The sequence below is a fragment of the Lates calcarifer genome, linkage group LG12 (genome assembly GCF_001640805.2).
Source record: "Lates calcarifer isolate ASB-BC8 linkage group LG12, TLL_Latcal_v3, whole genome shotgun sequence".
Classification (NCBI taxonomy): domain Eukaryota; kingdom Metazoa; phylum Chordata; class Actinopteri; family Centropomidae; genus Lates; species Lates calcarifer.
The window spans coordinates 10703245-10775333 of NC_066844.1; the positions used below are offsets into that span (position 1 = coordinate 10703245).

The 72089-nt window shown below is 40.0% G+C and overlaps 1 protein-coding gene across 2 annotated transcripts; it reads right to left on the reverse strand.

Annotated features, from left to right (window-relative positions):
• Positions 1-8450: 8450 nt before the first annotated feature.
• On the reverse strand, positions 8451-42506 carry klhdc8a (kelch domain containing 8A). Of its 2 annotated transcripts, XR_001960107.2 has the most exons (10): positions 42122-42506; positions 40401-40462; positions 25133-25578; positions 24093-24303; positions 22013-22177; positions 21650-21868; positions 13441-13542; positions 11962-12110; positions 9922-9995; positions 8451-9642 (listed from the first exon to the last, which is right to left on the reverse strand). XR_001960107.2 is itself a non-coding variant. In XM_018667619.2 (9 exons), the coding sequence occupies exons 3-9, from the start codon at positions 25295-25297 to the stop codon at positions 9589-9591; spliced, it is 1065 nt and encodes a 354-aa protein (XP_018523135.1). In that variant the 5' UTR covers positions 25298-25578; positions 40401-40462; positions 42122-42503; the 3' UTR covers positions 8451-9588. The 2 variants fall into 2 exon arrangements, 1 of the variants encoding a protein (XP_018523135.1); XM_018667619.2 differs by lacking the exon at positions 9922-9995 and having other exon boundaries at positions 42122-42503.
• Positions 42507-72089: the final 29583 nt, after the last annotated feature.

A 72089-nucleotide genomic window follows, 5' to 3' on the forward strand; every position in this document is an offset into this window, starting at 1 on the left:
AACATCCCCAGAGGACCTGCACCTTTGTTGTGCTGTTTGCCTGTTGCTATACAGCCGCTCAGCTCAGCATCAGCAGCCGCGGCATCGCCCAGAGAGCAGAGGCTACAATTCACCACCCCACACACCACCCACCCACCCACTCTGTGGCATATTACTCACAATGCAATCAGGTGTTTATCATTTTCCATATTTCTCTCACTCACACGTATGTGCGTATATGCACAAAAGGTGCGAGTGTGAAAGATCTGGAAGAAGATGTGTTGCTGGAACAGAATGGAGTGCCATGTTTAACACCGATGGACGTTTCCTGTTGCTAGTGCAGGGAATGAACATGTGTTCTTCCTATCTGTGAATAGTCTGTGTAACTCACAGAGGATCCAATGGTTTATTTGAAATAAGAATTTAAAAGCATACTTTTATTTTTAGTTTGCAAATGTATTTGCTTTATTGCTCAGAGTTAGATGAGAGGATTGATACCACTCATATATGTATGGTAAATATGAAGGTACTGGAAAACTTAACAGACACAAAGCTGAACTTAAGCTTGTTATTCATTTATTTTTACGCCCCCCTTGTTTACAAGAGGCAGGTTTACTCAGTTTTCTGGGTAATTCTGCTGAGTGTAACTGGAAGAACTCTTTTTACGCAAGACTCTGTTTTACATTTGAGAGGATTCTTGTAGGTTTTAATCTGTAAAGATTTTCAGATAACTCAGTACAACTGTTTCCTGGAACAGATCTGTCCACACAGAAAATTACAACATCTCACTGCAGTCAAATGACATTAATTTTACATTAATTCTTATTTCTAGCCATTTAATGTCAGTTGTGGCATTTTTACATAAAAAAATCAGAATAAAGTAAAGCCAATCTATTAGTATCATTCTCTTTCTATATATATCATAATTTCATAATCATAATTAAAACAGTTTTATTGTTATTCTTGTTTAAACTCATTATACACATGTTGCATGTCTGTCCTGGAGGAGGAATCCCCCTCTGTTGCTCCTCTCAAGTGTTTCCCTTGTTAAAGGTTTTGTTGAGTAGTTTTTTCTTATCTGAAGTAGAGGTTGTTGTACAGATTGTAAACCCATTCGAAGCTAAAATGTGATTGTATTTTTGGGCTAAATGAATAAGATTTCCTTAAACCTTAAACTTAACCACACCGTTAATAAAAGGTTACTTGTTAAACTGTAAAAAGTCACTCCCTCATATTCTTGCATTCCTTTGGGAACACCACATGGTGCACACAAGACGAAAAGGCAAATAATTTTTTGTCCTTTACTGATCATTTGATATCATATAAAACTAAATTTTCAACCAATGGGTAAAGATGTAATGGTTATGGACAAAGGCTATGTAATTACAGACAAATCTCAGAGCTTCTAAGTCTGCACTCACTCAAGCCCACACAGTAAAGCCCCAGGCTCGAACCAGGCCTCAAATCCGGAACCTGCTGTTAGGCGACAGTGCTAACCACTGTACCACCGTGCCGCCCTGAAGATGATCTAAGAATAGCAAAATTGTCCCTCAATGTTCAATCCATCTGACAGTTTTGTTGATGATAAAGCTAAGTTTATCCTCCACTCATTAAATCTGATTTGTACATATAAAGTCACAGCCATGTTTAAACTGAGCATCTCTGTCATTCATTGATTGGACTGGATATCTTTTTGGCAAGGTATACCAGAACTGTTACAACATGCATTCACTGGCAGTGATTCAAACTCTAACTACTCAAACTCAACTGCAGTTTTATATGTTTTTATCCTGTCTCAAACAGCAGTAACAAAGTGCTGAGTAAATATATAATTACCATGGAAGTCATCTGTCGAAGTGGATGAAAACAGAAAGCTGCACAATAGACTATGTTAATGAACCACCCAGAAATTCAGTTTTCATCAGTTGTTCAGAACTTTTTAGCATCTTTTAACTTAATGTCTAGGTTACACCAGAGAATAGCTGGACAAGATAATATAGAATGTGGCTAGAGAGACATATTTTTTGCAGGAGTTAGTGGAAACCAAAACAGATCTAAATATATAAATATATAAAACTAAATATATAAATATGCTAATGTTGGTCTATACTGAGGCAACTGTTGGCTAGCATATAATGTGTTTACGGCAAACAAACTACGCTGATACAGCAGCCTTTACATTTAATTTCCAAAACAGTCAGTCATTTTCCCAAGCGCCTCGGGACACCTCAGTGTGTCAGATACTTTTTCACAGCAGACATTTTTTCTTATCATACTTAGTAGAAAAAGCACAGGTGTTACTAACAACATTTACGATAGCTCTGTTCTTGTGAAATGTCCCATTGAGGACAACTTGTGGTTTTCCTGCTCTGACATTTTCTCTGACACGTCCTAATCGCCATGCCAATGTCACTGCATGATTTCTGGGGCAAAAATTATTTCCTTTAATATTTTTTATTTCAAAAGGTTGGTGCCTACAGAGACCATGTAGGTATTTCCAGAGTCTCCCTATCTTCATTAGCTTCCTTGTTATATATTTTCTTCTTCGTGATCTTCAAGGAGCTGATGCATTTACCACTGTATCTGTATAGGATTTTCTGTGTACATGTTTCCAGATGCCACACTGGTTTGGTGCTGCACATTGACTGTGGCCATGCAGGAATGCAGGCATGGAGAATGGAAACTCACGGGTTGTCCTTAAGAGGATTCAGGAGCTAAGAGGATTCATTCTTAGATTCAGCACACATGATACAGTATTTAATAGACAAGCTGTGAGTCTTATTATATTTATCACTAGCATTTCTAACAGGATGTCCTTTGTATGTCTTTAAATTAAGCAAAAGTGGATACTGATGAGTGCATAAGACATGTCCTAAAATATGCTACAGTTGTAAATATAATAAGAATTTTCCAGCTCATACTGAGACACATTTCTTGTGCTTGCCAGTACACATGGAGTCATGCTTCTCATTTTACTGTGGCTCTGGCTTGGTAGTTACCTTGGAAAGGTAGAGTAGATAAAAAGGGTAGCAAAAGGACACATTATCTAATCTATTTGTTGTATTTTAAAGCACAATTATGCAACAATTTTACAATTTCAAAATCATTTTGATGGTACAATTGGGAGAATGGTGCCTCTTTCATTCCCACTCCACACTCCAAACTCCTGTTTTTGCTCTGTGTAACCAAGGTTGAGCTGGTATGATCTCCCAAGCTGGCTTGGTAAGTCTTTCTTTCATTTATCAACCCCTTTGATTTGCAGCATTATTTGCAATACATGAGCTGTTTTGATTTTGAAATGGTGATGATATTAGAACATTCAAGTTCGTGGACAAAAACTGAATTTCGAGAAATTTAAAATAAAGACTCTTTTTGGATACCAGAAAATCTGCAGTCAAATCAGATCATTCAACCTTAGCAGCGTACCCATTTTTTTCTTTTTTCTTTTTTTCCATTTCTGGTTTTGTCTCTTAACTTCTAATTGCTGTTGCTGGCTATAGCAAATACAAGTCAAAATTTCTGACACTGATTGATTCACACAGCCTACTACACATTTCAAGATAAAAGCACACATCACAGGTGTCAGATTAAAAGAAGAACTTTGGCACAAAGTTGCGCAGAATGCTAACAGTCCGTAACGCTGTATGTAATTTTGCGAAACTACACAATATGACATATCCCCACTTCCTAGTGTAGACAGGAAATTTAACTTTGTTGATGAAGTGAATAGAGTCGATAAGACAGTATTCATCCAGTGACAAGACATGAAGACATTATGTAACATTTAGTAACCAAAAAGTTACACTCTGTGCTGTAGAGTCAAACACAGGACATGGAAAAGTATGACCTTTCTCATTTGGCAACTGGTCCGTGTAGCTATGTGAGATATGAATAATCTTTCACTCAGGTTAAGAACTCTACCCAATGATAATGCTGGATGGATGTTTGCTTTAGAACAAAAAAAAAAGGAAGTCCATGCCACTGACTGCCAGTGAGGGGCAGAAATAGCTAACTGAATAGAGTTTTGGTGACATGTGGACATATAGTACAGTGCGGTATGGGTTCCTTCTGCTGGTTAATGATCCTCCAGCCTCCTTTTCCAAACCAGGAAGTGAGGTGAGAACGGAAGACAAAACAGCACTGGGCCCCAGCAACGCCTCGGCAGAGTGGCTGTCCCTGGCAACACTGAGGCGGTCTGTGCCAGTTTTGGGCCACTTCTGTGCCGGGGCTTCTTTGAGCCCAGAAGAATGTCAGGGGGAAGATTTGGAAACCTTCCCTCAGCTCAGGATGAATGGTTGTCCACCTAACACACTCCCCCGCTCTCTCTCCCATTCCCTCCAGCTTTCCTCCTTTACACACAGAGCAGCAGCAAAAAACTGCAACAGGCCTGAGTTTGAGTGTTCAATTCTTCTTTTCATTCTTATGTGAGTCATTACATACCCCAGTGAAAGTGCTGTCACCAACATCACCCAGTCACTTCACTTCATCAGATTAATTAGCTTTAAGGACATTTAGGGACAATGTCGTTTTGACCAAAATCCCTCTTGGTAACAGTACTGCTGTACTCAACTCAAGTTGATTACTGAAATCAGGAGACAAAGCAAAATGATTCAAAAGAAGTGAGATGGAGAATGTGAGTTATCCATGCACTGTAACAACTGTACAGACTGCAAGCTAGCAAGCAACAGAAGCCACAGAAATGATATCTTCTCTAAGATAACTCTCTTAGATAGGTCAGTTAGATAACATTGTAATAGTGTGGACAGCCAACATAGGTCAACTGCCAGAAAACATGCTAACAGATAAGCCTGCTAACAGTAATGCTAACTCAGCTACCCCCATGACTGTACTGTACTTACTGTAGTATTGTGTGCACACAGTCTTTTCTGGGCAATGAGAGATTAGCAACATTTTGAGTCCACTCTCATGCGGTTTTACCTCCAAATAAAGTGCTTTAGATAATCTGCCTAAACTATTGGCTTTTGGCAACACGTCTGACTGATCCCTTAAAACCACTACATCCAGCTGATATCAGCCATATACAGTTGACCTCAAGCTAATTTATTATCTATATCCTCTCTCATTCTTCAGCTTTGATAATGCTTCTATACAGTTACCTGCGTGATCTCATTCATATTAAAGTGGAGAACTGCACCGCATAATGACATCTTCTACTACTATTTGTTGCTATTACTTCTAAAAACTGGCCAAACTTACAGTGCAGAGAGGAAGTGGTTTTCCTGACCTGTGATCCAGGGCTCTTGACCTTTCAATGGCTATACCAGCAAGTATACATGCTGCCAATGTTCAAGACGTGGAGGTGTGTGTGTCAAACATGGAAGAACCAGTGTGATGATTACAAAAGTTACTTATTCAGACAGAAACCCTGCAACATTAAAATCTTTTTGTAAATGACAGAAAGGTGTTAGAGAGTAACGAACAGCCTTAGCGATTAACTGTGTTGTCCTCATATAGTACATGCACTGGTTATGTGTGTGTGTGTGTGTGTGTGTGTGTGTTTGTGTCTGTGCACATGGGTGGGTGAAGAGTAACCTCCTGCAGGCAGCACATGGTTCACCCATTAAACAAAACAGACATCATCATCACATCATGGAGAGATGGAAACTGGAGAATGGAGACAAAAATACTTTGTTTGAGGTCAGAGGAGTGTGGAGCAGACCTGCCTTATGTTTAAGGGCATAACAGTGTCACGTTTTAGCCTATTGCCCAGCTGCTACATAACGTTTATACTTTGCAATACTGAATAATCGAAATATGCTGCAGTGTTTAAATTATTGTTTTCATACTTGAGGATTACATTGTTTTTCAGTCAGTAGATGATAATAAATTGATATGCAATGTCTTGTTTAAGATAAGTAATTGATTCCAATGAATGTCATGTCTGCATTTGTTTTTGTCAGTTGTCTCTGCATTGTAACACTGTACTGCACACAGACTGACTTCAAAAGTATGTAACTCAAACAAGTCTGAAGTCATGATCACTGGTTTTTATGCATTCAGAAAATGGCTACCTGCAACAAAGAAAAGACAAAACACAACCTAAGTCTTTGGAAAATGGTGGGTGGCAAAGTACGTATGCAAAAACATTAGAATGATCCTGTAAGGAATTGGAGGCTGATTCCTTAGCTGCTGCTGGGCATGTGTGTGTGCATCCATATGACTATTTGTGCATGTGTGTGTGTCTTCTCTCACTAATTAACAAATTAATGTGTATTTTAATCATTAATTTATCACAAATTACAAGTTATGGTTTTACATGTAGGACTATTTCTTGGAAAGTCAATGTGCTCGGTCCAGGAAATGTTTTTTTTACAGATGTAGGTAGTGTTGTAATTCACATTTTAATTTTTGTATGATTGAACAAAAGAGATATAATGTATTCATTCCAGTTTTCCAGTTTCCAGTCATTATGCTAAGCTAAGCTCACCAGCTACTGGTGGTGGCTTTGTATTTAGCTTACAGACATGACAGTGGTATAAACTTTGGCAAGGCAGAGAATAACCTAACCATAAATGTCAAACTGCTGCTGTGTGTGTTATGTGTTAGTATTTATAATAATATAGCTGCCTAACTCTTACTCTTAACCACCAAACAGCCCTCAAAACAGCTCCTTGTAGTTATGAGGAGCAGCCAATTTTGTATTTCCCACTTTTTATGGTTTCAAACCAAAATGTGTCCACACAACCAAAGCAGCAACATGTACACACATACACACACATACACACACACATTTTCCGATAAATTATGCATCATGTTTGGAAACCTTGTGCTCAGATCAAATGTGACCCATTAGCAAACATCCAGAAAAAGATTAGAATTGATTCACAACACTTCACAACGCTATTTCAATTCTTTCTTTTAAAATCCTCTGTGCGAGCCCTGTCACACCACTGGGTAAAAGATAACTGACATTAAGAGAATGCAGTATGTAGGGGCTGAAGTGTCCAAGTAAACACAAAATGGTATTCTGCCAATACACAGTAACTAATAATAATAACCAATACACAATAGTGACTGGTTGGTATTTGTCAGACTAGTAACCTTTAATACAGAATTTTGCACTTCAAAGGATAAAAGTAATTAGAAAATGAGCTTTGGGAGTTAACCCTAATTATTGATATTTTGAGTAAGTAACTTGAATACTTCAGTTACTTCACGGTATAATTTTTATCGGGTGCAATGAAACAAACAGTGTGGCAGCACATTTGCATATATGATTATAGACATCACCACTGAAATGTCATCTTTCCCATTACAGATACCATTTTTGGGCAGAAGGAAAGAGTAAAGACAAATTCATTTTCATCAGTCTTATAGTTCATATTCTTGTTACCTAAATGGTTAAGCAGGAGTTGCTAGTATAGGTTAATGACTGCCCCCTCTGTGTCTCTCTGCTGCTTTGTCAGGGAAATTAGTTTGACAAGTTAATGTGGAAAAAACACAGAGAGGAATACAGTGGCCACAGAGAGCGGTCACAAACACGCAGAAGGCCTCACTTGAATGCAATCAGCCCATTTTAGACTGGATGATGTCTAAAATGGGTATGTGTGTGTGTGTGTGTGTGTGTGTGTGTGTGTGTGGGTGTGAGTCATTTATAGAGCAAAATTCAATCCTGAGTGAGCAGCAGGAAAAGCCTTACAGAAGAAATCCGTGCAGATGTGGAGTAAGCAGTGAATAAGCATTACCTTAACAGTCTTACCAACTTTACCGTAACATTCTGAGTGCAGCCGTTTTTGCTTTATTACATTAATTGAGTATGAATCACATATGATGGTCAAGGACCCTTTAGTGTCTATTAACTTTAACAAGAAGCTTTTAAGCAATGCCAGATATCCATTGCTGAAATAGGTATGGCTCAGCAAATTGCATATCTGGAGTTTCAAAATAAAACTCTTCTCCTATAGACAGGTTTTCAATTTACAGATCAGATTCAGATTTTATTCTTCAGATGAGTTCAAAGATTCTTGGTCTCTGACTATGAAACTAGTTCAGTTTCTATGTTGAATATTTCTTCGTACATGTACTGGTAAATGGGACAACTTTGCTGGAAACCAGTAAAATTACTGTTTAGAGATGAATTTGTTTGTGTAACCATACACAATTTAATATCTGTTATCTAGTACTGGCTGCAGCTCCCGTAAAGACACAAAAATTAGCCACAATTTTTAGAGAAAAAAAAATCTCTATCTTGGTTTGGTTTATGAAAACTGAAAGTTTGGCTTGAGAAAGTGAAAGTCATTTCTATATAAACATCATTCAAAAAAGGAAATCAACTGATGAGCCCAGAAGAATGTCAGGGGGAACTTGATAATATACCTGCATATGTAATAACATGCTGTCAGTTTGTAGTGCTTCACTCTGGAGAACATCAGACTAATGAATCAGTGAAAGTCTCACAGGCTCATGTGTAGGTTCATGTGTGTAATCACTGCCATCTAGTGCAAAAAAAGTGCAATACAAGCCTCAGATCCCATTTATTCCACTGAATATGACTATGACTCATATCCATATTACATAACATGAATGGGTGTTGGACAAAACTTGATCATATTGTAGGATAAAATAAAATTATCTGAAGAAAAACTCTTTACACAATGAAAATATTCCACAGCTTATTCATCTGAGCCAAAGAGACAAGATGTTAGGTGTTGGCTATGATGACAGCAGACATAATACCAGTTAGTAGAATAACTTTGAAGTCACAAAAACAAATCTGTAACATCACAACCTGAGTGAAATGTTATTAAGTGATGATTATTACTACATAACACATGTTGCACAAATGAAACATTGAAAAAAAAAGAGTAATTGTATTGCTTTAGGAATAAAATGTGTACACTCTGTCAGAATCAAACAAAACCTTCTGCTTTGCCTACACCAGCACTCACGCAAGTAATCACACAATCAAACAAACACATATTGTCATCTAATACTTTTCTTTTCATATATGTAATGTATTGAAACAGATCTATGATAATAATCACAAATGTGCACTGTTACAGCACAGAAGAGTGATACTACAGCATTCTCAGTGTAATTACGACAATACATTACACTAGAAATTATTGATGATAAAGTCAAATCACACTTAGTGTTAATTGCTTCAGTGTAAATTTTGTTACAATACACTTTACTAGCAAACATTCCCCATTTTTAATTACTGTTGTTGCTATGTTATATTGCATGTCATGTTATCAAACTACATATAAATCTCCTGTGGGGGTCCACCATTTATATTCTGTCTACATTACTAGACATAATAGCTACAAAATATCCTCTTTTCCAAGTATGCACTACAACGTACAATGCATAAGTCTTACATACTAAAAGTATCAAGAAACATAACTTGGTATAAAGAGAGAGCCAGCTCCTCCATTGTGCATCTTTGTCTTTGCATGTGGGTCTCAGTGTCAGTACAGCCCAGCAGGGGGCAGTGTTATCTGTTACATGACATGGCAAAGTCAGGATCTCTGTCAGTGTTTTCAATGCTTCCTACATATTGCACTACAGTCTGATTCAGGATTGTTGTACAGAGAAGAGGAGGTGGAATCTGATCTGATGTGCTCATCTGGTGTCAGTCACTACAGGCTACAGATACTCTTCTTCTTTTACATAGAGGATCTCATGGGCTGAGCTGGGAACCTATGGGTGGAGAGAAAAAGAAAAGTCAAAAGCTAGAAATATTTCCATTCTGACACTGGATTCAATACTAATACCTTACATAAAAGAAAAATATAATTGTTTACATAATCCCTTTCAACAGTTTGACCAAACATAACCAATTAACTTACTGGAGAAACTAACCTATCCAAAGGACTAACATACTAAAACCAATATCAATAATATCCAATACTGTCCATATTAGATACTAAACACCTTATTCTATAGATTTGACTTAAAATACATATAATCTGTACATACCCAGTGGGCTGAATTCTCCACCAGGGGGAGCTGTTGAGTTATGCACAGATCATGTTCATTCATTTTAATGGCACCTTAAGGCAAGGACAGAGGTAGGTGCTGTATATTAAATGTTGCAGGTTAAATTTTGTTTTTTGTGGCTGCAATTTTTAGGTTTAACATTCTCACCAGGTTCTGACTGTAACAGATAGGATCCTGACCCTGCCTAAGTGAATTATTTGTGTTTTTAGTCTGTTCTGTTTTGACTGGTTGGAGGTGGGCAGAGCTTAGTTAAAAAAAAGCTGATGTCACTTCTGTCCACCAGTCAGGATTTAGCAACAATGAATTAAATGAATCAATCATTAGTTGTGTGATGTTTCCAGTCTTGATGCAGCAGATTAGCTGAATCTTTTATGTGTTAAACTCTTAAACAACAGATGCTATCTAAGATTTTTTTCAAACTTGAACTGAGCATGTCACTAATTTAGTCATAAATATTTGATGCTATTGGGAATAATCAATATCTGCAATCAGGTGTTTGGGGTTTTAAATAAACTTAAAGCAATACAATTCACTCTGAGCTTGTAAATTTGTTAATTGTGTATATTTTATTCTAATTATTTTTTATCAAATTATATTTATTTACTTATTTCAAGCTATTTCAGACACTCGACAATGAAACAAATGACATCAGACAAAGTATTAATTGTCTGTAGTAGCCTGTTTAGAGTGAACTTCTTGAAATTCTCGTGAAATTCTTTTAAACAAACAAAAGATATGTCCATCTTGACTTTGCTCATTCTTGACCTTGGTAACAACAGTTGACAAATCAAACTTCAAATCAAAGTCCACTTACTTGTTTATTTTACAGCTTTGGACAGTATCACACAGTGATTCTGAGCACCCCAAAAAGTTTTAACATCTGCAGTTTCTTGCCAGCTGAGCAAATGCAATCTCCTGAGGAGAGCATAGCCATTAAACTACTAAACTTCTTCTAATTGTATTCTAGATGCATAAACCTGCATTTCTATATCTGCATTTCTTAACTGCTGCTGCTGTGGCTCGTCTTGCCAACATGAGGTGCAGGTTGGACAGGAACTACCGGACTGAAACCTCTGACATTGTGGCTCTGACAGTGTGACAGCTCTGACAGAGCCTAGTTTCAGGTTTTTTACATTAATGTCACTGTGTGTGTCCTATCTTATGTTGGGTCAACATATCGTACCATGTTATACTGAACAATTTTCTTAATACAAGATGACAATAAACTGGCTCAAATTCTGCACAGCAATCACTTTCTTTTTGATACTTTTCTTTTATAATTTATCCTTTGTAATCCATACTGATAAACAAGGTACATTTGCCTTGATTCCAGCAAGAATTGTTTTGTTACATATCAGACAACATAGGGGAGGCTTGACTGTGACTGATCTACAGCTTGGAGAATATATATAGATATAGAATCCCAGAGTGACTTGGACTCCCTAAAAAGACAGAGTTACAGCAGGAGAAGGATTTAATGTGATACTAAATGCATATTTCACTGATTAATTCTCTTTAATTACATTATATGTAAAACCTCCACATTTGAATACTACTCATTGTGTAGTAGAGAGGTTACTTTCAGTCATTCTTGCAGAGAAAATTGGCAAGTATTTCATAACACTGCTCATTCCTGGGAAAAGTGGGAAATTACTTTCCAACACTGTCATGTGCAGTGTATATAGTGGGGACAGATCTGCGTAGGTGTGATCCTGATGGACAGACATGCAATGAGTAGGTAGACAGACAGCTGAGAACCTTTTTTAAACACATCCCTGCTCACTAGATCCTCACTACAGCGTGTCCCTCCACATGAAAGTACACTCAGCAGCTGTAGAGGGCACTCCACATTAAAGGTGGGGTATAAATAAACAAGCACACTGTGGGATTTACTTGTCTTTTTTAACAGTAAGCATCTGCTACCACGGATACTGGTTCGTTCAACTGTTGAGTTACTATGATTATGTTCTATTTGACTGTAAACACTGTATGTAACAGTTAAATTGAGCCTAACTGTACCTGGTTGACTCCTCCCACCACCAGGAGGCGGTCTCTGATGACAATGGAGGAGGCGGAGCATCGGGGGAAGGTCATAGGAGCCAACTTCTCCCACTTCCTCCTTTGAGGATGAAAGGCCTCCACTGTGTCCAGTGCTGAGGGCTCATGACCTGAAGCGTGGAAAATGGAGGACACATAAACACACACAGTCACACTGGATGTATCAAAGCCTAAAATGATTCCTTCATGTTATACTATATTGGCTGGCATACAGGATTATTCTCATACATTCTGTAAATCTCACATCATTCATCTCAGATCTACATTTACATCAGAATTCAGCTCTGAATACTGCAGCCAGTCATTTAAACAGCTTACCTGTTTGCTGTGCAGAAAAGCATATGGATAAATAAGGCTACCATAAGTTCACAAGCCCACATCTTTACATATAAAAATATAAAGACAATTCCTCTGCCACATGTAAATTCAAAAAGCATCATCTTCCCTTCATTTTAATATCATGTGTCTGACAAATGCCACATTCTGGATTTCTTCTTCGTTTTCTAGAGTAGGGTTGGCCAGTTCCTTGAAAAGTTACTAAAACTGACATTCCAACTCTTTAAATGACCTAACTTTACTTGCACACATTTGCATTTTGATAAATTAATTCCTTCATGGAGGCTGTCACCTACCCCTTGAAAGTACAACAACAAATTTAACCATATAGGTGTTATGAAATAAACCCACAGAGTTTGCTGTGTGGGTTGATGTCATAAGTCTAAAAGGCTTCCACTTAGCAGTTGAAGTGATGTAATTAACCATGTGTGTCCAATGTAACTCGAAAAGAGAAAATGACTCAAAATTGTTGGAGAAATGCAGCTGGGGACTGGTGCAGATGAGAAAGAGCTGGTCCAGGAAAAGATGCCATGTTGGTCAAGTGGGCCCACTTTGGTCTCAGTCAGCGGAATACAGACAAAAATGAAGCTAAATGTAAATACTTCTTTGGAACTGCTTGGTGTGGCGAATGTGCAGGAGAGAAAGACGGTTGAGCGGAGTCACTAGGAGTAATTGTTCAGTTGTCAGAAAATAAATGCTACAGCTCGTAAAACAGAATTCCTGTCTTTTGTTTACCAGCAGCCAGGTATAATGGCAAGAATTAACCCTGAAGTTTGCTACCACTCTGCCCTGGAGCAGTAAAGGAATCTCTCCTCTGCTTTGCGACAGCCTGGGGGTTGATTCAGACACAGTACTCTTTATATAATATGACTCTGTAGCCTAGCACAACCAAGAGATGGAATGAAATAACACAACCCATAAAGGTGTTATTCTAACAGCTGAAACAGCTGACAGGAAGCAACCACAGTGTACAGAAACCTGCAGCTATGAGGTCTTGGCTGCTTCAAACAAGCCATATGGACACTTCTTCGTGATTTAATCTATGAATGCAGCACAAACATGTTTGAGCAGCAGAAGTTTTAGTTTAGCATTCATCACTCTTACCAAGTCCCCCTGCTACTACCATCCGGCCACGCAGGAAGGCAGCAGCAAAGTCAGCTCTCTTTGTTTTCAGCGCCACTGTCTCTTCCGACTTCAACCAGGCACCTACAGAATAAGGAGAAACAAGAGCTGGAGTGAGCAAATGTGCGAGATTGTGTGCGCACAAGCTTATAAAGTAGCTGAGGTGAAGTCCAGTGACACTGTAGTCCACCTTCAGCTGGGCAGGATGCTGCTGAGCTTGTTTTCAGAGAGTGACCTGCACAAACAGGTCATCCACAAGGCAGCTGCAGTCGGGACATGTACTGTACATACACACACACACACACACCCATACAGCAAGGACACACAAAGGTTATAACAAACACAGACTACAAACATAGACAGAGAGGGGACATGAAGGCTGGAGTCAGGGTCAGACTACTACTAGAAAGAGAAAGTGAAGATACTTTTGTTAGAATGCTGGCACAGACTTTTTATGTCTGAAATGTAATGAAAAATTTGAATCGATGAATGATGGGAGACTAACACTGACACTAATGATAACAGGATCACTTCAAACAGCTGTTTCTGGGCCTGCTTCTTATTTAGTTTGCATAACAGCATTACAATTCAGCAGGCCACCTGCAAGCAACAGTTCATCTGAGAACCTTCACATCAGGTTAAGTGGTTATAGTCAATCTGTATGTGTAATAGTCTGTGGGTTGTTGCACTAAATAAAGAAGAGGTTAATATATATTTCTGTGAAATGCTATGTATTTATGTAGGGAAGACTTTTATTTTGAAAGGTACACTTTCAGTATTTCAGTTCCTACTTTTCCTAGGCTTCCTAAACTTAACTTTTGTATTTGAACTGCTTACCTTCTGTTTTTGCTATGTATGTGACATTTAGTTACTTTAAATGTTTAAAGTGCATTTTTTTGCAAGTTTTATTTATCTATTTATAAATCTGTTAATTAGGAGAGAAGTTTGTTGGGCTACTGGCAGCTTGCAGTGCTATAATGTACTGTTGTGACAAAGATATGGAGCATTCTGTAGCTGTTTGTGATGTTAAACAGGCACACAGAGCACACAGGACCCAGAGGTTTTGTGGTGTTTTGCAATAAAGTTCTGACAGTCCCAGGAAGAGTGGCCCTTGATCACTGTATGACACAACACCGAGTTGCTGGGAACTCACATTAAAGCTGAGTGGCCCATTAGTGCTGCTAAGATGGTCTGTTCAGTTCACACAAACTGTGACCTCCATTTAGCTGTCGGCTGACCAATATAAAGAGCAGGAGATTTCTTTTTAAACTTAGGAGATTATGCTTATGTTTTAGGTTTGAGTACCTGTTCACACACAGTTGTGCACACTCTTCAAACAGATCCCACCTCTCTGTACAGATATCCCAACCAACCAGTAGGAGCTGCCAGTACAGTGAGGCATACGTGATCCCTCAACTACTTCCCACCCAAAACATTGCTACTACCAAAATGGAAGCTCCACTGCTGCTGGGAACTGAACACAGGTGCAGTGGTGAGTAAGTGCTCTTTCTTATCTACCACTGAAACAGCCACCGGCTGCTTTAATCCCAAACAACACATGAACAAATCAGTCAAGCCGCTTAATTTAATCTCCCTAATTAGCTGACACTTAACACTGACAATTTTCAGACTATTTTCTACAAACCTAATGCAGTGCAGAGGTGACACTTCTTGTACACTCAATGCTGTGGCAGATGATAAAAAGTGTACTTGAGAGTGGAGGAAATTAAAACGTAGCCATTAAAATAATGTCTGTCTTTCCCCAGCAGATTCACCTGCAGTTTTATTTTTCTTCTAGGTTTTGTTGCTGCCAAGTCTTGTTTATTTGAGGGGAAACCCAGACTGGAGAGAATCGTGACAGAGGAAGAAAGATAACTTCATTAGGGAGCGAGGGAGGGTGAGAGAATTAGAAAGAAAGATAGAGACAGAACAAGAGAGAAAAAAGTATTAAAAAATGTCTCACTTTCTATCTTTGTCTATCCTCTTGTCCACTTTATTTTTCTGGATCTCTTTCTTTCTCTTATTTCTTATACTATTTTCTCTTGATTTTCTTTCTCTGCCTCTTCTCCCTCATTCTCTCACTCTTACGTTTTCTTATTCTCTTTTCATTCTCTTTCCTTTTTTCTCATTTATTTTCTAGAGACAACAAGGTTGAGAGAAATAAATAGAGGTGGAGCAAGAGCAAGATAAGTAGCCAGATGGTGAGCCTTACTGCATGTTGAAGCAGTGTGTGATAAAGAGCTGTGTTTTCCTTTCCAGCAAGGTTAAGATACAGTGAAAAGAACACAGTACAGATCACAGCTGGTTGTCCACTCTGCTCTGTTCTCTCCTCAGAGGAAAATCCTCTCTGGGTATTTCACTGCTGTGTTTCTTCAGTCTGTGAGGTCCAATAAATTCTACCAGTTTGTGGTTAAGAACAGGCTATCAAACCTTAAGCACTGAAACTGTCAAGTGCTGAAAGCATCAAATTGTAGCCCAGAGTCAAAGTTTGATTCAAATCAAAATTTTAGACTGTTCAGTTTTAGACTATCTATATTTTAGACACAGTTCTTGTTCAGCTGCTTGTCTTAAGATAACAATAATCATGTGAGAAGTCTGGCTTCTTTTGCTAAATAAATGGTTTTACAGAGAAAAACACACACATTTTATACATAGTCTCTTTATGCAAGATATTGAAACGTCCCTGTATTTCCCCAAATGCCCTTCAAGAAGGTGCCAGCCACTCCCTTGGACTGGGTCACACAACAAATCTGCAAATCTTTTTTTTAAGTTTGTGTGTAATGTCCTTCCTAAGTTCTTAATCAAATTGATGATTTACTAAACTAGGTTGCACCATGAAAATGTGTATATCCTCTTTGCTTGTTAAGAACTTTGATTACCAGGAAATATGGATAGTGCTGCTCTTTGATAGAGCATTGAATTGTAGTGTAACATTGTAGCATTGTATTGTAACTGCAACAGTCCCATCCTTTGTGTTTAGAGCTACTTTGCAAATTTTAGCATGCTAAGCTGGTAAATATTATGTCTGTTATATCATCAGCATGTTAGCATTGGCATTGTGAGCATGTTAGCATGCTGGCCTTTGCATTTAGCTCAAAGCACCACTGTGCCCAAGTACAGCTTCACAGAGTCATTAGCATATTTAAACATTCAAAGAGTAACAAATAAAGGTGTTCAAAATGAAAACTGAAACCCTTGGTTGGGACACAGCATGTCCTGTGATTGCACTGCATTCTGGTTAGCTGAGGTTACTGTTGAGAAATTAGAAATGTTTCCTTCACTGCAGTGCATTTGTTTGTTAATGATTTTTGGGAAATGAATGATGGATGGATCAAAATCTGACACCAACAGTATATTCTTTCTTCTAGTTCACTTTGTATTGGATGTTGCAAACATATTGCAAAGTCATCTATTTTTTTCTATTTATCAACCAACAGAAAATAAATTACAAAATCAACTGACAAAAGTGAAAGCAGAATACAACACTAGTAATTCTTTTTAAAACAGTGCTTACAGTGTTACAGGCTGGATTTTCTTCTTTAAATTGCAGTTGTGTCAACACATCACGCTACAGACTTATGGTTCAGCCCTTTGAGACTGAGCCGCAACTGCCGGCCTGATTCGTATTTGCTTTGGAGGGATTACACGAGACTCTGCGCCAAGATTTTCTTTGTAGGATGCAGGGAAAACACCAGCATGCATTATTCTACTCTGGTGGGAGACGGCAGAGGAGAATAAAGAGACGGAGAGGCAGAGAAAATACAGAAAGAGAGAATACAGACAGAGAGGGGGAGTGACAATAGAAAGAAGGAGATGAGGCGATCCTCTGAAGACAGGGCTTTGTAGTCTGTGTGGTGGTAATTTGGTCCACAGCTCTCCTCTCTAATTTTCCCTCATGATTAAAACTAGAAAAGTATGATGATTGGCTTTCTGTCTTTGATGGTTTCTGTCTGTCACATGTGCAATCTCATACACTGCTGACCACACAGATGATCCTTTTGGACAGAATTTCACCACTATCTTGTGGCATTCTTAATAATTACATTCACTTTATTCTCATTTCTGCTTCATTCCATCTGCTTTTTTGTCTTTTGGGCAGTCTGTACCATCTCAACCATGACACAAATCAAATATACAATTCAGGAGTATGTTTGTTACTAGTTGGCCCCAGGAGGGCTGCAACATTTGTGGTTATTGTTAGTGTTGCCTGAGTTCTACTTGCTCAGACATGAGGGACTGATGAAGAGTGTTTCTTTGTAAGAAGCAGTAACAGCAGCAGAATTCGTTACTGTAGTTGAGAAAAGCAACTTCAATTTTAAATTGTTGGATCACTCAAATCACAGAAAACACGACCCCTTTTCAACCAAACTGTTCCAGGTACTAAGGAGCCCTAGGAACTCAACTCAGTAACTAAATCAGGAGCCAAAAGATTCCTTTGTGCATCCCTACTTGTTTCCAGAGTATAGCTAAAGAATCATGAAGATGAGGCAAATTAGTCTGACAACAGATTAAATAACAAATGTGCTGAGATGCAATTTTCACAAAACAAAAACACAGTCATTAGGGCTGCTATTCTGTCACCTAGCATCTGACTAGCTTAGCTGCCTTTTATGATGGGTCCAGCTAATTTGGAACCCAATGCAGGCCTGTCAGAGAACCTCAACATCAACCAGAGGGGGGAGGATGTAGGAGTTGTTAAAAAGTTACGCCCAGCTGACCCTCACACCTTCAATTATTATTGCGCACTCGGCAATTAATTTAGAACCAGGAGCAAGTGCTTTGTAGACGTTTTTGCCCAGAGTTTTTGTCTCACAGGCGATACAAAGGATGCCCCATCTTACTAGCGAAGGTTGTTGCAGTCTGAGAAGACCGCAGACAATAAAGATGGAAATATATTATTCATCATAGTAACAAGAATCAAAACTGAATGTGACTATAACATTAACACATTACTAAAAATACTGTAATAACCAAACCTCTGCACTTAATTTGTACTTTCATAACTGAAGTAACTAAAATATCAAACCGAGTTTTGCTTCTCTTGTTCAATTACTACTTCTCAAGATCACAATCTCTTGCTCATTCACTTGCCATTCTTTATCTTACTATTTAGACCCCAATCAAAATGTTTTTAATGTCAATTCAAAATATATTTTATCACCATCCAGTGCTTGTTTACTGTATGAGTAAAGCTGTACACAAATTGTAGCAGCCTTGAAGCTTGTGTCTAACCAATGTAGTCCAGCCAGATAGTTCCTGGGCCATTGGAAAACACTTTCCCCAGAGCAGGGACTGTTTTGGGGCTGGAACAGTGCAACTGAATTTAGTGATATCTGCCTCTGAGTTTCCTGCCTCCATTCTTCATATTCTTTTTTTTTCATAACTTCATTCTGTGTATTTTTTGTTGCACTTGTTGCAGCTTGTCAGCAATGCCAAAACAAGCAAGCATGCATGTCAATACTGGTGATGATATGCAATGGAACAGTAATAGAATATCACTGTGTGACAGCAGATTGCATGACTGTGTGTGTGTGTGTGTGTGTGTGTGTGTGTGTGTGTGTGTGGGTGTGTGTGGGGAGATATTGGTGCAGATGGATAATAAAGCAATCTGTTTCTGGATCTTGTAATTTAAAGCGCTCCTCATCCCCAGCCCTCCCTCCGCAGCTCATCTCCTATCTCATCTCCACCAAAATTAGATTGGAGAAACGGGGTACGGCTGTCTTCTCTGTATGTGTGTGTGCATGTGAGTGTGGATATGCATTAGTATATGCACATGAACGCTTATGTTTGTGTGTGTTGGTGTTTTTCCCTGCTTCTTTCTTCCTTTATCTCTCTTTTACTCACACACACACAAGGCAAACTTTCTCCCCATTATCATAGATTTACATTATCACTCTTGCTTTATTTGGCTTTCATCCGACTGATCCCGATGTGTGACCGCAGATCCAGCTGTCTAAAATGACTTATCGATTTTTGCTCTCCCATTTCTCCTTCCGGTCCCTCCTCAATTTGTTCATCTGTTACTCTGGGGTGTCTTTGTCGGACAGAGGGATAAGTCATCTCGCTGTGTTGTGGGATACAGTGTGTGTGCAGAATTAAGAAAGGAACAAGCCTGTTAGAGTAGAAAACCATTTATACTCATGGTGAGGCTAATGTTAATGTCTGCTTTAGTAGAGTCAAAATGAAGATGGATGCTGTCAGTGGAAAAGGAGATGATGACACATTCACTGATACCAAAAAATAAAACATGTCTGGGGTATACCCATAATCTGTGTTGTCTAATTATAATCTCTTCATTTTTATTTATTTTCTGGGGGCCTTTTTGCCTTTATTTGGACAAGACAGTGAAGAGAGACAGGAAACAGGGAGAGAGAGTAGGGGAACAACATGCAGTAAGGGTCTAGCCAGACCCAGGAGTTGATCCGGGGACCAGTTACTCAGGCCCATGTGGTACAGGCCCCAAACCATTTGGCTATGGGGGCACCCATATAAGCGCAGACTTGCTAGTCTTTTATTATGTAAAAGTTGTTAAAGGAATAGTTCAGACTTTAGGGAAATATGAATATTATCATATATGAGAGTGCGATAAGAAGCTCAATATCATTCTCAGGTCAGTGTGTGTTTATGTACAGAGCTGAAGTTAAGGAAGTATTTAGCATAGCTTAGCATAAAAGACTGGAGGCAATGAGAAACAGCTTGCCTAACTAACTAGCTCTAAATCTGACTGCTTAATAAAAGACACCACTGATTTAGCATTTCACTCATGTAATGTTGCAGGACTCTAACTCTACACCCTGAAATCTTTTTCATTTTTGCACACTGATGTGTAAAATTGGTGTAGTTTGCCTTCAGTGTTGTGTGTGACAGATGTTTAAACTGCATGTGCATGTGTAAATGTGAAAATGTGTAGTTTATGGGGATTAATGTACACGCAAGCACAGTGACTGTGTGATGCCCTCCAAAGCCTTGTTGCCACAGTAAGGTTCCCATGTTTGATACCTTCTGTTTTAGCCAACCATATCTGTTAATCAGCACTGCACAAAAATACAATGCCAACTATAAACTGCTCATTAAGATATAGTTTCAGCACAACTACCCCTAAGATCACAATTATGATTATTGTTTTTACATTTCTGCTTCTGTATGAGTTAGACTGTGCTAATCAAGAAAAATAGCTAGCTAGGCTAGCTGTTTACTCCTTCCTCCACTCATCATGCTGAGCTAGTGCTGCTTTCACACATGCACTGCAACCCTGAACTTATCTAGACATCATCCTGGGGAGCTGTATGTGAGAAATGTCTGAATCAGTTGGTCTGGTCATTAAACAGATTTTACCCTGCCAGCTCCCTAGTACAAAGCCTGTGTAATGTCTGACTGAGCTGATGTGTGAAAAGAGTCGGTCATTGTCCAGAGAATTCACAGAGAGTGAGAGGGTGTGTTGATGATGTTTCTATCCTGCCTCCAGCATGTTCTACTAAGGTGCCATCCTAAACCAAATGGAGTATTTCTACTGGGTGAGAGCGTGTCTGACATGGATTATTTCTTGCTCCGCACTGCATGTGTGACAAGGCAACAAGACCTTCTCTGGCGTTCATATGAGAAAGATAACCACTTCCAGGCTCCAGCTTTGTACTTGATGTACAGATGTGAGGCTGATATCAATCTTCTCATCCCCCTCTCCAAAAGAAAGCAAATATGCATGTTTCCCAAAATACAAAACTATTTCTTGAAAACCCTTTCTGGCATATGCAAACTGCACCCTTCCAACAAGTGAACAAATTGACACATTTATAGGTTTGGATACAGAGCTGCATATAAGCAGCATCATTATATGTACAGGCCTTTAAAGTCCTCAGCCCATCTCGACATTTTGTCCTTATTCCAACTCTCCACTGAAGTGATATCCTACTCATACTAAGTCAAATATTTAAACCACAGTTCCAACTGGATTGTTCTATACACATTTCAGTGCAATTAGTACTGACATATTTGGCATCTTTAGAAACTTAGAATTTTAAATGAAGTTCAGAGGGTCTGAGAAACAGAGTATGTGTTGTATGTGCATGTGTATGTGTTGTAATTCATGAATTCTGGCTCAGCAAGGTTAAAGTTTATATGACTGCTTTGACACAAATTTCATATGACCAAACTGTGTGTGTGTGTGTGTGTGTGTGTGTGTGCCTGTCTGTACCTTGGTTAGTGTCAAAAATGTTGACATTCTTGGTGAACTTGGAGCTCTGGTGTCCTCCTCCCTGACGCAGTCCTCCAAGCAGACACAGCCTCCCTGCTGTGTCCCATATCACACCACCATATGAACGTTTACAGGGCATCATGGGTAGCGTTGTCCAAGAGCGTATCTCTGCATCGTACACTTCAAAGGCCTTCACCGGTCTCTTACACTGACGGCCACCTTAAAAATTAGGTAAATAGAATAGCATATAGCTGTTCATCTGCCTGCAGAGTGTGTACTGAAACTATGAAAGAAAATTCTGTTGTCTAACGGACAATGTAAAACTGCTGTAGCATAAACACATAGACACTGCTCAGTCTGTACCTGCCACATAGAGTTTGTTGCCCAGCAGATGTATGTTGGCATCGTAGCGTGGGGTTGGCATGGGAGGAAGCAGTGCCCACACATCCTTTCGAAGGTCATACTGCTGCAGGATGCTACGAGGGAGGAGGTCAGCACCCATTCCCCCCACAGCCAGAGCCCGTCCATCTACACACACACACCAAACACAGAATCAAAGATTCAATCACAGGCTTTTTATATATACATAAATTGCAGTATCGTTACGCCACAGTTTTCATCAAATGCATTTTATGGATGTAAGTTTAGTCTGAGAAATATCTGTCTATCACAACCTTTGTGAAAATGTGGCTAAAATTATTCAAACAATAACACTTTGCTCAACAATAATCAACTTGTGAAAGAATCCCAGCTGGTGGAAACACCTCATTGGCACTTTATTTTATGAAGTGTTAAAAATCTGCTAGGCCACAGAGCTGGATGAGAAGTTAGCTCGTGACGAGGCAAGATACTGTGACAGACGTGGGGAGGACAGGGAGCACAGCAGCAGAATAAAAATGCCGAGTCCACGTCTGGCACTTTACTATGACACCTCTAGCATAAGAATGGAAGTGGGTGAGAGTGCTAAATGAAAAGAAAATACAGCATTAATCATCAGATTGAGGGGAGGAAAGGAGCTGCAGGGAAACAATCTGCATTTTCATTATAGTTTTACTTTATTAATTTTTCACTTTTTTCAGTATACAACCATTTATTTTAAATTCTAACCTCAATACATCTACGTTACATAAATAACAAATGGATAAAAAGTTTTCATAATAGGTTAGGAGAAAAAAAAGAAAGGAGAAAAGGTTCATTATCTAATATCTGGAAAATAATGATCCTACAAATGTCAATACAAATGGCACAATTTAGTAAATTCTGTGACTGACTATCCATTTAAAAATACCATATTTGTTCTAATTTGGCCCAATCGATCATTTTGTCAGACTATTTGTCTCTGTTTCAGCTGCTGGGGATGAGTTTGGGGATGAAACTGCGAGCTAAGGGCCAAGGATCGAAGACTGGTCAGGGAGATGGAGAGAGTAGCACGATGAAGCTTTATGCAGCCAATAAGTCTATGTGTATACAGCATCTATCTGTGTTCCTACAGACACTGACAAATGCACCACTGCACTGAACACAAACTCATCCATGGTTGACAAGATGCTCTCTGAAAAGACTGTTTATTTATATAGACTGCTGGATAAACTTAAACTAAGACATTTTCTTTGCACTCTACAAACAGGTACCTATTGATTATATTGAATTTTGTTGTCAAACATGCTGAAGAGACAGCTCCAGAACATCTTAAGAAAGAATATATGAGTTTTGCTTTGCTAAGTGTATTAAACTGATTTTAAATAGTATCAGTGGTTGTGGCTTTTCACGTGGGGTAGTAGAAGATGTTTTGAGCTGGGAGTTACATGACCCTGACTTCCGCTACAAGAGAACATGTATGTTAATATATATGATAAATTCAAACTAATGTAAAGTTGGATAAAATCACCAAATCCACTACTTAACAGAGGAATATTGTAAATAATAATAATAATACTACTCCATATTAGTGTTCAAATTTACACATAAGAATGTAAAGTATTATAAGGCCCTGAATAATGCTCCAGAGTATATGAATTATTAATTCCTTATATCTCAGCTAGGCTCTCTGGTTCTCTGAGCATGGCCTGATAGTACCTCCCTTAAGACTGAAAACACAAGGGGACTGTGGCTTTGCTTTCTTGGGTCCCAGGTTATGGGGCAGTCTCCCTGGGAGTCTGTTCAGCAAACTCTCTTGGGTGTTTTAAGTCACAGCTGAAGACCTATCTTTTAAGTGTTACTATGCTTGAGTTGCAGCTATAGATTTATCACAAACAGCTAATTCATTTGAATTACTTAGCTTTTTAGCTTTTTGGTTTCATTATCACCAGTTTTGCTTCCAACACTGTACCATACTGTTGTGACACTAGAGGCCTATATGTAAAAGTACTAGTGCAATTAGGGCACAACTTATAAGCTCTGGGTTTAGTATTAAAAGTTCATATGTTCTTCATATCATCCATACCTTTCACAGTGATGGATACACCCATCAGGGCCTCTCGCAGAGCACTCCTCTTCCTCCATCTCCCTTCCTCTGTGTTGTACATCTCAACCACCTTCAGGGGGCTCTGGTCCTCTCCAACTCCTCCCACCACCAGGATCTGCTTTCCAAGAACCGCCACAGCTGCCCCAGCACGAGCGGTGGGCATTGGGGGCAAACTTATCCACCGATCCCCCTGCAAACAAGGACAGGGAGCTGCATTCAGGCAAAGCAGTTACATACAGGCCCACATAGGACAGGTCAGCAGTCAAAACATCTGTTCATGGTTCAGTTACATCTTTATTAAAAATATAGTGTTAGGTTACATTACCAAGTACAGATCATATTCCTTATCATACATGTGACACACTTTATAAGCTGATGGTGTACAGGACAGAACAGATGTTTTAGGACAGATGTTTCACTGGGGCTAAATACATAAAACTAACAAAAACTTTCTGAACCTTTCATAATAGTGTCAGGCAACATTTCAGAAGTTTTCTGTGTTTTAGAGGCAGAATTTTTCCTTGGTTTTTGTTTTTCTTCTTTTATTTGGTGCACCTCAGTGCTGGGTTTTCCTTTATCTTCAGTAAAAAGCAGGTTTATTTCCAATTTAAAGCAGCTGATGTGTGACAGTGTCTTCACCCATTTAAATAAATCATGATACATTCATATGGTGGAAAATGAAATGCAGCTACAGTACAGATAGTAGTTTGTTGCTGATTTATAAAGAAGATCATTGATTTAATATTCTAGCTTAATAACACCTTTTAACTGCACTGGAGAAAATGTACACATTTGACTGTATGTGTGAATTTGTTCTAGTTCTATTGTGGTTTAAACCACTGAAAAAGATACAAACTGCAGCTTAAACTTTCTTCTGTCAGTGGGACAGTAGCATTTAACCAATTTATTGTTGCACTGACATCAATTTAACAGTATTCTGTCAGTCTTATACTGTCTGTTCATCCTTGGGGAAAAACTTAAACATCAGCTAAAGTGTCCAGGGTGGATTTGCTTGGTACCTCAGGAGAATAGAGCTCCATGCCAGGGCAAGGCCTCCCTGCAGAGTCACAGCCCCCCAGCATGTACATCTGCCCCCCCACCTCAGAAAGCGTGTGGTAGACTCGGCCGCTGGGCAGTCGTGCCAGGTTCTGCCAGTGAAACTCGTGGGCTGCAGGTACCGCCATGACCTCAGTGCCCCAGGAGAGACTCACCCAGTGAGGGGAGAGAACAGGGAGGAGGAGGAGGGCCTAGCGTCCGGGAAGGTTTGGGGGTGGATTGATCAAGGGAAACTGAAGAAGATGGAGGCGTGAGAGAGCTGGAAGAATGTTAAGTCAGGGCCCCAGGGTGAAGAGGAGGTTCTTTATTGGAAGGGTGAGGCGGAGGTAAGCAGTGGGAGTGTCGGATCAGTTAAAGACCAAGCTGAACTCTTCTTCCCTGGGGATGGTCTGCTGCCTCACGCTAGGCCCTGGAGAAAATATAAGGTGGAAATGAATTTAGCAGTGCAATATACAGCAGAGCAGAGCCTGGAAAAAGTGAATTAAATTCAAAAAACTTCAGTGAAGAGCTTTGGGTACATTTTCTGTTGAGTTAAATGGGTGGACATCCACAGTAAGCTACACATTTACTCAAGTACTTAGGTATTCCGATATTTGCACTTCTTCTTCTCACGTTTTTGTGCTACTTCAAATTGCTACTTCACTACATTTAACACAAATATATTGCACCACAACTATTTGTAGTGCTGCAGTGGTTAATAGATAAATAAATTAGTTGATCAGAAGAAAAATTTAAGAGCAATTGTTTTGATAATCAATTAATCTTTTAAATAATCTTTCAAAGCAAAACTTTGAAAAATGTCACATTGTCCCAGCTTCTCTTGTTCTCCTCTATTTTATATTATAATAAATTGGGTTTCGGATTATTTGTTGGACAAAACAGGCAATGTGAAAACTTTGGGGAAAATGTGATGGGCATTTTTTACAGTTTTCTGAAGTTTTATAGACCAACAATTAATCTATTAATGAAGAAGATTAATGCAGGTTACTCAATAATGAAAATAATTATCAATTGCAACCTTATCTGACAGCTACAGTTACTAGTTGTTTTGCTGATTGCACATACAAAACATATGATAAATTATGTTTTAATTTTGGAAGCAAGTATATAGCATGGACCAACACCACATACCACATCATTTGTAGCCTAGGCAAGTTTACAAAGCCCGTGATGGGCATTTATCTAAATACACACAATTAAACAGAAAAACAGTAATAAATTCTCCCATAAATTCTCCGAGGAGAATTTCCAAGAATCTCCAAGGAGAATTTATGGGGGAAAAAAAATCAAAATCCATGACATGATCAAAACTATAATATATTCAGTTCCTTAAGAATTTCTCCCATATGAAATTCTAATTGCATGATTACATGGTGATTACAAAGCTGCTTGTGACCAATAAGTGCTCCTTTTTTGACAGATGACAATAGATTAACAAAAAGAGGGCCACTGAACCCGAGATGTTGCTAGTGAATGGTACGCATCTTAGACTGCTAGGTCACAGAGATGACACAATAAGTAAAATTTTGAATGTAGCTGTACAACATACTACTTACTTTCACTATACACTGTAAAGAGTCTGAATACTTCCTCTGCAAAGTCTTCATCAGGAAAACAATAGTATAGGCAGGAATACAAATGCATGTATGAACACTTTTTAGTTGTTTGGGGTAATTGGTGTTTACTACTAGTTTAGCAATACTTAATTTAGAGCTCAAATAAGTAAATTATATATAAGCATCATAAAGTAACATAAACTGATGCAAGTTAAATATGAGGAAAATGTCATCTAGTGAAATACACCTGCTGCCTGGACTATCATGCAGCTCATCCAAAGTATGGGTTTCGTTCATTCATCAATTATGGGTGGAAATCACCGTCATTATCATTATTCAAGTCCAACACAAGTCAGTGGTTCAGTGTATGACAATGTAAAACCTATGACATATAAGTATTCACTTCTTGTATCACTGAAAGTTAATTTGTTTGCTCATATTTGTTTAACGAAAATCTGTCTGGTTTATATGTGTCTCATTCAAATGAATCATGCAGCCTCAGAGCAACATAAGGTCTTATCCTCTCACTTAGAGGATGTACTAACTGCTTGGTGAACATACTGGACTGTCATGTCACAATGACAAAAAAGCAACATGCTTCTCTTGAAAGACTTTCCCAGTACGATGATCTCTGACTTCAAGTTCCAGTTTACCCACCTCTCCTTTCAACAATGCATCACTGCCTAGGGTGTACTGTGACTGAATCTAAACATCCTCCTCCATGCTTGCCTCAGATGAGTAGCAGCTGTAGTCTAGTGGAGCTCAACTGAAGCGGCATCTCTCATGTTTAAGTTTCCTTCCTTGTCATTGTGATGCCGGGCGCTGCTGTTGTTTTTATCCTGTGTCATCCCTCAGGAGCTTTCTGTTTCCTGCGTGTAACCGACTTCTCCTGCCTGTGTACGGTTTCCAGCGAGGAACGGGGGAGGAAGCATCCAGAATAAACTGATGATGTGCTGCAAACCAAATTCTGACTACATCACAGAGCACATCACCTGAAATACACCCTGTCTAACACAGGGAGGAATAACACTACTGCCAAAGTCAGGTGTGTTTTGAGGAGGTCAAAGAGAGTAAATTTAAGTGTAAATGTGACTGCTGTTAAATCATCCAGCTGTGATTTAACACAGTCTCTCAGCAGTTTATCCTTTAAAGCTTCACATCTCTTTATAATGCATGTCCTCCTGCCTTCCAAACCCCCACCCCTTCCCCTTTTTCTCCCCATCATTCCCAGTCTCCCTCCGTTTTACTGCCACGCTTTATCTACCTGTCATACCTTTGATCATCTCACAGACCGAGGAATAAAGGACAGAGGGTGAAGATAAAGAGAGGACTGTCCTTCAACATAAAATCTCCCCCATTTGAGAGTGCGCCTGTAGGTTGCCTAGCAACAGTTAAGCTTTTCCCATGAGGCGCAGCTTTTGTTTTTTTTTGTTTTTTTGCACATGATTGCTTATCGCTTGGTTTGCTGTTAATAATGGCTTATGAAAAAGGATGAAAAACAAATAAAAGCAGTTGCTCTCTGATAGGCTGACCCCGGCAGGCGTGCACTTGCTAACGAGGCAGGATAGTTCTCTCCCGGCCCGGCTCACAGAGTGCATTAATTGCAATCTGTAACCGATTTGGTTCGCCACGTCGTTTTTTTTAATTAACTGCATGAACAGCTTGAGATCAACAGTAAGCCCACCAGCATCATCTAAAGTCATTTACAATCAGCATGCCTCCAACTTGAAACTTTTAATTAGGCTGTTACTCTCTAGTTACTCTCCCCTCGCTCCCTCCGTGCAGGGACCATCTCTAAATGTAAAGCCATAGAAAGCTTCATTCACTTAATGAAGCATAATGAAGTGTATGTTAATTTCATATCATGTCTTATCATTGATTAGTGTCTGATCAACCCTCCATCCAAGTCTGAATGACAATAACCATCATTTATGATAAACAGGTTGTAGTGGAGGAGGAACATCTGAGCTCAGTCTGTTGGTTCTTCTGCTCATGGACCTTAGACACATGAATATGCAAATACTGAGATTGCAAAAGCTAACCTGAAGCCAAGACACAAATCCAGCCAGTAATAACATTTGATACAACAAATTGGAATATTTGAGAAGACTAAACTGATTCCAACTGCACCACCATGTGAGTTAATCCCTTATTAATCAGACCTGGAAGGAAGAAATCCAGCATTACTCTTCCCCAGGAAAGACTCACGTTAGGGAATCAGATTGAAACGCTCACATTTATAGTCTCATATTATTCATTTTTGATGATGCTGTCTTCAGATATATATGAATAAGAATTTCCAAATACAGGTTTAGTTAAAGTTTTATTGAACTAGCTAAACTGAAAGAATCTGAGGGGATTTTCAAATGCTACAAACTCACCTGACTCAAATGAGTTCAGTCAATTGTTTAGAAATCGCAGATAATCAGAACCAAGTCTAATTTTGTGATTTATTACTTGGAGTTTAAGGGGAACACCACCAATTTTATACATCTAAGTTTGTTTAGAGGTCTTGGGGAGTACCACTGAATGAATGTAAAGAAAAAGTTGCATAAAGTCTTTTGTGGACCTAAAGAGAGCTGTATGAATTCTACTAAATTGTCTGGGTGAAGTGTGAAAGTGAAAAACTTCTGGAGGAGTAGAGTTAGAAAGAAGAGAGCTTACCAGTCAGTTGTAAAATCGCTTCCTGAACAGCTCACGACCAGCAGATCTGTAGCTTAGCTTTTGAAATCATGCATAAAACTGCACTACCAAGCAGACCAAGACCCACTTTCTCAAGTGGTCCTTGTTGATCCACATCAGAGTTTGAGTGATTACACCAGCTCAGACGAACCCTACTTAAGAGCCAAAACAAGGTAAGGCAAAAAAGCACTCTCAGCCACTCAGCCTCTTTTAAAGCTGTCCATCCATCACTTGCAGCACAAGCAAACATAGTTGAATTCTGCGTATCATTCTTCTTCGCTCACCATTACACCAATTACACCAGTTAGCATACATACACACATTCAGGTCGTTGCCATAGAAACCAATGCAGATAGTTACATGATGCCTGAACAACCACAGCTGACATGATCACTCACACACACACACACACACACACACAAGGCAGACCTATACACTGGAACACAAAAACACAATTTGTCAATAGTCTGAACACAGTGTAGAGCCTTTAAATTCCTCAAACTGTGCAGAAGTGTAATCACTAGTGAACAAATATAAATACATATGTAGGGGTGAACAACAAATTTTTGCAATTAAGAAAAAATAGAGCCTGACTGCTTCATCGGTCACCAGTGTTACTGGCCAATATTGGCCTATCACAGTCACTCACATCAATTAGAATTTATTTACTTTGACAGAAAATCCATGTACTTATTTGCCTATCCCTTACTTTTGAAGGGGGACCTCATGATTTATAATTACCTAAAGATTGTTTGATTGTTTTTCACTAAAAAGGATGTTTACCTATCTGTGATGCAGCAAAAATGTTTGTTTCTTACCAAAATGTAAAGTAATTTCAGTGTGTTTTGGAGCCATTTGAAGAGTTTAAAGCATATTTTCCTGATTACTGCGATAATATCATTAATCGCAATTATTTTGGCCAGAATATTCGTGACATGAAATTTTCATATCATTGAACGTCGGGTCAAACTGTCATTGATTTTTTTGTTTTTTTTTAATGCATGCAATCTAGTGGCAGTGGTGAGGACGGTAGCAGCTGCTGATGGCAGGGAGGTTAGTCCTGACCAAAGCACTATCAGCTCTCCATAAAGTTTTTGAATTGTGTTATTAACAAACTGTCCAATTTTTACAACCAAGGGGATACACTGACATACCCATTTAAAAAACCCCAGCAACTTCGGGACGAGGGAACTGGAAGTGCAAAAATGCTCTTATTTCCAGATTTCATCACTTACCCCTGCAGCACTCTATACTCTCAGAACTGTCTGTACCACATGAGGCAGACTGCGCTCCACAGCTGAGCAAGCAGTGGTGCGGAGTCAAGCAGTGTCCTTGCAGTATGTCGCTATCTAGTTTGTGAAATACACAGCTGGAATGTTAATAAACAATTACCCATTATGTTATACATTGAATATAACTATAACATAGCCCTGTCCTTGACAACTGTCATGTCAGTCGAGCCTGTCGCTATACTATGTTAGCAAGGTAACTCGCCAGCTCTAGTTGCTTACCTTTCAGTCATGTACCAGACTGAATGATAAATGACAACAGTGCAGTGATGGATTGAGTCTGTTGAGAGTTGACTTGTTGCTATATTGCTCCCTAGTTGGTTCTTGTTTGCTATATTATCTAGTTAGCTAACCATGTAGCCAATTTCATAGCCTAGCATCTTAGCCCATCCTACCTTTCCATTATGACATTAAAGGGAGTGAAACTAATGAAAATGTTACATGTATCCACACCAAACCTCCAAAACAATTACAGTTGTTGCATTTGCAAAAGTTAAAAATTCCTCTGGTTTCCCCCAGGGACGTTGAAAGTTGAAGTCTGTTTGCACTTTTGTTTGCAGTAAACAGTGGTCTGAGTATGTGAAAACCCAAAACTGCCAAAACTGCATTAAAATGTTTGTTTGCGCTTGTTTTTACAGGATAATCTGCAGGTACAAATGCTGAAAACGACCAGTAAACAAATTCATGGGCATCATGGTGTTCGACAATACACTGAGGTTTGAAATTAAGGATGAAAAAGGAGTATAATCTTGCCAACTGCTTTTACCACCACATTACAAATACAGCAGCAATCTTTAACTTGCTTTTTTTTAAAAAAACATCCTCCTTCCATGTATCTCTCCTTTAATCCTGCTTTCAAGTCTCTCATACAGGTTGGGCTGTGATTTGGGAAAAGACTTCAATAACCTCCTACACCAGGTTGTTTTTAGTGCAGTAACCTATTTTTCATTATTTAGAGGTCAGATAAAATGCCTGGTGTGCTTTATTCTGGTCTACAACTGACCGTCCTTGTACTCTCTCTCTCTCTCTCTCTCTCTCTCTGGGTGTAGGCAGTTCAGCAAGGGATCATTTATTGACTTGTATTTAATTAGTCTGCAGTATTCAAATAGCGCATCTGTGCTGCAGTCTGTAGCTGACTACAGTACACCACCAAAGTTGCCAAAATTTGTTAGTGGGTGCATGCATGCGTGCAAGTGTCTGCACTTATCTAGGAGTGTGTATGTAGAGGTGTATAAAAATGCAGAGGAAGGTGCCTGAGCTTTATCAGATGAACAGCTTTTCACACTGGCCTGGTTCAAACAATCCTGAATTCTTCCCCCAGAGCTTCAATAGCAGTTCCACCTCCCTGACTCTGATACAATCACTTTTGTTTTGGCTCAAACAAGTCTTATCTGGTAAAGTTCAACAGAGGCCAGCTACTTCATGGCAACAACCTGCTATTGATATAGATTCATTTAACTTTGGGAGCAACAAAATCTCTTCGCAAAGTAAAGATATGCTGGAAAGTGAAAACACAGCACTTCTTGTTTATCACTATAAGCTTCTGTGTAAATAATCTGGGACATTTTTATATAAATAATTGTTATTCATTACTTTGCTATGTGAAAAAAGAAATTGTGACCCCCTGTTGATTCCCCCTTTACAATATCAGAAGGGAACATCCCCTCCTCACCAGGAGAGACTACCCGTGTGCTCATCCAGGTGTTTGTTTTCCAACACCACACCTCCTCTCCATTCACAACAATGGCTCCCTGTTGCTGCTTGCATCCAGTTCATAACTCTGGTACTTGCCTACCTCCAAACCATGGTCAAACCCTACAGCCCAGTGTGACCACTGTGGTCACTCTGCCTCTGGATGTTTAGCAGTCCCATTGCTCAGAGAATCCTGTGGTTGCTCATCTTAGTCAAGCCTCTATCTTTAAGCACGTATCATGCTTGTGCTTATGCTTTGTGATGATATCTAACTCTAGCACTGCCAAATTAATGTAATGTGATATAATGTTAATGGAAATGAGCCACTTCTGTAGTTATCAGTTGAATCAGTGCTTTTCCTGATAAGTCTCAAAATGTCTGTTGTGATATATAGGGCTGAACCTGACTTAGAATTTTGTCAGCTGATGAATTTTGGCTGGTCAGTACGACTCAACAAGCTAGTTTTGTAGTACTGTCATTTTAATATGAGACTTGGTTGTAAAGTTTATAGCCTGACAGACTGTTGCTCTTGTGTTGCTGTGTGTGTGAAAGGTGAGGCAGCTAAAAAAAGTTCAACAAGTTGTTAGCTGACATTTTGGAAGTGTCAATCAGGATCTTCCCGAGAGATGCATTGAATTGTCAACTTTTAGGGGGGGAGCTCTAGGGATAAAGGTCTGTACCATACCACTGCAAACAGCATACCAACATAACATGGTCTAAGTGACAAAGACATCAGGCAAACACACTGTAAGCATAATCACACTTGAATGAAGTTTAGCCATTGAGATAAATGTACACTGATTCTGCTTAATTCATACTGCATTTAGATTACTATAGTAAAATAAAATAAACTTTATGCTTAGCCAATGAACTCACTGTAGTTTATAAAAAAAAAAAAACGTGTTAACTCTGACTTCCAAGTTCAGTCACAGAAACGCTGCCTTATTCTTCAATGTTCTTCTGCAACCACAATTCTTAGAGTTGCAGATATATTTTAAATAGATATCTGTGATAATAATTAATAAAGAAGAATGAAATTCAAAGACTATGCATTTGATATCTTTCCTGTTTAATATCAGCATCTTTTTTCTAGTACAGTGGAAATTTACTTTGATAAGACTATCTCATGCGAATCAAGCGACCATATTGTTGCTAGGATCGGCTCCAAACTCCCCACAACCCTCAAGGATAAGTGGGTATAGCTAATGGATGAATGAAAAAGACCAGAACCATACTTTAAAGCCAATCTCTGACAAGCATGTCTTTATGTAAACGTGATGACAATTGAACATGTTGGTCTCATGTCTAAAATGTTGGTGTTATGTCTTTAACATGTAAATATTACAATAGCAATCTTACTAGGTCAGACCTAGTAACATCTCTGCATCACTCCGTATCACTCAACATGGCACAAGTCTAAATTGAATGCCCTCAAACTAAAGTAAAGTCCGTAGCTTGACAAAAGTGAAACATGCACCAAGCCAGCTCCATGGAAGAATTAATAAATATCCAACAAAACTACTCACATGCAGAATGTAAGCAAATGGTGATCAAATGAGGGCCCCAGCTCAACATCTTGTCATCTGTCATGCACTGTCTGACATTATTAAGTAAGCAGCAGAACTCTCTACCTAATAGCAGCTAAAATGATGAAACTGATGAGAAAACATATTAGGGGATTTACTATGAAAAGCAGTAGTGTCCCTTATGCTCAAGATACTTCAACACTGCCAGTGAAAGAACAGAAGAAGAACGCTTTTGCTCCATCATATAATTATTTCACACTGTTTTCACAACACTGTTCTTTCTCTCTGCTCCCTCTCAGACAAAAAGTGCCAAATACTGCAGCAGTGTCATCTCTTTGTGTAAACGTGTGTGTGTGTGTGTGTGTGTGACGTGTTAGGTGTAAATAAAGCCACAAGGAACTTTAACTCACAGTTATGGACATGCATCTGTGAATAACAAAAAACTGTCACATTTTGCAGCTTGATGAAACAGCAGTGTTATATATTCCCATGTCATTCAAATGCAGCACCGCAACAGCCAGACTCTAAAAGCTTCTGTACTTAAAATATTATTCCAAAGATGTAGAGTCAGGTTGGGTTTTTCTAAAAGACAAAAATGTTTCTGGCTTCTTTGGATTTTATAGAAGGAGAACTGAGAGTGAGGGCTCCAAAGTAAAGAAACCTAAAGAAGCTAAAATGTCTTCTGAAGAAAATGCAAAGAAAAAGAAGCACTACCCACATAGTATTATTGACAGGTGATCTCAGCAGAGGGCACAGCAATAACACCACAATAAAATGAGGTAAGCACTAAAGATGGAGACAAAGCAGGGGAGGATTTTCAGGACAGCAGCCCTTATTTTCTCTACTTCACTTCAGCCCCACACAATACATGACATTTAGACTGCCTCTTAGCTGTAACACCTCAAGGCACGAGAGCTCTTCCTCAACATGTGAACATACAGAAAATTCCAGTGTGAACATATTCAGGCTCACTGGCTGACAGAGCTACAGCTCAGCTCCTCTCAGCCGACTGAATCACCACCAGCCAGCAGTGGCTGCAGACATCCTACCACTGGTGAGCTCCAAGATTGGACGAAGCTCTGGTTTACCTGGCTGCTCAGCTCGGACTGATCTACCAGTTCAGACAGGATTAGGTGAATGTGCTGCCTTAACAGAGCAGAGCACAAAGCTAAAGTCTGACGGTTTGTAGGCTGCACAAAATCGTTCAACCAAGACTCTCCTCTGACTCTGAGCTGACCTCTGGATCAATAGGCCAAAGGGAGAGACGGCATCCCTCAGCCTCCAGAGAGCAAACAGAGCCAATGGTTGCTCCCTCCGCTAATCTTATCTCTATTGTGCACACATAAACACTATCTATAATAAATCACCTTCAACGGACAAGTGGACTCTATGGGGAGAAGTAACAATGCAGACTAATAATGGTGCCACAATCCTGAAGCACCGATATTACCTGCTGCTGTCACCGGCGTTTCTTTTAGCTCTGATGCTGCTGCTGGCCACCTCACTGTGAATGTTGTCATTTACATATTTTACACAAGATTGAAATGGCAAAACGCTCCAGCCCAGCTGTTCCTGTGTTTGTGTTGGTACTGATGAAGTAAATTAGCAGGCTAAATCTGGCAGCACAGGGTCCAGGTTCTATAATGAGAGAGCTGAGACTAAATCAGTTGTGGCTGTTTGTTGGCTGAGGCTGTTGTGGAGCAGTTGGCGTTTCTCTTATCTGCCTTTAAAAGGCAAACGACTCACTCTGCTTCCCCTCTTCTGGCTTGGCGTGGCTGTCCTTATGTGTTTCTGTGTGCCTTTTATTCGTGTGTCTCTGTGTGTTCAGCTGACAGATGCTGTAAAAGTGGGAACACTGTCGCCGTAGCAACTCGAGAGTGCCGTCATGTCGAAGAGGAAAAGAATAGAGCCCCTATTTCTTTCTCCAGCCCTGGTTTCCATGTCACTTTATCAGCTCATTACATGAACACACTGACCATCTTTCAGTCTGTAAAAAGACTGGAAAATAAACCTAATCTGGGATTACCTGCCAGTTCTATTTGAAGATTTACCTTACTTTAAAAGCTCACATAAATCCATAGGAGGTGATTTTCTAGTCAACAACATGGTTACTGTATGTAATGATAAGCTCTTTTTGCATTAAGAGAGGTTTTGACACTGCATTGCATTTTCACACAAGCTATCTCAAGTGTGACATCCTGCTTAACCATTTGAATACCAAACTGGTTTTGCTCAGTTTTAAAGGTTATGGCACTTGTCTCCATATATTATTATTTACAGTAATAGGTTGGGCTATTCAGAAATGCCAGTCACTCCCATTGCTTTGCTTTGATATTAGCTAGTAAAACTCGTGTTTTCTTTCTTTTTTCTTTTTTTTAATTATCTTAGCATAAAGAAAACAGAAGCACAAGGGGCAAACATTAACATTAAGTTGGCACTTGGCTGAGGAGCTCATTGTAATCATCTGCAAGATGGTGACATCAGTAATGTTAAACAAGTAGTTCTTGAGCCCTAATTAGTACAGTGCAGGGAGAGAGTGGTGTGTTCAGACAAACTTCCAAGGGTCTGCTGCTGTGTCAGGCAGCACAATCCAAACAGGACGAGAGTAAACAACCACGTGATGTAATGTGATCGTGGCAGATTGTTAAGGAGATCTGTCCGTCAGCCTCCCAAACAGAGAAGAAAATCTTGTCAGTGAGAACAGAGGACAGAGAGAGGGTGACGTAGTGTGTCAGAGGGGAAATATGGGCCATTGGGTACAAGTGGTGGATGATGAGAATCCTACCCAAACTTAAACCAGAACAGACACTGGGGACCACTAGAAACATCAGAATGAGATGTCTTTACATGGCTGGGCTGTCAGGGCAACTAGCCAGAATCTTCAAGTCACAACACTTATCACAACCCATTCAAGATCCTTAGATCTTTGCTGGCTCACCCTGAGAATAACGCTCCCCCTGAGAGGAAGAATGGCATGGCTCATGACATCATCATGACATCACATGCAACAGATGTGGGGCACACTACATCGTTAAACAGCAAAGATCCTGGACAAGAGACTGGAAAACAGACATCAGCTGTGTGAAAACAGCTCCAAACATCCACTGGGAAGAGGCCAAAGGTCATCGACCAGAAGTCAATGGATAGCCAGAGAAATATCAGGAGGAAAAAGTTCCATGCTTAGGCCACGTGACGACATGTGAGATGTCTCACAGACACATAGGAAAAATCCATCTGCTGAGGAATACTGTGAAACTGCTCATTAAAGCACCAGCAAATATGAAGTCAGACACGGGAAACTGACTACATTTGTTTGCTTTTTGTGAAATATGAATTGAGTCCCTGACTGCACTACGAAAAGCAGCAGATACCTATTCCTCGATCTACTAAAACATTAAAAACATAATTGTTTATATACGCAGTATATATATATATATATATATATATATATATATATATATATATATATATATATATAAAGATTGTCCATATCTATATACTGTGCATATATCTATATCTATATCTATATATATCTACGATGATCACCAAATTAAGGATCAAAGTTTAATCACCTTTTGAAAAAAAAAACATGCACAGATGCGCAAACATCTTAAGTTTTCATCTGAGAGCTGGAAGGAGTTGAAGCCATAGAAAACCTTATCAGTAGCTGTGGTTACATTTTGCATCTTGCTGTACTAGGAGCCATGGAGACGAGACGGAAATAGACACTGGCACTTAGGCGAAAGCAAACATTAGTAGAGCTGAGAAAAGAATGCCTGATGTATGCATGGACGTGACGTGCCTGCACCAAAGAACATGCCTAGTTGCATAAGGACAATGTATATTGAATTTCCACTGTACTGTATTGTGTCCCTGAAGCACAACCCCCTCCCCAGTTCAAATGCTCATATATTCAGGGCATAGTGGTTCTGCTCCCTTTCACTGACTGCTGTGTAGGAGTCAAATTAGAGTGAGCTGATCCAGTGTGGCAGTCCTGTGAAGGCTTGAGTGGAGAAAAGAGCAGAGGAGGAAGAAGCGCAAGTAAGGCAGGAAAGATGGAGGAGAGGCAGAAAGGGGAGGGGCAGTAATGGTGAGGAGTGGGAGAAGTGGGCTAAGTTAATGGATGGAGGATATTACATGGAGAGGATAATGAGAGGGAGGAACAGCTTAATGAGGGGGGTGATAGAGACTGGGTAGCAAAGCTAAAGGGTTATATGGAGCACTAGCTCTATTACAGAGGGGAGTTGGGGACATCATAATCCCTGTGGCCTTATAAGTAATTACTATGTGATAGAGAGAGAGAATGGTAAGACCTATCTACTGTCAGCAGAATTGGAATTAACTCCCTAACAGTTCCCTCACTGCACCATACTTTTATGTGTGTCAGTGTGTGTCTCCAGTACTCCTACCCTTTTAAGATTTGAGTGGTTGACTGTCAGAGCGAGAGCATTTGTGCATAGTGAGGGCATTTTTCTCTCAGGCTTTGTGTCTATAAGCAAGTTAGTTTAAGGGGAGACGATGTGTTTATGGTTAAAGGAATTGTTGGAGTACATAAAATGTGTGATTCCCTCCTCTCTGTATGGATCGTAAGACAGCAGGAGATCTGGTCAGTGTATTCTGGGGCTTAACAGCAGGCAGGCTGTTTTTATCTACTTGTCCTACAGATACACAGTAACCAGGCTGTTAGGCTTCAGTCTGGTATGAAAACACTGGCACTGTTAAGCAACAAGAAGACAAAATCCAAAGTTATGTGTCTCTGTATATCTCTAGCACCAGTACTACATGCTAACATTTTAGTGTGCAAAGTGTTGAGTGAAAGCAAGACGCTAGGACTAACCAAATTAAAGTTTGTCACTGTGTTCTGTTATTAGTTATAGCTGGCCTATTTTTGGACCTGCTGAGCAATCAAAAAATATCAAAGGCATGCACAGCGACTCCAACCCTCCAGTTTAGTTCTCTGTACAAACAAGAAGTCCCTGCTAGAAAAACGGGTCTGTACCATATTTTCCATAGAAGTTTTAACTGACTGCTACCTCATTACAACCACTACTACTCATTTGAGTAGTTTAGTGTGAATTTGGGTTTACTGTCATCCCCATATGTAAGGAACCATCAGAAATCTATTCAATTAATCATGTTTCACAAATATAATCCCATATTTTTTTCAGAATATTTACTCTTAAAGCTGCAGGGGTCAAGGAGTTAAGGGACAGTTAATTCAGCATTGATTATTTTGGGTGGAGCAACATTCTACACTCTATTCTAAATCTTGTCTGTTTATTTCTTTTAATTACCTGAAGAATTAAATCAATTTATGAACAGTTTGTTATGGGATCCAAGGGCAGAGTTAAAGCAGGGCACGTCAAATTTCATTTCATTCTCCCTCTTAACCCAACCGGTCGAGGCAGATGGCCGCCCACCCTGAGTCCGGTTCTGCTCGAGGTTTCTGCCTCTTAAAAGGAAGTTTTTCCTTGCCACTGTCGCCTAGTGATTGCTCATGGTGGGATTTGTTGGGTCTCTCTCTGTAATTACCTATTTTAAAGAGTATGGTCTAGACCTGCTCTATATGAAAAGTGCCTTGAGATGACTTTTGTTGTGATATGGTGCTATATAAATAAAACTGAATTGAATTGAATTGAATTTGACAAAAAATAATTCATACACTTGACTATATGCTTTGCGTTGCTCTACAAGACGAGACTAGAGTTGTCAATTTCTAATTCATCCATGCACGACAAACAGTGGCCTATTTCATTTACGGCTGAATGAAAGTACTGTTGTTTTTCCTGCACACCATTTCTACTATACTGTCATGCATTTGTGTTTGCGATAAAACAAGGTTGTTGAGGCAAAGTGGGCTAAACATGTGTTTTTTTCATATTATCTATCTGGTATATTTTTATTGCAGCCCCACAGGCTACTATTGCCTGCCACTGCTATAAAGTAGACAAAATGTAAACAGGGCACCATAGTGTACAAGAAACTTATGTAATTCACAGTTTAGTACTAGGACGAAACAATACAAAGCATGTGTCACCAGTTGTCAATCAAACTGTTACTTTGCAACACTGCTGTCAGTTCAAAATCTTAAAATGTCATTCACCTTGTCAGAAAGAAATGGCCCATCATCCTAAAAGCACTGGACTGAAAGACACACACCTTACATCAGTTTTAAACTTCCCACTACCTTTGACAGAAAGGAGCTCCATCTTCAGTTTGTCTTATGTGCAAATGAGCAGGCCAATGTCACACCAGGGCCGGCATCGAGCCGCATCGATTTAATGTAACCGCTGCACGCTATGCATAGCATTTGACTAAAATGGTATTTATGAGAGTGTGCGGAAGGAAGTAATCAATGCTTGAAACAAGAAAGGATGAGGGCAGGAAGAACAGATGAGGTGGGGGGAGTGGAAAGGAAAGTATGAGGAGAGGAGGTGAGGGGGTGAGGCTCTCCTATCTCAAAGAAAATTAATGACAGTACTATACCTTCAGGTTGGAATCCCAGGAAGGAGACCCCAGATGATTTCCCCTCACTGCAATTCAGGTACCTGTGAATCAGAGAAGACAGCACTAAATCTCTACAAGGCTGAAAATTATCACCCAACTGCAGCTCTACACAGCTGTTTAGCATATTTTGGCTCATTATTTTGGTTTGTTTCTTTCACTGTTCTCAACTAAGGCTGGGTATAGAATCATAGTTTTTGTCTTGGCACGGAATAAAAAGGTTGTTTTTACTTCTTTGACCAGACTTTCTCTTGTTTTTCAAAGTGAAATATCAAAAAGCATAAGTTTGGATTGGTTTAGGACCTAAGGTATTGTATTGGCACTAGCATTGGTTGATAGGGACCACTGAAGCACTTTTTTTGTTATGTAATTGTAAGTTAGGCTGAAAATGTCCAACTTTTGAAGAAAGTGTGAATATATAAGACAGTGACAATCGCCCTAAGGGAGAAGGAAGAGATAGAAATGTCAGTCTTCCCCCTGTACATCTGTGCTCAGCCTGAACCTAGACAGACTGAAGACAGACAAGTGTCGGTGAATATTGAGTGAGTGACCTTTCAGATAAGGCCTAGATGGTCTTCATATTCCCTGCCATCATTGTCACGAGGACTGTAACAATAGATCCATCATCATCAATCATCATTCCAGGGGTTGGGGAAAGACTACTGAACTATGACAAATGGTGTAAACAATCCAGTAATATTCAAACAGGGACTTCAACTCAGTTGCCAGTTTATGAGGAAGACCAAGTTTAAACATGAAATCTATTACAACAGCTCTGAAATAAATCCTGCCTATATGAGAGTTATAATGTCCAGGGCATTTTTGTTTATTTAAAACTATACAGAAAGCTGCTGATTCATCTCAGTGGTTGATGAAATTTGTGGTGATACTGATAGATGTTTCTAATATTTTGTGCAACCCATTGATATCGATGAGGTTATACTAAACAGTAGAAATACCTCTCCAGCACAGTTTAAAGGCAAACTAAACATTATAAGCTTCATGAAGGCAGAATATAATGCAGGGATGCTGCATTTGGCTGCATTAGTTTTAGCTAGGTGGACCTAATAAAGTGGACAGCTGTGGTGTTACTCGCTGGTCACTGGTATCATTTTCAAGCATTTATCTCCATCACTGAGAGAGAGAGAGAAAGAGAGAGAGAGAGAGAGAGAGAGAGATTAAAAATGTTTAACTGAATTACCATAGGTCTACGATCTTCAGAATGGGAAGAACCATTCAGACAACTAAATTGTTGTTTATCTTGTAATGAAGGCTTTCGGGCGGTTGATTATCACAGTGTTAGGTAATGCTAATTACATGAGCAACATTTACATTATATGGTATTTCTTCTGAAGTGGTTGGCCTCATAGTAGAGTGTGGATTTAATGTAATGTGTTCATTAGAATCACATCTAGCAGTAAGGCAAAACAAATGTCTACTTCTCTAAAGAATAGTTTTAATATTAGTCTACAATAACCTTATCACAAAATTTGCTTAACTGTACGTTTGTCTCATCAACTAGCCGAAGTTAGAGTAGAAAACACTAACTTTCTCGATGTTTCCTAGCCACCATGTAGCCTAATGTAACGTGTAACGAAATACTGCTAGCTTAAGTACTAGCATTACTTTTCAACTGAGCCAAGAGTCACGTTAAACTGCTCCTGAGCCATGCATTCCCATTAATCGCCCCTCGAGGTACTTACTTATACCCGTTTCTGATGCCCCTCTCTCTCGCTCTCGTTTGCGCCGCTTCTCCTTCTCCTTCCTCTCCTCTTTCTGGGGGGAGAGATGGAGAAAGGAGATGAATCGGATCCCAGGCGGAGAAAGATGGGAGGCGAGGACCGCTGGCAGAAGCTCCCGCAGCAGCGGGGAGCGCACAGCGGAGGAGCGGGCAATAAAACGACAGGGCTCCGCTTACCGAGCCTGATATATCGCCATTATGTGGGTCACAGATGAAGTATTCATCTCCTGCTTTCATCGCACAAGTTAAAATTCATCCCTGCGATGGTACAATCCAGAGAGAGATGGAGAGAGTCGGTGTGTTGTGATAACCTATATTTGGCTAAGCGGAGCCCACTGACACTATTTCATGCATTTGAAAGATATAGGCTATGTTAAGAACTGAGGGGTGTATTTATTCGTCTTTAAGTTGGTTTAAACTTACAGTAATACCAGCACATATTTATGAAATAAATTAATTTAAAGGCATAACGTCATAAAGAGAACTGACATAATTAAACCTAAATCCAGGTGAATAAGAATCCTCTTTGGACCTGTCCTTCAGTACAGACCATTATTTTGGTGTCCTAGGCCAGACATGGGCCTACACAGGCACATTGACAGGGTTTATCTTTTCAATCAATTATTCAACTTTATTCTTCTCAATAATACAGTCTGTCAATAGATCTTTTTCACAGCAGACATTTTGATATGTCAGAGCAGGAAAAGCACAGGTGCATGCAAATTTTACATCAAGACTGTATTCCATTTAGGTGAGTCAGGTCCAGGGTTGGGTTTGTTCTGTACATGCTGGCCCACTGGGACAGTGTCTTGGAATAGAGCCTTTGTTAATGATAATGTAAAGTTTCAACTGTGCCTTTCCTGCTATAAGTCAAAATGTCTGCTGTGAAAAGTTTCTGTTATTACTTATTCTGTTTTTATTCATATTGACAAAAACTTACATGTCAGTTGAGACACCAGGTCTCTATCTTTGTATGATTCATACACAGCTGTGTGAGCAAGTGAACCACAGGATCACAAAAGAGGTGAGAGCCAGAAGTTTCATATATATGACAATAAGCATCAGCCCTTAATACAGAGTCAGCCTGCCTCAGCATCAGGTGTAGAGGACAGTGTGTAGTCCAGTGTGAGCAGTGGGTTTATCGATCAGTATGAAATACTTTTAGACTAGTAGACTGGTAGACTGCCTGTGCCTAAAATTACCATGTATCCAGTGCAGCCTCAGTGCTGCTGTCGGAGCAGATGGAGCTTACAATGCCTTGCTTGAGGGCATCCTGCACCTGTTAAAAATCCACTTCCTCACTCTCATTTCTACATTCTTTTTCTCTGCAATTCAATGTCATAATTAATTGTGACTATATAGGACAGACTATACTGTTTTAAAATGATAAAACTAATACAAAACAATGTTTATTCCAGCCAGTGAGTAACAAAGTAACAACCTGCAGTTAGCAGTGCACCTGTTAAAACAGCATCTGCATACATACATTATGATTGGAAGTTCATTCTAAAATTCAGTTTTACTGACTAATTTGACAACGTAACACAATGTAGGACACATCTTGACAAATAAAGGGATGTGTTTTTTTCTATACAATTGTCATATTTGTTGGAACTTGATTGAGTGCATTTACATTACACACAGCATCCTGGTTTTGAGGTTTATCATGCTTTTGATCATTTTCAGGATATGATGTTAATATGGGTCTTCCCCCTGGGCCTACATCATGCAGGTTTGTGATCTGTGAGAGCAACAGTGAAATGTATCCTCCATATTATAGATGTAATTTTTTTCTGCTTGTACATCATCATTACATCATTTATTTTTTTGCTTTGCTAATAACCTAAAGTAACTTGAGTTGTGGGCACACCCGTGAAATGAATAAGGTGTTTATGTGCCACAGTATCCTGGCTTCTATTGATGCTCTAGCTTCCTTATTCTAGTTCAAATCTGGCATAAAGGCTTATTCAGGTTTCCGAAACTAGGACGTGATGTTTACATGCACAAAGCGTACATTAACCAGTCAGGGATAATCTGAAAACCTGATTTCAACCTGGTTAGTTGTCATATTCAACAGGAAGACGCATTGTAAGTCTTTTGTGTTAGCTGTTGTGTGCATTTGCATATTTTTGTAACATTATATCCTGACTGTATGGCAATGCATCTTCTTCTGATATCTTTCTGTGAATTATTCTTTAAATGATTATAAAAATATCTGTGTCATGGTTTGGAGTTTCAGTCTGCTCATTCATCCTTTCATTCACTGACTCCAGTTATTAGTACATATATATTCTTTTTCTGCCGTCATTTCAGACCTTACCGCTTCCACCTGTCAGCCTGACCTGCTCGCTTTCTTCACTTACCTGCTCACCTCGTCCTATTTCCACTTGTTCTCTGACAGATTTTTTGTGTCATGTGCCTTAGGTTTTCTAGCACTCTGTTCTTTGCCTGCCTGTGTTGATCCTATTCTTGACCTTGCCTGTTTTTTTTTTTTTTAATTCAGCCTGAGCCTTTGTATTTTGTTTGCCTGATTGTATTTTGTATTTTGCATTCTTGTTTTTTCAAAGTTAAAATTCTTTACTTTTACATCTGCCTCCTGACTCATGCTCTTGGGTCCCTTTTCTGGGAACTGTGACAATGAAATCTTGATTGTCATGAGAAAGAACTCCTCATTGAAACAGAGACTGGGGAAGATAAAGTAGGCCTTTATTAAGAATTAATGAACAACATTATGAAAGCAATGATTAATAAATGTACAAGGCCAACACACATTTCATTACAAGTTGTACAGATTATGCTGCATTCGGTTACAAACTGCCAGAATGGATTACATTACCCACAACCACAGCCAAAATACACTAAAATACACTTTTTTTTTTTTTTTTACATGTTTTACTATCTCGAAATACTAAATACCATTTATGTGAAATTCTTTTTTGGGGGAAAAGAGCATGTAAAATTTGCAAGAAATAGAGAAGTTGCGGCTTGCTTGTGTGAAGCTAATTGTAGCTTGTCAGTTCAAATGGACAAGAAAACTGAAGAAGAAATTATAACTATTCTCTATGTGAATACTGTGTTTCCTTGGAGGTTACGTTGCATCTGTGAACGTGTGGTGACTATGATTAATAATTAGCCTAAAAAGGTACAAAGTCATATACACAGTGTGTTCAACCCCAAACCCTTTTTTTCTCAGCTTTACTGTTTCTGTAATTATGCATCTGTGCCTTGTAAATAATGGCTGCTATCATCCCCATACACATCATTCCAAGTCCAGAATATACACTGTGTCAATTAGGCTGTGTGATTTTGCCTGATAGACAGTCCAGCTTTTGTGCTGCTGTCAGTGCCTCTAAAAAATCAAGCCCCTACCCCGTTATTTTCTTTGCCTGGGTCATTTTTTGCCTCGTGTCTGTGCTTCCATATCCTTTACCCCGGTGCTATTTTTTTAAAAAGCTAGACAGAGGGAATGTGGCCCAGAAATCCAGCTCTGAAGATGGGTACCAACTTGCTGTCAGCACTGCTCTCTGCCCTCCAGGGACCTAGCCTGATTACAGCACCATCATTCTCTCTCTTTTAGGTCTGGACACACACTCACACACACACACACACACACACACACACACACACACAGTTGTGGCGCTACTCATTCAATGAACATCTGTACTTTGTAGCTCATTGAATATGCCTTTTCAACTGCATTATTATTTTCTCAGAGCCTTGAATTTGTGTGGTCTCCTGTCACTGCATGTGGGGGCTCTCTGAAGTTTCAGAGTCAGAGACAGAGATGAGCGCGGAGATACTGTTGTCGATGACAGCTGGCCAGCCACATAATTGGCTTGTCGACATGTCACTCTCTATCACTGATGTTTCCATTGGAGCAGAACACCGGGCTGGGAGAAGGGAATCCACTGATACATCTATAATTCAAGTGAGACTCAAACTGCCGACAGCCAGCAGTTTTTACTTGGCAAAACTTACAGCTTATAGCAGTTGGCACAGGTATGAGGTATGCCAGAGACTATTACTGCAGGATTTGTTTCATACCAGGTCAACCAGAACAGTAATGGGGCCAAGCTTTTTTTTTTTTTTTTCAAACTGCGCAAACCTTAGCTGTAGAGCAAATGCTTTATAGGTCAACTTACCTGTTTAATGATGGGATTGCATGAGAGAAGATGATCCAACTATCCCTGACAAGTCACTGGCTCCAGTGCTCTTTAGCAAATACCCACTGATGGTCAGCTTCAGAAAAAAAAAAAAAAAAAAAAAAAAAAATTGTCGACACCAGTGTTTGCTGTTCCCGTTCCATCCTCAGGTAATCTCTGTTACTGGATCAAACCAGATCCAATGTTACAAGTGATGTGTTTGGCCTAATGCTTCTGTGGTTGCTTTCAGTAATGGCATATATATATATATATATATACACACACATTTTTTTTTCTTTCAATGCCAAAACACTTTCTTTTTCATACCCATTTGATTCAGTTTTATTTTGGATGTCACAAAGAAAAAGATGACTGGCTCAGAGTACTAATCCCTAGCAATGTATTTTTATATAGGTATTATAGGCTCTCTAACACAAAGCTATTTAACATAAATTCTATCCTGGAAGTGATTAGTTTAGCTTAGCATAAAGATTGAAAACTGGTGGAAACTGTTAACCTGACTCTACCCAAAGGTAACAAAGTATGCCTACCAACACCTCTAACATTTAGTAAGAAACACATTATATCTTTTTGGTATGTTGTGTTACAAAACTGTTAAAATGGCAGTGCCTTTGTGGAGTGCAACAACTTGCCCCTGCTTTCAGTCATCATGCTAAGCTAGGACATGGTATTGATTTTCTCATGTAATTAACTATGAAAGCAAACCATGTTTCTCATACTATTCTTTTAGCACTACAGCATGCAATATATATTTGTTTTTTTATTCTAGTGTTCTAACTTTGTGCCATTGGTTTGGGAGAAGGCCCTTTCATGTTTCAGTATGACAATGCTCCTATTAAGAAACGGTATTCCCAGTTTCACATAGAGGAGTGTGATTGGCCTGCCCAGAGCCTTGACCTCAACCCCATCCAACACCTTTGGTGTGAGTTGGAGAGCCAACTCTGAGTGAGGTATTATCTCCCAACATCAATGTTGGATCTCAGATCCAATGTTGGATCTGAAAGTCTGAAACCAGGAGAGTGTTGCATCATTCACATCTTATGTCTCAGATAGGAACTCTGTTGAACTACAGTAAGACAGGAAGAGGCATCTTACCTCTAATAATGTATTCACTTAAGACATTTCAGTATATACAGCATCTGTTTGTGTGGGCAACATTAAAACACTATTCGACTATACTGAGCACAGCAACCAGTAAAAGTGAGATGATGAGAGGCATGCAATGTGTGCACTGTAGACAATTCATATTCTGCAGAGTGAAGGGTAGAAGGCAGAGAAGTCTTTCCCCATGCACAGAACAGAGTGAGCCCCAGGCAGAGCTTCACTCCTGGGCCCGTCTTGCTAACCGCCTGCCTTCATCCACTTTGATCACACAGGCGAGCTGAGGAAATTCAGGAGAGCTTGACTTCAATCATCCGGTGGAGCTCCGTCTGTGAAGAGATTCAGTGTAGTGTGACGTTGTGTGCTGGGAGACTTTTGTATGGTAATTTGTTATGGAGGTGGGGGACGACAGGAGGGTTGTTTTTCAAAGGGACACTTTGAAGTTCACCAGAAGTGTACATGGATGCATAGCAAGATTAGAATATACGGGAGTAAATGTTCTGTCCCAGGCAGAGAAAAGAAAAGAAAAAAAAAAAAAACCTCAGTTATGACCTTCAAGTTTGAGTCAAACAGCTTTTGTTCCAATCTGACCTGAGAAAGAAATTTGACAGTTGAGACTGCTCTACCTATCCCTGTGAGGACTGACAGATAGGATAGACTGGGATCTGACATCCTCTATTACAAAGTAGCCGCATGGGTGTCTAGACCACTTTCAGATATGTGTTTCAGCTATGAAGACATTTCAGCTGTTCTTACAAGCAGTATGAGTGAACGCACAACCTCATAGCTCAGCCACCATAATTGTTACAACAATAGAATGACATAACATCTGCATCATTCAAACTGTATGATCAAATACTTAAACCTGTAACAACTGGATTTTATGGTCACTTGGAGGCAGTGGAAACAAGCTGTGAGCACAACACTGGCACATCAACATCATTTATGTTGATACGGTGAACTTATTAAAAGTTGTTTATTTACTCACCCAGCAGGCTTGGAGCAACATTATCATTCATTTAGTCTGGTGAATAATATTCACTTTCTTTTAGCTCTGTTTTTGGTCCCTACCAACTCCTGAGGGAAATGTCTTGCTCTTTAGCTGCAAATGCTCCACTATGTTCACCAGCTAGTCTCTAACAGTATCTGCCCACTGATGTTGAGCAGGTAGTGTACAGTTGGTTTATCATCCTCTTTTGCTGAACTGACTACTGTTGAGTATTTGTATTTGTTGTGGGTGGTCTGTAGTTCTGAAAGTTATCTTACCATACTGGTTCAATTCAATTCAATTTGATTATAGCGATCACAAGAGTATCAGGCATATAGAGAGGTCGGATGTACTGAAATATTACAGAGAGAGAATGACCAGGAGAACATAGGACAGTGCATGTTTTCAATGATTCCATGGTAAAAATGACAAGATGTTCATGATCATGTAAAGTGGTATCAATAATAAATACAAAATACAAATACAAAAGAGATAATAATAGTAAAGACAATTAAAGACGTAAATGCAATAGAAGCAATAATACAAGAAGCAGTACTAATAATTTTTAAACAAAACAGCAGGTGTTGAGTGGGGTTGTAGGAGCAGCAGGAAGCTTGTCATCACAAATCAGACTCTACAGCTCCAGAGGCAGAAATACCTGCAGAAGGTGACAGAAGAGGGGAGAGAGATGAAAAAAAAAATTATGGGAAAGGGAAGATATCGAGTTAGTAACATGTATTTATAGGATATGAATCCATACTCCAGAGAGAAAGAGGGAGAGAGAGAGAGACAGAGAGAAGCTCAGTGCATCATGGAAAAAAACTAGTCTATCCCTAAATCACAGGAAAAGAGGAAAAGTGGTTGCTCCCACTCTTGAAAGCATTAAGACATTACAAATGAATGCATTAATATACTTTGCCTGATTGTTACCTATTAAGATCAATAATTCTATAATTATATACAGTCTGGTAGAGATGCTACAACTTGTGATAGTTACATGTCTTCTCAGTTTAACTGTTCCATCTGCATGCTTCACAATCTGATCGTGCTTACTTAAATTCAATTCAGTTCAATTAAATTTTATTTATATAGCACCAAATCACAACGAAAGTCATCTCAAGGCACTTTTCATGTAGAGCAGACCATACTCTTTAAAATATGGTATTTACAGAGAGGCATGTCTGTAGCTTTGGAAGCTTGGAGCTGAAAAATGATTATCTTCCCTGGTTGGTTTTTGAATTTCCTGAGTGCTTCATGTGGGACTCTGGCCTCTAGTAAATTTGCTAAGCATTTTTGCTGTCATCTGTTGCCTAACTGAAAGGTCTAATCCATGCAGCTGGTCATGTGCAGCACTGATCTCAGTGGGTATGTATAAGGGTCCATCAGAAGTAACCCCCTCAAGCTCATGTATGTTCACAGCATGCAGAAATAATGATGGCTAGCGTGAAATGACCAAGATGCTTAATCACACACCCTGGTCATCCTTAAAGTCATCTATGTGCACTCCATGTTAAAAAAGCTTGATGCGATGTTGTTGATTGGTCAGCATCTGTTGTCTGTGTTCGGACCCCTGTTTCCAAAACTGAAGAAAAGTGTACTTTTACTTTTGAACAACTAGGCTATAACTTCACCATCCTGCTTGTCCAATTCAAACTTCTGACGTCAGATCTCTTGTCTACCCACAACAAATGATGAATCAGAGCAACAAAAAAAAAAGAAGAGCAAAATAGAAAGTGAAAAACTCAACCTCATCAGTTGCACTTGCTCTTGTGCTTTTGGATTTTGAAAAAGCTAAAGTTAAGCTAAGCTAAAAAAAAAAAAAAAAAAAAAAAAAATCACCTTCCAAACTCTTTATATACTGGGTACTGGCCATACCTCAGCCTATACACACAAAAGCAGTCATGCCTTGCTAAATTGTAATTAGACTGTTTGTGGGAGAGGTTTAGCGAATAGTCAGTTGTTACAGTACTGGTTATGTTATTTTCCCCCATTTTTGTACCATCTTTCACCTCTATTTTATCCTTTGGGCAAAGAAATAAAACCCACCAAATATAACCTTGGTTTACGTACATACCACAATTATCTTAAAAAGGTAAGCATCTGTTTTCTTTCCAGTGCTGGATATTTCATTTTGAAGAGCGCTCGTGTGTACATCAGGAATGCTCCCTTCTGCTGCACTGGTAGATGTGGATGTTGCTGTAATCCTCATGATGCTGAGCAGAACCCATCATGGGATTTCACGCCTCCTTCCCTCATCCTGCCTGATCTCCTCACCTCCTTGTTTCCTCATCACCTTGCCTCCTCTCTTTTCATCATATTTCTCCTGACCTTCCCACCTGGAGTGCTTCCCGCCCTATTTCCATTGGAATGCAGTCATGATGAGCTTCAGCTTGTTGGGTGCCAGGCTAATCACTAAAACAAGTAAACAAGCGGAAAGGTGAACAGAGTGCAGCGCAATCAATAACGGTTCTGTGGTTGATTGGTGTGGAGGCAGCGAGTGCACCCACACACACACAAACACACTCACCCTGTGTCATAGAGGTCAACCTGAACAAGACAATGAGGAGGTGGGATCAGTGTTAAATGGCTGTTGATTGACATTAACAAACGAAGAGGAATCTCCCAAAGTAGGTCTGCTCTCCCCCTGACCTCAATTCCTCATTTCCTCTGCCAACACACACATACACACATGCATGAACACAGACCTGAATGTGCTCACACATACACACAGCAACATTTGCTCATACCACTCACACATACACACACGTTCACACACCTATATGCACACTTAGACACACAGACAGGGAGTTATTAGCAGTTTCTCTCCATTAGGGAGTACAGCTGCTGTTGTCGTGCATTACGGCTGCTTTACTTGATCAGTTAATGGCACTAATTTCCCAGAAAGAGCCTCCACCTGGCTTCCATGCCACTCCATCAGCCTCTGATTAAAAGCTGAGTGTTAATACCAGCACTCTGGTGATCTGCAGTACTCCTGTGTGTAAAATAGGGCCTCAGATTGGGATGAAAGGAGGATTTTGAATATTTGAAGAAAGCATCTGCTAGTGATGATTGAACAGCTCCCAGCAAAAAGAAGATTTGACTTGTCTCTGGAGCATTTTAAAGAACTTCAAGTATGTAAACTCAGTGAGATGACAAGCAAGACACACACTTCACATCACAGTGCATTGTGGGATGGACCATTCAGACCAGTAACATCACCCTTTTTAAATATGTTTTTGAGCATGTATGGGATCAACAACACTGCCTCTCATACATCTTGCCTTCAGATCAGGCTGCTCTGGCTTTTTCAAGGTCATCTCACAACAATTCAGAGCATCTTCATTACTTCTGTGGGCCCTCTGTCGTTCCCATAGCAACCCTGCTGAGCTGACAGATGAGAGGCACGGGAGTCGGCCTCCCACATAGTTGGAAAAACACACACACACACACACACACACACACACATACACACACACACATGCAAGCATGTGTACACACTTTAAAACAAATGCACTTACACACATGCACGCATAATTACGTCTGAGGAGGCATACACTGCATTGTTTAAAATAAACCAGGCATCAGAGGCGAGGTGTTGGAGTGCGATCGTCGTACACAAATAGGCCATTATGGCAAAAGTGGAACACAAGGAGTCTCCTATGAAAACAGAGTGTTCTCTCTACTCTCCAACTCTCTCTTTTTGCTCTCTGTATCTATGCCTCTCTGTCACTCTCTCTGCGGGCAGGTCGTGTGTGCCTCTACGCTCGTTATCAGAACAAACAGAGATGAGGGTGGAAGAATGGGGTACACACCATGTACCAGAGAGGGGAGGATGAAAGAGTGAAAAACAAGAGAAAATCAAACAGGAGGCATGAGGGAAGCACCAGGGATTTGCTTCTATTGGCGCACACCTACTTCCATAGGGAGCTTTATCATTTTAATGCATTAAAGGCGCGCTACAACGCAACACACCAATACAAAGGAGAGTCAGCTCTTGAAAAAAATTAATTCCAATTCCAGTCCATATCAGATGTACATTTCCCTGGAGGGTCTAAAAAAAGAAGAGAAAGACTCTCCAAAGGCTGCATTAGGCTGTGATGAATAAGACATTGCATCAGAATTGGAAAGACAGTGAAATCTCCTTCCTGTCTGCTTGCTGTGTGACAAGGGATGTATCATTACCAGCGCTGTCTTTTTATGTCCTTGGAAGTGTGAATCCACAGTGTAACGAGTGGTGAGACATTCCAATAAATCTAGCAGGCACAGTGCTCACAGAATCAGCACGATAAAATCCAAATATTGGCCTTATCCTAAGGCTGAGGACTTACTGAGGATCTGGTGTTTATATGACGCAACAAGGTATAAATACACATGGTATACCTGATGTAGGCTGATGTTCTACAGTATTTTGATTTATTAACTCAAAAACTCACATGACACCATGGAAACAGAACAACACACAACATACATAGTATTTATATGCAAAATGTTTGAATTAATATAATTTGTCATCTTATTCCTTACATTCAGTTGCGTATTTAACATTTCAAGTTATTTCACTTTTGGTAAGAATATGTGGTTTCATTCATGTCACTATTCTTCAGTTGCAACAAGTTCGGCCCATTACATCATTTGGTTGAAGTTGTTAAAAAACAGATTTAAGGGAATCCGGTACTGGTCAGGCTATGGTACTATGGTGTGTTAGCAAGCTAACATTTGCTAATTGGGACAAAAGACACATTGTACTAAGATCACTGCGAAATAGATGGGTGTTTATATGCCAAAATATTCTAATCCATGAATTTTCCATCACATATTCCTCAAAATAATTTTTACATTCAACACCTGTGTATATTGCAGTTTCTATAAGTGGGAAATGGGGTTTGCATGCACCAGATCATGTGAATATTTTAACTACAGTCAGTAATATATAAGGTTAAACTGTGATAATATATAATCTAGATTTAGATATGGTCAGTATGTCTAATAGGAGGCCAAAAGGAAATAAGCACAAACAGATAAAAATTTGTGCATGTCAGTCACGTCTTGATTAAATCTCTCTTTGTGAGTCCAGACAACTTTAGTTTTTGACCTTCAACTTTACAGATGAAGAACGATTTGCAGACAGACGTCTTATCCGTGGCTGGAAACTGGCCCTTGTCATGCTGTGATGCAGTCACCCATCGAGTTCCCTTATCTCCCAAGGGAAACACCCTCAGTCCTGATGCCTGGATATCTACGTAACAACACTGTCTGCCCAAAATCCCAAGCGGCTGACACAGCCTGCAGAGAACAGAGGCAGCCTGGGCTGGTATCTGACTTCTGATAACAGTCAAAGAGACTCAGACTTTGACAGACATTCAGATACACACACACAAACACACACACACACACACACACACACACACATTTGATCAGACGTTTGATAAAGGGAGGTTGATTACATAAAGACACAGGACGAATTTAGTTTGTGGTTGTATTCATTCAACCTGAGTCTCAAAGGATTTAAATCACCCTGACAGCATCAGTGTCAAAGTGAGGATGTTACATGAAAGACAGTTGCAGTACTGTCAGCGACCATTGGGTGTCCCTGCTCCACCAGTAACATCAACAGGATGCCTGTAGAGTTCGTTGATGAGGTTTTCTCCACCCTGTTGCCAGTATGCCTGGGGAACAGGTAAATGGACTTTAAGTCTAAATGAAAAGTGGGTCCCCTTTTGATTTTTTTCCCCTCTCCTCTTAACATGAATGTGTGTTTGTACCTCCATCATCACGAAGACCAAATATCCCAGATAAGGCAACATAGCTAAATAACAGAATGGGTTGTTGGGATCCAAAATTAGATTGGATCTGAGTAGTAGGATGAAGTCATGAAACTACTTGCTTAATGCAACTATAATCAATATTTTTATAGTTGCAATGAATGAAATGACAGTGTGTAATGTTAAAGAGGCCACTTTTACTGACAAGCCCACATAGAATTATAACCTGACTCTGCAGTCCCCAGATTTATGAAGTCTTTCAGCTAATTGCTTTGGTTTTTAGCTCTGTATCTGCTTGATGTTGAAATAGTGAAATGTTTACACCATCAATTAAAGGTTTTAGGACACTGGTCAGTTTTTCCAGTTGTTATTTAAATTCACTGTCAAGGTTCCTGAAACTAAAGCATAGAACAAATAAACAATTAGAGATTTTAAAAACGAGGAACTATGGCTCAATCTGAATTTTAGGACTCATCCAGCAACTGAACACACAGTAGATATGAAACATTGTTTGGAAGGTGCGTCCCAACACAGAAGTTCCTACAGATGTGTTACTTTGCTTTGGCTTTTACCCTTGGTCCATTTAATCCCAAACCATCTCCGTGGGGTCTGAAGTCTGGAGGCTGTGCTGATCCTCCATCAAATATGCCACTGTCTAGTTCTTTTCTTTCAGTGTTTTGGATCATTTTCTTGCTGTAATTCTGTAAAATGTGGGTGTTCTAAAACTTTTGACCAGTAGTGCACTAATACCTTAGTAATTTCAGCTTTTTAAGGGGATAATAATATATAGCTTGTTTCCACTGCCCCCACATAACCAAAACATCAGTTAACGAGGATTTCAAAGGGCTATTATCTATGATGAACCTACAGAGAGTTATCACCTGAATCTGTAGCTCCCCTCTGCTTTAAAGAGCCTCATAATGAGTTTCTGTTCATGGTTTAACTGTCTGGTCCACAACTTTACAGTTTCGGTTCACTCTCACTGCTCTCATACCATTGTATGCAGATGCAGCAGGCAGCTGTTTTTAGCCACCTGCTCAGCACCAAACAGCACACACACACAGGAACTAGCTGGTGAATATAGTGGAATATGTGGCAGCTAAAGAGCCAGATATTTCCTTCAGCAGTAGTGGTAGAGACCAAAACAGAGCTAAAAGGCAAGTAAGTTTTGGACTTACAGGTGGCCGGAGTCACGACATTAATGAATCATCATAATGTTGCTCTGTAACTACTGGAAGTATAAATTAGGAGCTGCTGCCTCCAAGTGGCCAAATAAAACAGTTATTGCATATTTAAGAATAAGGCAAGATTAATGATCTATATAAACAGACACTGACTTTTGGTTGAAGACACATACCACATTATCCAGTTTTAAAGTCATGCCCTTTTTATGCCCAATAATACCCCTGGTGTGATTTCTTCCTTTTTCCTGCTGACAGAGGACAGTCATTGTCATCTGTTGATAACAGTCTCAAAAAAGATTAAGAAGCCAAAACTGGTGAAATGTGAGTGTCAAGTGAGTCAAATGGTTCAGTATCAGTATTTCAGCAACAGCAGAAGTTGTTAAATCTCAAAAATTTTGGAGTTCCATTCGAGGCAAAGATCAAATAAAAATACTCCAAACACCTTGTGTCAACACCATTGCACCACAAACGATTGCACTGTGGGTCCATAACTCTAATATTTACTTCATTATCCTCTATGTGTTCCTCATTTACAAACCTCAAGCTGCCAGAGAGTGATTTACTGGAAGAGTTTTGCTGGTTTAATGTGCCCCTTGTATATTCCAACATCCAAATTTGTAAGTCATAAATACAACTTGTGGCAGATTCATGTAGATTGCAGTCAAGAATATCTACATAGGCCATTAAATTAACAGCTGTCTCTGGGAAAATTGGAAAAACTAAATGGTAGAGAGCTAAATCATGCTGCAAGACAAGAATATTTGTTTTCCATATATATATTGTATATTTTTTATATACATGTAAAGATTTCTCCTTAAACTTTTGCCTTAACCTGAAGTAATATCCAAAATTTTGTTCTCACATATCTCCTGTTGGATTTACGAGTATCCAAAGTGCTAGAGCATTTTTTAAAACCCATGATTATTTTAAACTACAGTTACCTAATTAGCATACAAAAACTACAGCTCTCATTAAGTTATTCCAGCATGACAGTGTGCAAAATAAGGAATCTCTTTTTTTCCCATATTCATATTTACCAATGATCTCTTTGTTCTTTTTTAGCTGCATTGTTAATTAATAATAAATCTAAAAACACAGCTTTATCTTTCCTTTCTGTCTGGTTATTGTTAGCCATGTTCAGATTAGCCACAGCTATTTGACTGGCCTTGTTTGTCTTCTGGTGAAGTTTGACCTGTGAAGATCTCAGTTTTGTGGGAGGTGATGTATTTTTAAGGAGGAAAATGATTCCTGTTATGAGTCATTAGTCAATTTCTTTGTCTTGAGGAAGGCCCCACAAAATGATGTAAATGTATGATGTAAAAAATAAAGGGCACTAATATGATATAAACAAAGGGACACCAATTAAACCATAAACATATGAAAACCCAGTGCAAAAAAATGATAGGATGATATAATTTGTGTTTGTTTCATGTAGTAACTGGAGAAACGTTGCGTCTCCTCACTGATCCACACAGATGTGATGTTTACATCTGCAGCCATTTTTCATCTCTTCAGTGACGAGTGACATGCATGTCATGATTTGCTTGGTTAAGTCAGTTGTATTTGTTTTTATTAATCCACCATTTTTCCACCACAGCCAAGAGCTGAAACATTTTGTGATATTTGGTGTTTCCAATCATCAAAATGTGAATATAAATTGGTGGACTGAAATGTACTTATGTTCAATTTAAGATTTTAGAGTGCCCAAAATTAGACACTGAAAGCTGCAAGTGTCTCGCGCTAAATGCATCAGTATTTAATATGGTTAGAATAGTTTAGAAATAACTGGGCAGTTCATGCAGGTATAGAAGCACAAATGTGTATAGACAATGTGTAAGAAAAAGACAGACAGGTAGACCCACAGAGAAAAAGGAGACTGACAGACACAGAGGGAATAGATTCCCCACTGCTCTTGTAACTCCCTTTCAACCCTGACGTTTGCTCTGTCAACGTGAGTGAGCTACTTTTTGCTTCTGAAATGTCAGAAGTTTGTGTGTGTGTCTGTTAGTAGAGCTGCTCTGTATCTTTGCTATCGAGATAGTAGAGATAGGGGGAGTGTCACTGTAATTGTAGTATGAAGACTGTTTCTCTCTTTTCATATTTGAGTTTTGCGACTTTGGAATGCCGAGGAGAGAATCTTTTTCCTCATTAAAAGCCTTGTAAGAAGAGCAGAGTCTGGCAGGTGCACACAAACACAGATATGGACTCACACACACATGAACACACAAACATAAACATACGTTACACGGCTACAAGTCAAGCTAACAGAACCTGACAGAGCAATCACAGTCACACATATGCTTCTCTCTTTCTCTTTCTTTTCTTTTTATCTCATCTCTGTTTCATCTCCTTCCCACCTTCATCCTCACATTTTCCTTAACATTTCCCACCTCTTTTTTTTTCATTGTTGCATTCCTGTTTTTTCCATCTGCTGTTGCGTCTGCCCTTTGCTCCCTTTGCTCCACTTTTCTTATTTTGTTTTACTTACTTACTCACTTACTGATACAGCCTCTTCCATTTTTTTTCTCTGAGCAAAATGACGACAAACTACTACAAACTATTAAAGGAACACCTGGACTGTTTGGAATGATGGGACCATGGAGTCCTTATGGTCAAATAAGTATAAAGACAGATTTTCTTTGGGGCTCCAAGTCAGAGCAGAAAACAAAACAACTGCATGGCCGGAGCACTCACTGAACTGGAATACAGCCAAATACAGCCAAACGGTGTATACTCTTCACTCACCATCCCTTCAGAACTCAAAGTGCTGTTGCTGTAACAAACCCACCAAACTCTGTTTTAGAATTCTTGATATTATTAATATAAAATTTCCTCACTCCTCAGAGATGCTTTAATGATATTTTGGTCTTTTTAACTAATCTACAGTTTATTGCCTTTGAACTGGCTGGGCCTGATTCTGCCATCTAATAAAAGATTTTGAGTTCAACATGATAGGAACTTACACATTCCTGATTTCCTCAGTGTTAAAAATGGGTTCTCAGTATGACAGAGATAATGGGCAGTTAGGTTGGAAATGGAACGGAACAAACCCACACCAACTGTGTCGTGTAGTGTCTTGTCATTTAATACCCTCAGCACACACCAAAAAGTGATAGAGACAGAAGCAGTAGTGAAGGTAAAGTAGCTGGGATGTGATGATCTGGGGTGTGAATGTGATAGAACTACTGCTTTCCTGGAGCGTTACTGTTGACACTGGTAAATAGGACAGTGGCATACTCTGATGCGCTGACCAGTGTCATTGTGGGAGTGGGCTTACATAGAAGATGACAGGTGGTGTCATACATCATCAGAGTATGGCCCATGAAAGAAATTCTTAGTGTTTTTTTTTTTTAGGTAAGGTAAGTTAGGTCTTACAACAATCACCTCATTCTATATTGAGATTCAGGTTTTACATAAATCATTTCAAACTCTTGTCTTTGATCTTGACTGACAGGAAGCACAGACAGGAACTCTTGGATTAGCTACTGTGGCTGGGAATATTCTTATGAGCAATCCAACAAGCTTTTAACTCAAGAAAAGAATATAATGGAATTTCTCTTCAAAGGTGAAATTGTTCTGGACCTGTCTATATTAGACAAATAGTGCTCAGGCATATTGCAATATTGTGCATAAAGATAACTGAACACTGTAATATTTTTCTTAATGTATGCAAAACATTAAATCTGACAATAAAGTGTAATGTAATTCTAATCCAGTTTGGATTAATATGAATGAAATGAGTACATTTATTTCATATAAAAAAGGTATTTAATCTCACAAGACTACGGGACTGACCACTTATTCATCAAACAGATTTACAAAACATTTACATTTACAGAACATTTCAAACATTTCCATTTCAATACTGTTTTGGGAGCTTTAATCCAGTGGGTGTAAACACAAGTTTTTATTCTGCATGTGGCCTAAATACAATGAAGGATGGGACTTGCAGACAGCTACCTTAATTCAATTTTATGGTCATAATAAATACGGAAGAACATTTAAAGAAGTTGCAAATCCATTAGCTTCGTCTCCCTCAGACAGCTTCCCTTTTTTGGTTAAAGCAAATAATTTACTCAAGTAAGTTAGCAGTACGAACAAGCATGGAATTCACAGATGCTTTCTGTTGCTTGCTCCAAACCCAGTAGCCTGTCAGGTGTTGGGAGGAATTGATTTTGTGAAGAAATGTTGCTGCCTAGTGTCACTTGAAAGAACTACTGTGGCATACAAAGTGGAACCGGATGTTCCGCTGACACAGCGTATTACTATCACTCAGTGTGGTGTTTGCTAAAGTGCAGCACCACACCCAGGAGACACAGGGCTGATTGTTAACAACAGTCCTATCTCCCAAAAACTGTACTTGTTCTCTTTCAAGTAAACAATTGAGTTATATTCCAGCAACTGAAGTTGCTACAACAGTCTCATTGGCTGTCTTTGATGTTTTTCTTTTCCTCCCTCTCTGTCTGTGGTGCTGGGTGGGTGGAGGTGGAGAGGTAATGTGATGCAGAGAAGTGATTGGAGCGAGACGGAGCTCTGAGAGAAAACCCTGGTTCACACCAGGGTGGCTTACATTGCTGCTTTGCTCTCTGTTCACACACACGCGCGCGCAAATGAGCATATGAGCACCTGCGCTTACTCACAAAAAGACACACACAAGCATGTATACTCATGGGTGTGCACACACATACAGTACAAGCAGAAACAGGCACATACTTACACACACACAGATTCAGAGCAGCTTATGAGTTGTGCACCTCAATACCAGCCGCAGTATAGCCCATCTCTGAAAAGGTAAATTGAATTTTACAGGCACAAAGCCGACTCCCCTGCGGTCTTTAGAAAAAAAGCCCCACTTTGTGAGTCTAAAGCTTTTCTAAAGCTTTCGTCTCTTCATTGCTTTTTTCCCCTATCCTTTTCTTCTTCTCTCTCCCTGTCTCTCTCTCTCTTTCTCTCTCTCTCTTGCTCTGTGGGGGAAATGAAGGTGCGAGAAACACTGATCGATATGCTCATTAAACAGTTGTGTCTTTGGGAGGCCTGCAGAGGGTCTGCACAAGGATTCACACAAAGAGTACACTGAAACGCTGCACTAAAAGGCCTGCTTATATCACCACAACACCTTCCAAAACTGAGCAGCACCACTTTTCACAATTACAAAGAGCTAACCAAGAGTAAAAACAAACCCTCTCTTTTTCTCCATCTTCCTTCTTTTTCTCAACTTCTCCTCCTCCTCCTCTCTCCCCCACTGCCTCTTTGCTTACTCAGAGATGTAGTTAAAGCACTTTTATTCTGCTTGTGCAGAGGATTTTCCAATCTGTCCATGTCTCTATTATTAGAAGCTCCCATACATAGCCTGTGTTTCTGTATTGAGTTAACACAAACAGCTATGCAGCAAGTCACTCTGCCCACACAATTAACCCCCCCACACACTGAGGTACTGAGAAAACGCACTTTGATATGTTAAATTCTACTTAACTACAGCACTACCGCCCCCACTGCTCTGCCATGTGTGAGTGTGTATGACTGTGTGTGTGTGTGTGTATGTGTCAGGCAGGTGGGATAGACAGTGACAGGTGGAATAAAATTGCCAGTGCGAGGTATCCATCTGTGCAGGATCCACCATATGCATTTCAAAAACTCTGCAAGGTTTCCCTGCCAAATGATGGCATGAGATTGACACTGTTCCATCTGCCAGTGCAGAGTCTATATTTGAGGTGTATGCGTATAAACAGGGGTGGAGAGATTATTACAATGTCCCAGTCAATTCAAAAGGCTGTTGGCTGAAATTTCCCCCGAGAAGAGGGTAAAAATAGCACTGGAATCAAAAATGGTGTAAAACACTGTTCAAGAAAAGCAGTGAGTGACTCATTCAAAATGGACTCAAAATGAAAAATTGATCAGAAAAAAATGAGTAGACACTGGTACACATTATTTGTTAAAAGTAAAACAAAAAGGAAGCTAGCAGCCAAGCCAGCCAGTTAGCGTAGCTTAGCATAAAGAGGAAACAGCTAGCTTGCTCTGTCTGAATAAGGTAACAAAATATTCCTACTAGTTCCTCTATAGCCGACAAAGTAAGACATGACATATTTGTCAGGGGTTATTTGTTATTTGTCAGTAACCAGGTACAGTGGCTTCCTGATATCCCTGACATGCCACAACTCTGGAATCACATTTGTGGAAGTATGAGCATGTCTAATCACTTTATTAATTTAACATGCTCCTCAGGGAATGTAACAACATGTAATATTCCAAGCTAAACTAAATGACCCAGGATTTTGATCAGGATTTTCTGATCTTACCCTTTGGTTATGTTAAAGGAGACAGTATGCTTCAAATAAAGTACTGATCAGATTGATAAACTGCTTCTAAATCCCCCTAAACTCCCCTCCTAGCTCACCTTGATGCCATTTTTTTTTTTAACTTGATGGTCCAACAAGCATACCCACTTTATGCCACAACTGACACATTGTGTGGAGCTGCAAAAGTTTACACATTTTTTTTCAAGCTCAGTTCTTCATTTTTCATATAGCTACTTTCCTTGTGTACAGCTCAGTGCAACACCAGAAATGCCTTAGAGGAAAGAGGACAAACAGGTATAAACAGTTATGCTTTCAGACACAGTTGTACAACACATTGTATGAACTCATTTGTTTCAAGCAAACTGAACCCTTTAGGCAAAAAAGCCAGTTGGTTATGGTTCACAATCACTGTTATGGGTAAAAAAAAACCCAACATTGACTGTTGGAGAGAAATGGGCAATTGAACAATGGGTTACCATGTCAAAATTACATCCTTTTGTCCATCCAGCCCCCACTCCATGCAATGCTATAACATCACACGTCAACCTTTTTTCCTTACAGACAAAAATCACAGGATGGTCTCTAGAGGTCCTTGTCCATAAACCAGTCCAACATCACTAGGAATTACGTGGATACTGGACAATTCTACATATAATGACTTACATCTGGGGCGGCAGTGGCTAGCACTGTCGCCTCATAGCAAGAAGATTCCAGGTTTAGAGCTCCATTCTGAGCCCGGGGCTTTTCTGTGTGGAGTTTGCATGTTCTCCCTGTTCCTGCGTGGGTTCTCTCCAGGTACTCTGGCTTCCTCCCACAGTCCAAAGACATGCACATTAGGTTAACTGGTGACTCTAAATTGCCCGTAGGTGTGAATGTGAGTGTGACTGGTTGTTTGTCTATATGTGTTGGCCCTTTGACGAACTGGCGATCCTGTACAGGGTGTACGGATAATGGATGAATGGATGAATGGATGACTTACATCCATGATCATTGTTCAACTCCAAGAAGGCACAGAGGAAGGATAAGGAGCAAGACAAATAGTAGAGATAAGGTGCAAAGATCTGTAAATAGCATTTGTGTTATTAACCATGACCACAGTCTCTCTCTAGCCTTCTAATATTTTGTCCTTGCCAATGGCAAAATATTCAAAAAAAAAAAAAAATCCAAAAGATGTCAGGATTTGGCATAAATATGTAATTCTACAGATCCATTTTGAACAGTACTATCTAGGTACTGAGGTTCAATACCCAGCCCTAACCACAACAAAATAAGGCACATAATGAAATAAAGTGTATCAAGTGTTTTTCTTTAATCACATGTAAATTTATAACTTCCTGTTGTCTTGTGGAGAGCCTTCAGATATTATACACTTTTCAAAATTCATCTAAACTAGAACATGCAATTCAGAAAGTTTCTAGTCACTGCACATAAACTGCTCACTTATGGTAAGAATTGCAAATCATTGCTTCCACCCTTGGGTGTAAATGTTTGCAGTGTGTTCGCTCAGACCCGTGAGTGTTGATACATTGAGAAGAAGACTGGGAGGAAGGCTCCAATTGTGCCTCTGGTTCCTGTAGTTGGACTGGCCAGCTCTGGTTGCCTGGGTTACTGTATCCCTTGCGGATGGTCAGCTCACTGTTGCTATGCTAATGAGAGTTTATCAAAGCCACGAGCAGCAGCGGCTGCCTGTCAAGTTTATGTGTGTGCATGTGTGTGCGGGTGTTTTATTTACAGTCTGACACCACAGGGTCACAGAGAGGCCAGAGTTTTTAACTTGAAATGTCACGCCAATTAAGAATTTGTGAAATTAAGCAGGCGATATCAAACTTAGCATTTTATTCATTAGGCACGGAGCTGCTTCCTAATGGGATTTCTCCCTCTATCTCAAAGCTGTGTCTCTTCCCCCACCTCTCCTCTCACCTCCACCACTGACTTTTCCTTTTACTCACGCCCGTTTCATTATTTACATCCCCTTCTCTCCCTCTTTTTGGCGCACTTTATCAGTTTAATCAGCCTGCATGGGGAGATGAGGAGGCGGACAAGAGTGGGGGAAGGAGAGAGAAAATGAGAGAAGGGAGGGGGTGGGGGGCCAGAAGCGATCTGCATCATTCTCACAGCCTCGTAGTAATGCATCTTTATTAGGCTCCCAACATCAGCCCAAGAGACAAGTCTCTGCTATCACTGTCAATTAGCAGGGGAGCCACTCGGGGAAAAGGCTTGCTTCTCTTTATTAATATCGCCAAACAACCACACAGCACTCAGATGTATATAAAGAGGCTTTCTCTTTATTAAAACACTCGGAGCAGCAATGCAAACCATACAGGAGAATGTCATCAGGCAGTGTAAGGTGCAGTTGCAGAGATTTAGGTTTCATTTACTGAGAGAAATACAAAAAGGGGAAAGGAAGGAGGGTGCTTTGCTTTATTCAACACAGGGACAGATATTACATTATCATTTCATCATGGCTCTCTGGCAATATGGCTTTTTCAATCAGCAGATACAGACATTATTTATTCATAGATGCATTTTTAAAAGGCACACAAGATACAGCATAGCCAATCTCCACAGAGTTGACACAATCAAATATACATGAATATAATATTAGTGTGAGATGGAGGGAGGGGCGGTCGGTGGATAAATTAAACTTTATTCAGATGGAGAAGAAGGAGAGGAAATGGAAAAAGAGGACTGGAGTTGAGGACATTTACTGCACCATATTTATTCCTCCACATTTATTTCTATGCTGAGATTTCTATTCGATTTGTCTAAAGTGGCCTCTGTGTGTGCATCAGTTTCTGTTAGCCTGAGTGAATATCCAGTGTTGGTGTTGTGTGTGTGTGTGTGTGTGTGTGTGTGTGTGGTCTGGCAGTATATCCTCGCTTTAAGGCAAGTGTCTCTTTAATGAGGCTTTGCTGCAAAAGGAGCTCCCTAGGACTCTTGACGTGTCCTGCATTACAAATACACACTCTCCTGCACCACGTAGACCAATAGCACATCCTCTCCACAAAGACACACACAATACCATGCAGGTTGATGTGTGTATGTGTGTGTGAGAGAGTGTGTGCCCTGCCGTGCCAAAGCATTGATTGGTGGATTTCCTGAACAGAGTGAGAGCTTGTCAATGAGAGACAACCTTTCTGAAGCAGGATATCTGTCTTGCCCCAGCTCTTTCTCACCCTCACTCTCACTCTCGCTCTCACACACTCTCTTTCTCTTGCCCTCTCTCCCGCTTCCCTCTCCGTCTCCCACTGCGATACTATCTGACCTCATGTTTATGTATCTCACTATGTCGAGCTGTTTGTCAATGCTATTCTGTCAAAGGTTCCTCCTCCCTCTTCGCTCCATCTCTGCTTCACTTGGAAAGGCCCAGATACATGAATAATATAAAAACATAGCATTACACACTCTGACAGATGGCAAAGAAACAAGTTGTTTTGCGTGTTGTTTGGTGGCAGTGAGTGTACGGGGTTAACAGGGGTGAAAGAATTTGCAAGATGCTGCAAACAACAAACATAAATCCTGTCAAACAAACTCAAAGTCTGGACACAGAGGGCAAAGGAGCATTAACGGCTAGATTCTGGAGAATGCAGAGTGATTTGCTCAGTGGCTTTGGCCACACATTGGATCGAAGGCATGGGCTTTTCTGTTGGTTCAGACAATATCAGTAGCTTAGTAAATGTTATGAATAGGCTCAAATGGCACAAAGTGTATTTGCTGTTTGAGCAGAAAGGCTCAATGCCGAGGAAGCAAAGCCAGAGCTTCCTGAACAAAGACTCCAACCAGAAGCTAGTTTTCATTTATTTAGGGCTCTGATGAACTAACAGTTTCCAGAATTAACTCAAGATGCAATCGGGACAAGTGGTGTCTGTGTGTGTGTGTGTGCGCGTGTGTAATGCCATGCTTCATTGTTTTTCAAGGAGAATGAAGTGTTCAAGAGCAGATCAGCTCATTAGTAGCCCTGCTGAATTGCTCTTAATGAATGCTATCAGCCTCTAATGAAAAGTATTGTTCTTCAGCACAACTAAATCAAAAGGTGTTTAAAGCGCACACTCACGGTGCACACACACGGACTTCATCAATGAACGTTTGGCAAAGAGGTCTCTGATGGAGACTCAACACCATGGTTACAGGGGCTAACACCCCCCGAGAAATCAAAGTCTCATTTAGACCACAGCCACTGGTCAATACCCGCTCTAGTATCGACCAGCTCACTGGAAGTGTGTGTTTGTGAGTGTGTGTGCGGATGAGAAAGAGTGTGAGAGAGAACAGGAGGTGAGGCAGGATGAAGTGAAAAGACTGAGGAAAAAAAGGAGAGAAATTGATTTATCTCCCATTGACAATGGTGATTTGGCATCAGATATGTGGGACACCTGACCTGTTTACAGCCCATGGCCAATTAGAAAAGTTTTTTCTCTGTTCACTTGAAAATACAGCTCAATATACACCAATTTCTTCCAATTTTGAGGCTGTATGGTAAATATAAAATAGCATTACAGTGGCTGAAAGTCTTGCGTGTGTGAGAGCTCAGATAGCCTGGAGCAGTTGTTAAAGTTGTTAGGAGTTATGGATTCTGTTAAAGGTGATGAGAAAAATATAGTGTCCGCCTCAGTGTGCATCTCCTTTAACCTTCAGCCCACTAAAACTGAAGACCCCAGGAGATTTTCTGCATTCAAACTGAACATAAATTGGATATTTTTCTGGCAGAGCTGCTGCTGACTCTGCTGCTGGCTTTTAAAAAATGTTGTCATTACTTCTATTAAATTATCACTCTTAAGACTATTAAGCAAAACTGCTCCAAAACCCAAATTGTGGCAGTGAACCAGGTTATATTCCAGAGTGTCACAGTTATCTTCCTGGTGAGTATTTAAAGAAATGTGTGATAAGTGGTGCACAGAAATATATATAAAAAAATCTGATATCCCAAGTGTTAATAGCAAATGTTCCACAAAATGGAGCCTGCTATCACCTTAAGGCAATTGAGGTGGTGGAATCTCCTGCCAATTTGTGCAGTAGAGTAAATACTGTAGATACAGCAAGAATCACTGCAGACTTTTTGCTAATTATTTGATTTTTTTTTTCTTTTTTTCCAAGTCAGTGAGGGCCAAGGAGACACATGAGGGATTTCAAACCAAAGACTACTTTTTTTGGTTCTTTGATACTGTTTTTATACTTGAAAAATGTATTAAATAGACCCTGATTATTGTACAAATTCTACTTCACAATCCTTAAACTTAACATTGGGACAAAAAGTAGTTGATGTTGCTGTTAAGAGGTTTGTGTTCATACGTTAATCACATAGCAAAAAACATAAACATCTTTTTGTAGCATCAAGGCTATGGCTAGAAGTCCCCTGTACCCTAGAAAAAAGTGACCTGAAAATTTTACACATGAAGTTCAGTTTACTGGTCATGAAGATTACTACTCAGTCTGTGAAAAGAGTCATAAATAACCCTGATGATGTCACTAGGGCTTGAGAGTTTTAAAAAGACATGGGCATTTGGAGGCTGGGATTGTGTAATGCAGGACGCTACTGAGCTGCATTATGGGAGCTGTAAGATCCAGTGGAGCAGGACCAGTACATGGGTCTAAATCTTGTCATCTGCTGCTTCCATTTTGATCATGTCTCCAACTTTATGGATGTGATGTAGTAAATCACTTGAGTGCCCCTTTAACATTTTAGTCATTTGGTAAACAACTCAGCTATGTTGTCTGTAAATGTTTTTTCCCAACATGCCTCTGATCTATGAAAATCATGTATCACCATCTCCACCTTTTCATGAGCTAAGAAAAACAGCCATGTTACTCAGAACAAGGATGCAACTACAGTATTAACATGTACAGAACATTAACATGCAGTAGCTAGAAAAGTCACTTAATTTATATTTACTTCACACTAGACGATAACCAGATAAATCTGTTTTTTTTCTATATCTGACATATGGCTTTTGATTTGTAAGAAGCACATTTGTTAAAGCTGTACCCAGTACAACTTCACCTTTCCTAACTTTTTCAAGTGAAAATGTTGAGGTTTTTACTGTCTGCCTGAATGAAATTCTGGCATCAAAATGTTTGATAGCAGCAAATATTTTCTCAGAAAAACTGAAAAAAAATAAAACATCACAGAATGAGAACTTTGTCCCCAGGATGATGGCTGATCCTCTTCATCACCTACACCCTCTCTAGACCAAGAGCGGGACATTTATTGACACCACTTTATTCTCAGCAGTGAGGTCTTAAATTTCAATCAGTTATGTCTTTCTGCCATTTGGGGCTGTCAACGTGTTAAACTGCCAGGTGCAGCTTAACAGCGATTTATAAATAAATTTTACTCAATTTAATTTCATCACTCTTCAGGCATCGACCTCAACTCTCAAGGGTGTCAGAATTGCTTTTCTATCACAAATAGAGTATGTGGGGTTGGTAGGAGAACATGCACAGAGATAGGATTGGTTGGGGTCGGGGGATGAGGGCTGGTAATGAACATGGCGCGGGCCTGAAGTAGGCACAGCAGGCTGCAATCTAATCAGCGCTGCACCTTATTTTCATCTAGACATGGGGGAGAATTAGATATTTAACTGTGGCAGTTTTATCTTCCAATCACACGGCTTAGGTCTGAACCGTGGACACCTTGTTAAGCGGCTAGATGTGTCCAATCAGCCGGCGTAGGTGGGTTGTCAGCATGACTTCGCGCATGTGTGTGATTGAATGTGTATGGGTGCTTTTAGCTGGTTAGCACTCTCCAATCAGCGCTGCTTGTGTGTCTGTGAGTGGCTCATATTGGTGTTTGATGTCTGTAAACTGGCACAAATTGGCAATCAGGTGAGGTTGGCATGGACAAGGGCCTCTCCTCACCGGGATCCCAACTCCAATTGGCCCCTTCTCTCCTTTCCCATCCTCTCAACCCTCTCTTCCTCTCTTACCAAAGCCATTTCAACTTGACCCTGACAGGTGCTCCTGACAAAATCCATTACAGTCTCAATTACCCTATATGTCTCTCTTCTCCTCCTATTCTGCTCATTTTTATCGCCTCTCTAGGCATCCCTTTCCCCCATTCCTTCCTCTGATGCTCCAGGACTGGTGGGAGCACTAAGCACTCGGCGCTGGTGCTTCCCTCCTGACTCTATCAGCAGTCTATCAGTGCTATGCATCTCAGTCCCCCTAATTAGCCTTGGTGGGACCATAACTTTCCTCTTCATTAAGAAAACCGAACAGATGTGGGTGAGAGGAGTAGTAGTAATGAAGGGACAACAGCCTGATGCCTGAGAGACGAATGCTGAAAGGAAAAAGAGCGTTGAGGGTTCCACTCCCTGAGGCAAAGCACGAATACTGTCATGGATCTGATTGCCTGTATAGTTATATAGATACTTTCAAATGGTGAGTGTTTACCACTGGTGCTTGGTGGTCTATTGTAAACCTGATGACAACCTTGCTATCAAGGTAGGTGGTGGCGGCAGGGTTATTGCTGCTGCTGTGTTGATGAAACTGGCACTGTTGTCTTTATTTGTCACAGTGGATATATGGACAAGACACACTGAGAGAAAGAGAGGGGTATATCATGCAATAATTGTACTGGTATCAGAATACTTTGAACTACACACAACATCAGCTTTACAGTTTGATTATCAAGTATGAGCCAATAAATTATGCTTATAATTTTACAAACAAACAAAAAAAAAGAAAAAAAAACTTTACATTCTTTACTCAAGGTCCACTTACTATTACTTTTTTCTAAATTTTAACTGCAGCCCACGGTCTTTATCAGTTGTTGGAGTTTGCTCAATTATTCTAAAGGTCTGTTTTGATTTATGGTGTACCAAAAAATGGACCCTCATGACAAAATCCATCTGCTGATGAAGACCATCATCTGAAGACATGCCTGTATCCATTACCTTGAGTTTATCTTAACTCTTGTGGTCATGGTCAAGAATCAACTTAAATCAAACAATCAGCAACCCAAAGCATTTTATACTTTGACTAAACTCGCAACATATAAGCTGTGATTTGCATCGTGAGGGAATGTTTGACACATTTTATGAATCAAAACAAACATCATACTCTTGACCTGATAATGTGGCAGTGGCAGCATTTGGCACCTTCTTCAACATGACATTTAATTCCCCAGTGGAAATAATGTGGTCAGGTTTAGGGAGTTTCATTTCTTTGAGCAAGGCACTATCATGGACAGGGTTAGGAACTGCAGTAGCTTATTTGATACAAAGGGTAGACCAGCACTCTACCCTCTGAATTAAAAGAATAGTTTGACAGTGTGGGAAATGTGCTCATTTCGCCCTCTTACCATGAGTTCCATCTGCCTCCAGTCTTTATACTAAGGTGATCAATTTCTGCCTCCCATAGTAAATATGAAAAATATTGAGAGTGGTATTGTTCTTCTCATCTAACTTTCAACATGAAAGCAAATTAGCATGTTTCCAAAAATGTCGAAACTATTCATTTAGACTGGAGACAGACTCACTGACTCAATTCAGCAAGGCTCTACCATTAGAGTTCATCCCCTACTGGGATCATTCATGGTATGAATTTATGTATGTACTCATTATACAGCAAAGAGCCTTGGATAGAATGGCATATATTAATATTATAATATTATCCAACCTAGCTGCGCTTCATTCTCTCTTTCTCTCACATTATATATTCACTTCTCCCTCTTTTTGTCCTGCAAGCTCTCCTTTGTCTTTCCAGCGGTTTACCATCTTTTCTCACCAATTCCTCTCCTTCTCCCAGTGTCCTTGTTCCCATCACCCTCCCCTCTCCGTTTCCTGCAGGTGTGTGTGTGTGTGTATGTGAGAAGTGGGGGAGAGAAGGGGGAGGGCGGTGAGGTGTTGAAGGAGACGAGGTACGGGGGAGCAGCGAGTGATGAATCTCCCCGCCGTCTGTAACACTCTCCGCTTCGTCGGCTCTTCCCTCGTTTCTGACCCAAATCTAATGCGACAGGACTCGTTTTCGCTGTCCCCACCCACCCACACACACACACACACACACACACACCTCCTCCCACCTCCCTCCTCCCCTCCTCACTATTGCAAGAGTCGTGCACCACCCCTCTATTTTTAGCTGTTTGTCCTTGAGTTACAATCCCTGAAAATTGCCATGATCCATAAAGGACTGGGTTGTGGTGCTTGAGGGAAAACACACACCCACCCCCGTCAACACCATTTCCCTCTAATCCCCCCCACAGCCGATACTACCTCCAAGTGTGTGTGTGTGAGCAACAAATCGTTCCCAATTTCAAGTCTTTCGCCATTACTGGAGCGAATATTCCTCTCATTAAAGAGGTGAAATGGAGGAAGCGTTAAACGAGAATAACGCCGACAGATCAGGCTGTTTTTTTCTCTGCCCCCTCCCAACGCACACACATACACACGCTCATCCCCCGCCTCAGAAAGTTATCCACTGTAGCCAATTAGCATGACTGCTCTGTCTAGCATTAGCCCCCCTCTTCCATATCCAACTCTCACTCTCATTACCGTCTTTTTCTCTCTTCTACTCCTATCTTCCTCCAGCCCCTCCTCTCATTCTCTCTCTTTCTCATTAGAGCTGCGTCGTAACACACTGAATCATAATAGGTGCTCTACACTGTGAAATGGCTTTAGCTTTGTCTCATTTCGCCGCTTGTAGTGGGAGAATGAGCAAACAGACAATCTATTCCATGCAGGCACAGACACACACCAACAGACACAATCAGGGCCGTCCATTAATCTGTTGTAAAGCAGCTTTTTGCCCGCCTGAAGAAATCCCTGATATTCAGTCAGAGAGAGAGAGTGGGGCTAATCTATCGGGGGGGGGGGCTGCCACACAAGGCCATGTACCATCCACTGACAGTAAACAGGTGACCTGAAGAAGAAGAGAGTTTGGATGGAAAAAGGTGGAGGTGAGGTAGAGATGGTGGTAGGGCAAAGGGTGAATGAGGAGGACGGCCAAAAGGTAGATTGAGAGGGGAGAGAAGATGGATGGGCGGACGTGGAGGGGTGGGGGTGGTGAGAGGGAGCGTGGCGAGGGGTGGAGACGGTGGCACCGAGGCGTATTCTAAGCCTTGAATGTAAATATGCGTGAGGGGATTATCACAGAGTGCCAGGCAGCGCTTTTGGGGCTTTGTTTCTGTGACACCGTGACGTTGGCTTTGTTTCCCTGACAGCAGATGTGTGTGTGCGTGTGTGTGTCATTGTGTGTGTTTGTGTGTGACATCCAGGCATCTGTTTCCTGCTGGAAAAGGTTAATTACATCTCCACTGCCTGACTGGACGTGCCATGCATAATCACACACGCTAATGAGACCTGTGCATGTGTTTGTGTGTGTCTTTGTCTTTGTGTCTCGATGTGCATTCTGAAAAGGCAGTTCTATAGCAGCTGAATAGATATCTTAAGCACTTGTTTCAAGTTTGAAAGTCTATTGTTGCAGCCAAGAAGAAAGACAAGCGC

Excerpts from the sequence above, each read along its gene's own strand:
- klhdc8a (XM_018667619.2), bottom strand. The coding sequence starts at position 25,297 with ATGGCGGTACCTGCAGCCCACGAGTTTCACTGGCAGAACCTGGCACGA. Across the intron at positions 13,543-21,649 it reads CATTTTTGACACTAACCAAG|GTGCCTGGTTGAAGTCGGAA; the intron begins GTACAGACAGGC and ends CTTATTCTGTAG. Across the intron at positions 9,643-11,961 it reads TGGTGGGAGGAGTCAACCAG|GTTCCCAGCTCAGCCCATGA; the intron begins GTACAGTTAGGC and ends CTCCACCCATAG.